This window comes from Blennius ocellaris (genome assembly GCF_963422515.1).
Source record: "Blennius ocellaris genome assembly, chromosome: 11".
Taxonomy (NCBI): domain Eukaryota; kingdom Metazoa; phylum Chordata; class Actinopteri; order Blenniiformes; family Blenniidae; genus Blennius; species Blennius ocellaris.
The window spans coordinates 13,476,637-13,548,725 of NC_137660.1; the positions used below are offsets into that span (position 1 = coordinate 13,476,637).

The 72,089-nt window shown below is 40.9% G+C and overlaps 2 protein-coding genes across 2 annotated transcripts in view; one reads left to right on the top strand and one right to left on the bottom strand.

The window, feature by feature from the left end:
• The first annotated feature begins 4,980 nt into the window (after nt 1-4,980).
• Nucleotides 4,981-39,657, top strand: tspan18b (tetraspanin 18b). The gene is made up of 9 exons (XM_080505152.1): nt 4,981-5,189; nt 25,806-25,889; nt 34,041-34,136; nt 35,370-35,564; nt 35,845-35,919; nt 36,600-36,698; nt 36,928-37,104; nt 37,810-37,893; nt 39,410-39,657. Exons 2-9 carry the CDS (start codon nt 25,887-25,889, stop codon nt 39,455-39,457), a joined length of 777 nt encoding a protein of 258 aa, XP_080361278.1. The 5' UTR covers nt 4,981-5,189; nt 25,806-25,886; the 3' UTR covers nt 39,458-39,657.
• Nucleotides 39,658-57,018: 17,361 nt separating this feature from the next.
• alx4b (ALX homeobox 4b) overlaps nt 57,019-72,089 on the bottom strand; it is a gene marked incomplete at its 3' end in the record, with an annotated part of 16,445 nt that continues 1,374 nt past the window's right edge. The window contains 3 exon segments of the mRNA XM_080504422.1: nt 57,019-57,339; nt 57,851-57,958; nt 57,960-57,979. Coding sequence (XP_080360548.1) covers nt 57,019-57,339; nt 57,851-57,958; nt 57,960-57,979 — 449 coding nt within the window.

Here is a 72,089-nt window from a genome sequence, read left to right on the forward strand (position 1 = left end):
CTCACAAAGCTGGAGATAATGTATTATCCACATGATTCCAAAGGGCTGCTTTTTAGTAGATCTATAGAAGAAAAAAAATTTCAATTTGCTGATTTTAAGTGTTTTATTGAATCAATTATTTGATCAATTTGATAAATAAAGTAAGATGATTTTGCTAAAGCGCGATTGTCTAAAACACTTATTTTCAACTTTTTTCATATGTTGGATTCATTTGTTTATCTCGTAAGACTTTGAAAGAGCTATTATCATTTGTATTGGCTGAATTTTCTATCTTTTTCAACAGAGAAAACAAAGGTGTAGGCTATACTGAAATTATAGAGCATTCAGGTATCCTTTATGTATCTGGCAATTGGGCCATTTAACTTCTTTGTGGGGGACTGAAAGTATGATCAATCTATTATAGACTGAACTTCGTGGCATAAACAGCTCAGATGATGTGTCACAGCAAACAGATTACAGCTATTTTACAATAGAGAGTTAAACTTACCGGTAACTCACAAGTTACTTTCCAGATTGACTAGTCATTACCCTATGTTGCAGGAACGAGAAAATAACTTTTAAAATGAAACAACTTGTAACTGCAATCAAGTATTAACTTTGAGTGACTTCAGTTGAAAGTTATTTTTCATATTTCAAGACATGTAAAGGAGTCAATATGTTGAAGAGTGTGGATCCCACACTTGTTTTAATTTAGTAATTAGAAAGTTAAATCTTTGTGCAATAAAAACAAAGAGATCAAATTTCATCCTGTCTTTACAAGAATCCAATAATTATCATAAAAAAAGATTTATAATAATCCAGTGTCATATGACTACTAACTGCAACATATTAAATTATCGGTATTGTGTTGCATGGTGATATTCTTAAAGTCTACATCCCGCGTGTGTGTGTGTGTGTGTGTGTGTGTGGGCATGTGCGTGTCTTTGTGCAACAATAAGGTCTATTTTGTGAGAACTTGTGAAGCATGGCCATGGCCTGTCTAATGAGATAGGGTGTTGTGTTGCGCTATGTGTGTGTGAAATTGAACCACTGGCAGCGTAAATTGAATTAAATGGTTTTGTGTGTGATAAGAATGTACACGTGACGGAAAAGCCTGTATGTTAGCGTGTAGTCCATCTGTGAGCGTGTTCGTGTATCTTGTGTGATTAACGTGGTCACATGGAGTGACTTTTATTGGCTGCAGCTTAGATGGAGGAGAACCAAGTGGGATTGTCCGTAGCGAATCATGTCGGAAAAAATGGCTTTCAAATGACTTTTTGTGCATGTAATGAACCCTTTGTGCCATCAAAATATTCATGTGGTTTCACATGCGCGTGACTTCGCTGGAAATATTGCCAAATAAAAATCTAAATTAGCCAGTTGTGCGGGTTCCTTGCTGCAAAAAATCCTCCATCACTTCATCTGTGCCACTTAAAATATTAATTCCCAAAGTGTGGCCATCTTGAAAACAGAACTCACAGTTGAAATACAGCCCAAGACAGTCTGTTTTTGTTTTCTCTTCCAAAACCAGTAAAGGTTTGGAGTTACACATACTGAGACAATTAAAAAGCATTAGCATACAGTTCTGCTCGAGTTCTGCCTCTTGGAAATGTAATGTAAAATTTCCAATGGTACTCATAAAGAACCAGGACAACAATAGCTTCTGTCGACGAGTTCCTACCGTTTTCTGACTGACAGCATTACCATAATTCAATGCTATAACCTACTTTTTTCTAAGGAAATTATATCATTCTCAGTTTTCAACTCTAATCATTCTGATCATGAGTTGAAGACAAAAAGGTAATTACTTTGTCTATTCTGATAGACTAAATGTATCACTCTTTATTTGGTCATTTGAATAATCTTCTTCCATAATCATGATTATACTTCATTATATTTGTTATATTTGATATATCATTAACATTGATTAAATAAATTAGATGTAATTTATTGAATCTTTTAATAGATTATTTGTCTTGATACAACAGTTCTAACATGTCAGGACATTGAGATTTAAAAAAAGAAAAATGCATTCCAAATAAAATGTACTAATATTAAATGAATTGATTATTAAATATGTGTAAGATTTTTTTTTTAAATCGTATTTATGAAGAAGGGATTGGGGATTTAATTCTTCTTCCCACTCCTTTTGTATTGTTCTGCTGTTATCTATTCGCCGTTTGGTTGGTTGGCTGGTTGATTGGTGTGACACGTTTATTTGAGTTTGAGCATGTTTTAAATAAAAATTTATTAAATACAAAATTTAAAAGAACCAATAGAATTTTATATTTTTTTTAAAGAGTTTGTAGAATGAGGTTGAAGAAGTGTACTAACATGTTTGATACACGCTGGTGATCACAGATCACTCCATTGGTTGATCAATCACCGATGAGTTTAAAAAAGAAGAACATCTAATCTCTGAAGTAAACAATGGCAGATCTGTAGGGGGGACGTCCCCCAGCACCAGGGAGCCATGTGAGCACTCAGAGGGGAGGAGGCTCACCTCAGTCTTTCTTTACTCTCCGAGCTCTCTGAAAATACCCAAGGAGCCAAAAAGAAAATATCTCACAGCTGTTCTGTGTGCAGTCAAGCCATTCCTGTGTTACTTTTCTTTACTGGGGCAGAGGCCCTACTCCTGAACCCCGACCAGCTTTTTGGCCCAACCTTTCCATAAAGTAATCTTTGTCCCGTGTTAAACTTTGCTTTCACCCTCTTTTTTTTTTTTTTTTTGAAATGTCTGTAGAAATACACTTTAATTTGTCCGGGGTTTCGCCAACGGGTTTGAGGGGGGATCAGCAGAAAACACAAGGAAAACCGGGGGTTGGGAGTATCACGTATGCTAGTGGGAATGTCAGTGTCACGACCTCAGAGAAGAAGGCGAAAAGATCAGTCTCTGGAGCGCTTATCTTGCACTCCATCTGTAGTAGATTTTGTGACACGAGCACAGAGGAGCACAGAGGGATAGAAAACACTTCAAGCACCCCCTCCTCAACCCCCGCCAAACCTGCAACAAAAGCACTTCTCTTGTTTTCTGGCTGGTGAGAGCGGCTCACAGCATGAATAATTAACCGGGGACAAACAATAACTATCAGCTGTCTATCTGATAGTTGTGCTATCTGTTGCTGGAATCAACAGGGTTTGTCAAGCAAGAAACATTTACCACCCCTCAGAAAATGAGCTTACTGTAGATATCAAGATGTCGAATGTCCAGTGGAATGTCATATAGAATTGCAAAACAGATGTGTTTGGGGCAGCGACATAAATAATTTTATAATCTTTCACACAGACAGTCCCCTGTCGGTCTTGTTTCGGAAAATAAATTAAGTTTATGGTGAAAATGATCACATCAATTCATTCTGACACGCGTTTAATTTACAGCCATTCAGTTGATTTTTCCCATTAAATTAGTTGCTGCAATTCTCATTCATTGGTAAATATTCTGTTTCAACAGGAGGAAACGTTTGGGGGCCCTCACTATGGTCAACACTACCAATCCCTGATTCACATACTGTATATAATATATAAATAAATGGGCTCCATTTATGTAGCACCCTGTCAGTTTCAAAGAGCTTTACACTGTTCCTGAAGTTCACCCATCAATAAACACTCAGCACAACTGACGTCGACCAATCAAGGTTCCTGCACATCCCCGGAAGCAACTTCGAGTTCAAAGTCTTTCAGAAGGACGATTCAACTCATGGACAGGTAGTTGAAGACTGAACAGTCCATCAGGAGATTGGAGGACAAACCACTGCATCACCTCAACCACAGATGCTCTTACATATATAGTTTTATTTCTTAATATACCTTCGACTTTTTTTTACTCTCTCATCCTCTCTGACCTTGGAGTAGATGATAAATTATTGTGTATCTATGAATGAGAGTGTTCTTTATTAAATAGGTAGTAGCTGTGCACTTTATGGACCTCTACCAGGTAATCCTGACAGCCTTGAGCCTCGGCTCTATAGGAGAGGTTACTTCAAACACCTCACCATGAGCATCAGAAACTGGCTTTACCCTTTTTTACTTTTATTCATTGAATGTTCTTGTTTTTAACTAATCAACACGTTTACAGTCACGTGTCTTTTTCCACTAATGTATATCAGAGAATTGCCTTCCTGCCATATGTGTTTCTAAACAATAATCAGTGCATAAGATAATCTAATACAAATTCATTTTCAACACAAGGTTCACAAAATAACAATCTTCAAATAATTTCATGCTTCAGCTTTTTACATTCATCTCTTATCTGGAAACTAACAAGTAGCACCAAAAACTAAATTAAGTACATACTTTGAGACATTTAGATTGGTGCTCATATTCTTTCTTGTAGTCCTTACATATACATGTCTCTCACTGTACTGATCATTGTAATTCACATATGCTCTGAGTTCAACTTCATCTTGAATCATACATTTCCTATTCCGCTTTATTCAAGTTGTGATTGAGGAGCACTGGCACTGAGCCCAGCTGACTACAAACAAAGGCAGGATGCAGGACAGGGTATTGAAGCAGGAGGTTACAGAAAAGTTACCTCAGGGAAAATTGGCTAAGCTTTCATCACTATGCCACTTCTTGATCCTCCAATATCGGATCCTTCAGTAATTGTGTAGTAGAGAACCTGAGGTGTGTTGAGACTGCCATGAGACACTTTGTAATTGTAATTTTGTACTGGCTCTTATTTTTTCCAGGTCTCCCTTGCAAAAAAAGGAGTCTCAACAGAGAGTGAAGTTATGCCGTCTGCTCATCAATAGATCACCCCGTGCTTTCTACAAGCTTCAGTGGTGCGCACATCATATCTGATTATAGAAGTTGTGTTTGCCCCCCTCAGTGTAATCCAGCAGTGAGACCGGGGGAGGGGGAACCGGGGGCGGTGGGGGGGGGGCGTGAGCATGGTGGGAGTCTCCGCCCTCCGGAGCGGAGCAGGCTGCTGGATGAGCCGCTCAGCTTTCAGTGAGTTCACTAAACTGTTTGCATACCAATCTCCCCTCAGCCCTGCACGCTTGTCTAAACTGGGATCGCAGATCTCGGATCGGTGGATTTTAATAGTTGGACCCCGTCGGGCACTCTTCACTCCGGTGGACATCCCAGCTGTATTACTGTTTGTTTGTCTGACAGTAGAAGCTGTGGCTGTTTTACTCCCTTTTTTTTTTTCTCCAGGGAGACTCAGCTTGTCACATCCAGAGGTTTCGGGACGGAGCTGCTCCAAGGTAAGAAATTATTATTATAATTTTTTTTTTTTTAAGTATCTCCAACTTGAATGAGACGAGAGGTTTCGGCTGAACGGACTCCTGATTTAGCAGCGTGTTGGTCTGGTGGGGGGTGTTGTTGTGCGCAGTGTTTGGTTTCTGCTGGGGCGACTTTGTTGCAGCAACTTGCAGCTTCACCTCGTATTAGAAGCACAAATTGATTTCTCGCTACATTGAATCCACTTGTGTTATCCTCAATTCATACGCTTTTCTCTCTCTCTCTCTCTCTCTCTCTTTTTTTTTACCCCTTTAGGAATAAAACCATAGTCACGCGCACAATACGCGCCAGTGACGCAAGTAGTTTAATGTGCGCTTTTTTTTTTGTCAAAGTGTGAGTGATATGAGAAATGTGACAGCAGGGATATTATGAAGCGATGTGTGTCAGCCTCCAAGCTGGCCCCCTTCCCACGGGGGTCGAGCCCAGACCGAGGAAGGCTTGTCTGCGGAGATGCTGGGGGTCAGCAGATGGAGGTCTCTGACGGCGCGTTGCTGTAGGGCAGAAGTCCTCTGTCAGGTTGGATTAATCAGAGAGATGCATCATCCCAAAGCACCTCAGCCCAGCCTCATTCTGTCTCATCTCCCCTGATGAGGAAAATTGTGCATTTAGTGGCCCTGTATAACTTCTGATAGTCACCAACTTTTTCTATTTAGCTGTTCTTCAAGTTTTTGAAAATGGATTACTCCAGGTTTACTAATATAATGAAAATCACCTGCTTTCGTCGTCTCTCTTATCGAGGGCTGTGTTGATATTGTGAACTCAGGGGCCACATACAGCCAGATTTCATCTTGAATGTGCCAAACCAGTACAATTACCATAATAACCTTCATAAACACATTTTTGCTCACACAAATTCCCTCCTTCTTTAGTGCCTTGGTATAACTTGAAAAATGTCTACAATGTTAGAAAACCTGAACAATTGTAGCATTTTAAAGACTCTGAAGCCATTTTCAACAATGTTACCTGGTATAAAATACACTAAACTTGTGTGCTCTAATTGTGGCAATTTGCAACCTTCAACGTGGGTGCTTTGACAAAACGACACCCACCATATGGTGTTGATGCTAGTGCTACTATACTCGCTATAAGTTTGCTTTCAGTGCTGCATTACTGATCTGTTGGCAAACCTCCATGAATAAATCAGAAACAGTAGTGACTTTCATTGGAAAAACAAAAGGTTATGTGTTCTTTTAACTCCATGGATCAGAACAGACCCTCTGGTGGGTTGGTTTTGGCCCGTAGGCCATATATTTGTCACCCTTGCATTCGCTGCGGTGTCAACACTGCATGTGTGGGTCCATCTGATGACTGATTCACGTATTGAATTCTGCAAAATTCCAGTCAGTTAGAAGTGAAATTGTGGTTAAATGGTTGTTTTGAAGTCATGCAGAACTTGTTGTAGCACTTATTCTGGAAAGAAATCGATTAATAAATGAATGGCAAGGTAGATGAACAGCAACGAAAGAGCGGAGATAAAATACCAAGTGCAAATATGTTTCGAACGTGCCACAAGGAGTGGCAATACCAAATAGCTACTATGAATGTGTCTCCCACAATGAAATCCTTATCGGTGACATTTTGTGCTGCTCAGAATGAACATTTCCATAAGCTGAAAAAGTACAACGAGAGAGCAAAGAAAGTTTTTACTCCCACATGCTGAACTGTTTCACTTGTCTGGTTAGTTAGAGCTGGAAACCAGGGGATTATCAGACCAACGAGATTGGCTCTGAGGGACCTATTTACGTACCGTCGTATCCAGCCAAGCGTGCTCTGCTGGACTGTCTTGCCTCAAGTTAAAGACACAACCAGCTCTCTGTATACCCACATTTGGTACAATCATATCACTCCCAACCAGCTTGTACAGACTGACAAATCTTCCGTCCTGAGTGATGAGCCGAGCTGCTATTACTGCTGCATCATGTAAAGACTGTGCCACTTCTCTCTCTGTCTGCAGTGGGTTCCATACTCTGTATTTCCTTTATTATCATTATTTGCCCCCAAACCAAATGAATGGGAGTTTGGGTGAGAGAGACACACACAAACTAGAAACAGAGATGTGTTTGTTCCCCATGTTGTGGGTGAACATTTGCCTTGTCAAAGAAAAGGGAGAGAAACCGTAGTATTGATGCTTTTGGAGCAGCTGCCAACATGGATGACTAAACTCTGCCTGAAGCCTTTCTGTGTTCAGCTTAATTCACATGAGCGTTGGGGAAATAGAAATAGCTTTTTTGTCTTGGCAATGATAAGGATGAGTACAAATGGAAACAGCAGAGTTCGTGTACCTACATTGTAATTTATATGAGGAATAAAGGTTAGCAGCGGCAACAGTGTGCTTAGTTTCTTCGGTGGACCACAGAGAATAGCAATTAAATGGGAGCATGTTTGAGTGGATTCAAATCTACTCTGAGCCAAGCTGGTATTTATTCCACCTACAGATACAGAACACCTGGTGTGAGACTTGCCACGGGTGATCAGAGCGCTCATTTTAATAGTGCCTCTGATAATGTGTTGCTCTTAATCACACATCCACGGTGCCAGCAATGAAATGAACAGCAAAAACACATTAAAAATTGAAGAAAGCAAAAGAAAAGAGAGAGAAAGTATGGTAAGTTCATTACTCCTGTGTCATCTATCTCCGGCTCTGGCAAAGATGGGGTTGGTGTTGAATTGCAGTGAATGGCAGCTCCTGCTGAGGGAGACGAGGTGACTGACTTGATGCCGCCTGGCCTGGCAGAGCATCGCTCATTAAAGGCCTGAAATTAATCAGTCTGTGGTTCCACATGGTTGGGTGCCTCTGATTTCTGCCCTCCCCTCTTCTTTTTTTTCTCCCCATCACATTCACACTTTCACTCTTTCTCTCTTTCCTAATTTCAACTGATGTGCTTGCAAACGAGTCTGCTGCCTCTTTTGGCCAGTCATTTGATCTTCAACGCAGAGTTTACATCTCGTATTCATTCCGCCTCACTACAAGAGTGGACAGCACTTTCTCTTTCTTTCAACCATCTTCTCATCTATTATCCCCCCCCCCTCCTCCTTCTTCGTCCCCATCTTTTCCCATCCTTCCTTTCTTCGTTCCTCCCTCATCCAACCTGCAGTGCACGTGTGTATCCATATCGATGGGTTCAGAGCGGCAAAGGCACAGAGAAAACGAGGCTGGGTCATCACTCTACACTCGCTTTCCCCTGTATCAGCCCCACTACGGCAGCAGTGGTCCGTAGAGAGCCTGGAACTAAATGGAGTATCTATTGGCTCAATGAGAAAATTGCTTTTTTCGATTGCTAGAGGAGTCTTCATTTAATGTGTGTGATGCAGAGGCCTCAGCCTGTAATGGGTTCAGCATCTTTGTTGTCAGGAGACATGAGAAAATGAAATTTGCCTTTCAGCCAGCAGAAATAATTTACTCTCTGAAAGGTGTGTTTTTCATCAGCTGTTTAAAAGCTGTGAAGGTGTGTGTTATCATGTTCTGTATGTCTGCACTGTGTTTTCACCTGGACGTGGCCCTGGTCGGTGTATTTCAATTTTATTTGCGAAAGGAGTTTTTTTCCTTCAAGTTGGATCATAGCAAAGTTCTGGCTGGTTTGGTAACTGTCTTAAAATAGATTTGCACTTCAGCTCACATGAACCACACATGAGTTTTTAGGTATTAAAATCAAGATTTAGGTGAAATGGAAAAAGTTGTGTTCAATAACTTGTATCAATAAGAAAGAAAATTCAGTGGGAACCAGCTCAGAATAGAGGGGGGGGGGGGCGGCCCATAACTTGAGGGTGCGCTGTTGAGATGGAACATGTGGAAGGAAGAAATGTCACGTTTGTAATTATCACAAATTTCCACTGAGAATGAACACTGTTTAGAGCGGCTATTAAGATATGTATCTATCCATCCGTCCCCTACATTCTATTTAAATAAGGTGCCACGGGGAAATGGAGCTGATCCCAACTGACATTGGGGAAGGCGGGTAACACCCTGGCTGGGCCACCAGTCCATCACAGTTCAAACACAGAAACATCAAACAACCACACACATTTTTACATCTACGGGCATTTTAGAGTAACCAATTAGATTCAAGTGCATGCTTTATTTAACCAGGGGAAGAAATCAGAGCATCCAGGGAGGAAAAAAAACCTTGCGCTTTCACAGGGAGACTCTACAAACGACAAGAATCTTCAGCATAGAACCTTCAATTCTTGTTTATATTTGATAGAGATGCGGTCGTTCCTCTTTTACAAGATGAGTTACACATTAAAATGCATGTAACCTGCATTTAGTGCTACAACAGAGTTGAAGCATGTCGACCCACATTGGGGTGTTTTTCTAATGTAGCATTTGTATCCTCTCTTTTTAAGACTTTATTTCATGATTACAGATGTGTTGCTGTATATTTTCCTTTATCAGTTTAAACAGCTTGCCAGGTCTGCATGCTTCACAGGTGATAAGTTATTGGACGGCACATTAAAAAAAACACAACTGCCCGGAAACGTTGTGCGGTTATTTAATGTCTTATAAAAGAGTTTTCTCGATGCTTGTGAAATATTCGTGACTGCTGAAGCGGTGAAAATGTAAACGCTGGTGTCAATTTGGGAGCAAACTTTTATTTGCATTTCTGCTTGATCAAACATGAGTCACACATTCACACATTCCTTTGTCCGTTGCGTGCCTCTAGACGTGCCAGGATGCTGGGAGTGACCTAAACGCAGGGCAGCTGGCAGTCCCGAGTTCACTGAGAGCAGGAAGCTGAGGGGCCTCTTCCTTTTTTTTATCAGGAGGAAGCAGGACGGCTGTTTGTGCTCAACCCAGGGATTCTTTGTGCTTATCTTGCATTCACCCTATTTCCCTCAATAATGGCTGTGCTGAACAGGTAATGAGGTAAAAGGTATGTATTTGACAAGCTGGGCTTGGGAGATAGCGGGCTCTCCAATGGGCTTATGGTTTGATGGGCTCTTAGTTGAGGGTACACTCAACCCCATCTCTGGATGTTTGAATCTATCTCCAAATCCCCCACAGCCATCCCTCCCTATCTATCTCTCTCTCGCTCACTCTCTGCATAATGTTCTTCTGAACTAATAAACCATTTTGCTCAGGTGTCCATTAAAAGCTACTGGTGAGAACCTGCTGGTCATTACACTCAGTAAGCACGCCTGGTAAATCCTTGTGCGTCCGCCAGCAGGTTTCTTCATCACCCAGTGCTCTTTTTTTATCCTCCAGATGCAGTTGAAGCTCAGATAGGAGCTTAGGCTGGCCACGAGTCGAGGTGTGTGACACGGGGCCTAACGTGCGGGGAGATTACCTGCCTGACTTCAGAGAAAGTGGAGCACAGCTCTGATACACTGAATCATCTTGAAGTTGAAACACTTCTCTGCTTGAACGAACAGTGTACGTTGTGGGGAGGAGGGTGGCACACATCGTTTTGCTTTATTAAAAGGGGCACTTGTTTTATGTTTACAGGACGAACGACCCGCTCCTGGGTTTAGCTCTCATGCCATAGTTTTGAATTGAGCCGACTCTCCCACTGTTGGCTCTGTGAGCTGCAGGAAGCTGGGTGCTAATCATGAAGCACGGAAGAGGGAAATCTCATTTTATGGCTGTGTGATTGTTTTCAGTGCTTGCAGCCCAACACGGTTGCTTTTTCATATAGATCATATTTGAGGCTCCTTTTAGATTTGCTTCTCGTTTTGTTTTCTGCATAAATTCCCCGATTCCTGTCGGGGATTTGTGATAAAGCCTCTGAGTTCACACGATTCATTTGTAAATACAAATGGAGGATTGTACACTGCTTATGATTCGACAAGAAGAGGAGACATGTGCTGCACGAATAATGAGACAAATGTCTGTGATACTCAGAAAAAAAAAATATTCCTGGAATATGCTCCAGCTTTAGACTGGACTGTGCTTCATTATTCTCAAAATGTGGACAGGTGTCAAGAGTGTCCACTTCAGCTGGGTTCCAAACGGCTTTCGTTGTTTGTTTGCTTTCACACTTGTCAGGTTTGAAATGTTCCATTTTGAATTGATTACATTTTGTGAAGCACAACTAAGCAGTATAACCAATCTTCAGGTTCTCTGTGCGAATATTTGTTCTTTTCCATCCACTTGTGAATTTCAGTGTGAGCATCTTGTGATGTCATTCACAATTGATGAGAGGAGGGATTGTGAGATCTGATGAAGTTTCAGGCAAATGGCTTCAGTCATGGAGCATGGCATTAATTAAACCGTCGCGGTGAGGATGGAGCTGAGTTGTAAAGCCATGCTCTCTATTTACCTGTTGGTCGTACACTAAACCAATGCTCATGCACTGTGGCTCATGACAAAAGAATGAGACACAAGCGAATGAAATTAGATTTCTGAGCAGTGTTGTGGGCCTCGCTGATAGAGTGAGGGGCTCAATCATCCAGGGGAGGCTCAAAAAGTAGAGCTGTCGCCACTCATTGTGGTTGAGCTGGTTTGGACATCTGATAGGATACCCCCAGTCAGGTGTCCTGGTCATGGCCAGTTGGGCCTAAACCCCTGACTAAACCCCACTCTCAGTGAGGCTTTGAGGGTTTTTAGGTTCCCTGAGGAGGTTTAGAGGGATGGATGGATGCATTCGTGTTAGGTAATATATGTCAGACAAACAAATGCTTACACCTTTTAGCTTTAGGAAACTGTGATCAGTATTCTTCCTTGTTCTCTCACATTTTATTGGCAAAACAATTAAGGAATTCATTGAGTCGTCTTGGTGCATACCAACAACAATAGCAAAAACATCTTGTTTGCATCGATCATCCTGCTACTTTCACTGATACACTGATGAGGAGACGCACCACAGACCGCAAAAACGATCACATTTCATTCAACATGACGGATCCACTGCAATTTGTCAATTTTTTGAGAATGGTACTACCAGCTGAGCTCAATTCAGATTTGTTTTTACAGCCTCTTCATGTGATTCATTCGGTCTAATGGTACTCTTGAATCCTGACTCAGGCATTTTTCTGATGAAATGGGACTCTCTCTGAGCTTCTGGGCTTTCTCTTTTTCTGTTGCCTCAGCCACAACTGTGTTTCAGCTCCCCTCTTCTCTCGCTTCCCAAAACAAATTCTCCTGCTCTTCCCAGGTTTCTAAAATAAAAAGTATATAGCATTATGAGCGAATCCTTATTAGTCATCGGATACTATTATATTACAGTCTATTTCATTACATATTCATTGCTGTGTCTTTATTTTCTCTGCCTACAGGGGCTCTGGGCCTGTGTAAATATCCTGTTTATTTTTAATCACTGATGACAAGCAACACAGTGTAATGCGATATCATAATCGTTGAACACAAATACAAACATGTGGTCTCATCATAAATTGATTCACTTATTTAAAGTGCCCAATTTATTGTAGAGATGGACAGTAGGTTCTTAATGATGACCCCCATAATTGGGTCATTATCACTGCACACAAATTAAATGCATGTTGCAGCTGGATGATAACTCATTAGCTCACTTTCCTAACATTCACACCATTGTCGGATGTCATTATATAAGGTTAAATTGATTAATTTATATCCAATTTATCTATACGGGAAGATAGTGGGTTATATCATTATTTTTTGCAGTTGCGTCTTTTACAGTACACCTTCAAACAGATTTTTTTTTTTTTTTTATATGGAATCATTCAGATTTGTATCCTAGTCTGTTAATAACACATTGTTGTTCCAACCACTAATAATGTAACCTTAATTAAATAAATAAAAATGTAGCTAACGCTCTTCCTCACACACACACACACACACACACGCAGTCCAGCCACTTGTAGTTAAACTCAACAGGGAACAGAGTTGTATTTATTTTTTTGCAGATGGATCCCATATCTTCTCGAATCTAGGCTGCTGGATGTTTTGCATTTACCTGGTAAACAATGCATGAGTAAAGCTTAGCTCAGCAAAGGTTTGTTTAATTTACTTGGAGTCGAATGTTGTAGAATTCATTGGACATAATTGGGCTAATGGGATTCTCTTCTTGCATCCGCATGTGAGTCCAATACAATAGCAAGTACATTCAAAAAGGCCTATGTTTCTTTTTTTCTTCTTCTTCGGACTGGTTGCATTTTGCTGCCTTTGAAGCCCACACACCTTGTCCGCACCGCTGCTCTCTGCAGCACCCGAGGAATAACAGCAAGGTTATGGTCCCTCCTACCGGGTGAGACTCACCACGGGTCTATTAGACATATGGGCTGCCTGTCAACCTCCACAGCATCAGGGGAACAGATCAGTGTTTGATTAAAAAAATACCCACAGTAGGTTACAAGGTGTACCTGAGGAACTGTGGGGGAAGGGCTGGCTAATGATCCCTCTCCTGCCAGGATCACAAGCCCCTGAGATAGACATTTGTGTGCTTTCACTTCAGCTTGTTAAAGAGCAGGAACTGCTTATAAACTGGTAGCACTTTAGAGCAAGGACCATCTGTCTTTAGGTTTTCTGTTTACATTGAAAGCCTCTTTTGTTATTTGCGTCGTTCTTATTGAATATGTCATCTCACCTTAGGTTGACGTGCATTTTAAAAGGGTGACTGGAGTGAGCTTTTTGCAGTCTTTCTTCAGTCATCCTTATTGCCCGCAATCGCACCATTAGACCACCTGTGGTTGAAAGCTGGTGCTCAAACAGGTGCTGAACTGTCACAGTCTGACCATAAAAAGCCTACTGAGGTTGTTGAAGTGACAAAGCAGTCGTGTGAAGATTGAATTGATGGCTTTTGAACAGTAACACTGTGCGCTCCTCGCCGGATGAATTTATTTCCCAGAGAAGTCGTTTCATGTCTGCCTGAGTAATAACCTCTTCCTTTAAACAGCCGATCGAATATACATGGTGTAGACAGTTATTTTTACTCTTCAAAGGAAAAACAATTAGACGGCAAAGCCGGAGCGCCCCACTGCCTCATGATTTTTTGATGGTGCTTTATGAAATTTTTAACCTAGTGCCACTTTAAAAGCGCAGTCCTCGAGACGGCATTCATGGGTCACTACACTAAAACACGGCCTCTGTCCTTTGGGCAAACAAGTCGGTCAGTTCCAGCTCATGTGTTATGGCCACAAGCAAACCACGCTGTTAGTTTGGAGAGAATGTGCTGCTCTTAATAAACTTTACTTGAAGACCAAAAAAGATCGCTATCCTAATACATTTGAGTTATTTTCTTCACGAGATATAAAAGGTAATATTTATTAGGGTAAACACAGGCAAACCGTGAAGCATAATTCATTTTTCCTTAATCCACAACTCGCTGCATCGTCTTTTTTTGAAGCTTAGGAGAAAAAAGAAAATCCAGTAGAAAGGAAAGCGAGCTACTGTTTCTCTATTTGAAGTATATTAAAGGAGTTTGATATTTTCTGGAAAATGTTTTTCAGTCCAACATTTCTAACAGTGGAATCCACAGTTCTCCTTCACATGTGTTTGTCAGAGATAGCAGTTGCACGGCAGGTGTCTCCAGGATGTGAAATGAAATTGGCTGTAGTGCTCATTGATTTAAGTCTTAAAAAAGCAGCACAGATGCCTCTTTTCAGTGGAACATCAGGCGATCTTGGCCCAATTCCCATTGATTTGTCACCTGTCCCACCCTCGTACGACAAGCTAGTAGCAAAAGTCCTCCAACACGATATTGACCACCTGGTCGTGGCGCTCAAATGTGTAAATTGTTTGAGGGCAAAACAGACAGCCGAGGCAATTCTCCAAGAGTGCACACCCTGGAGAAATGAGCCCAGATCATCCTTCCCGATAATGCTTGGCAAGCGGCAGACCCCAAGTGAAAATAAAACGCTGCTGAAGCCAAGTCATTTTGTAGGTGTCTCTGTAAACTCCTGGATGTGTTGAGGATTTTTGAGTTTTATCTATGAAGACTGTTAAAAAAAAAAAAAAAAAAAAGCCACATATTTCCTTGACTGGCAAAGCTGTTGAGTCTGATCTGCTGCTATAAAACAGGATTTAACAGGGATAGAAACAATTTCCTGATTTTCTATTATACCTAAGTTGAGTCTCAGTCAGTAACCCGACATGATCTTATTTGATACGACCACATTTAAATGATGCCCAAAAGAAACGATGGAGGAAGAGAAGTCCAATGTTTTGAGCAATTATCAAAACAACTTTTGTTCATATCGACAGGCAGTTTGAAAATGGGAAGAAAAAAACCCCCTGTTGTTCTTTATTTAATGAGGAACAGATGTCTATCCTCTCCTCACTGAGAATATCTCAGTCTCAGCATCTATACATTTACCATATCTAATGCTACCATACTGTCTACACTGAGCTTGCAACCCACCCCCCCCCCCCCCCCCTCCAAACATTTGGCCAGCTCCTCCGTGTCTGTACATTTATTCTGTTGCTTTTGGCCTGAACCAAAGGTCTGCTGTGCTTCCAAGACGCTTGAGATTCTGCAGACAGCTGGAGATTTGGAAAAGTAAAAAAAAAAAAAATAACCATTTAATATCTCCTACTGCAATGCCACAGCTCATTATACTGAATATCTTCTCTGTACTCTTCCTCTGCTTTGTTCAAATATTCACTATTTGCTGGTTGGTATCAACAACAAGTCTCAAACCTTGGGAATTAATGAGATAGATTTTTCTTTGTTGTGTAGGCTTGTATGTTGTGGGTATGTTTCCGAAGACTGTGCAGCAATCCTCTTGTATTTAATGTGAGAATTTGGTGAATGGTGGCTTTCTGTTATAATCAGTCAAAATTTTATAAAATTGGTCATTTCAATGTGCTGGAGGATAAGCCTTCTATCTTTCTGAGCTTGAAGCACAATTATTCCAAGTCTCATTACACACACTGTCTCACACAATGCTGTCATTTTTTAACAAATGCCAAATTTCTTGCTATTTCTGACATTAAGAGATAATATTGTAGGCAGCTTTTGGAATCTATAGGTCATAAAATGTACTTGTGTTATAATTACAAAATTGCAGTTTTGCACTGAAACGTCATTATAATTTTAATTTGTCTTCGTGACACTTGAAGCAAATTTGATGATAAATATATTTGTTTTAATGAAATGATTAGTAGATTTTTACATTCCATTTCTTCCCCCTTTTCATTATGATTCGTTATTAAAATTTGAATAAAATTAAACATTAAAACAGAAAAGTGTGTCCCTGATCCTCAGTCAACCCTGTGGTCCCCCGGACACCAACTCTAAACAGGATGTTTATTTTCTCACCATAAGGCTATGGCAGCTTCAGGGAGATGTGCTACCCCTCTAGATCTGCAGTGCACTGCTTGTTTGCGCACATTACTCACGGTTTCATCACTACCCCTCAATTAATACTCAAGACGGCATCGGCAGCATCTGCTCAAGCAAGACAAGTGTCACCAGTTTCCCAGCACTGTTCAGCTGAGTTGAGAGAGTTGAAAGTAAATCTGCGGTGCTGTTATTGCTATTCTGAACTTGTTATCTGCGTGCGCTTCATGAGCAGGTTCACAGAGAGGCCTGTGCATGACAATGATGGCTGTTTTCATACTTCTGTGTTTTGAACCTTAAATCAAAACCAGTCGTTTCAGATCGTTCTGACCTCACCGTGTTTCTGTGACCACATCCTTCCCAGTACAATTGTCTCCAATCCATCATGTTTTGTGGTGTAAATCTATTGATTTGTGCTTCTTCAGGGACTTAATCTTGGACCTTCTCCAAGCAGCTCAGTTTCCATCCTCTCACCATCTTTCCTCTGTCTCACATAAATCAATGTGATGTAATTGTATGAACTCCCTTTCCCACAGCTCAGGAGTATTCTCGGAGAAAACGCTTCAGTGAGGCCAGTTAACCTTCACCCCCCCCCCCCCCCCCCCCCCCCCAATTCTCACAATTGTGACGTCCCGAGCTTGCTTTATTTTGCCCCCTAAATATCTGTGTTTGCAGACCTCCTTTCTCTGGTGGCGTTTGATGTTTAATGCATTGGTTTTTTTTCCAAGGAGCAGTGCTGTGGAAGTGAACTTTCTCACAACTGGTACGGTCTGTTTACATTTGGCTAATTCACTCTAAGCTCAGCAGATTAAATCTCATTTCTCTAAGTGCTTTTTGTGTTGAGCCAAGCATGATTTCTCCTGACGTCTCCTCGCTCGTGGCTCCCTCAGCCAGTTAAAGGAATGTTTTTTGAAACACTTCTGCATTTTCACAAGATTAAGGAATGGAAAATGTCCAGCTCACGTCCCTGCCTTTTTCCACATTGCAGTCCCTTCCCAGTCCTCCTGAGAAGCACACCGAAGCAGGATATCTCTTCAAAGGATATCTTTCAACTTTTCGTCCAGGGACTATCGAGCTTAGAGTCAACTGATGTGGAAAGGGTTTCTATCTTAAGGATTTTGAGTGGGCAGTAGTCCTACTCACATGGTGTGGCTTTATCCTGGTTTCATCACTTTTCCACTTCTCTGTAATCCTCCTTCCATCAGTCACACCCAGAGAAACACAAGTGATAAAACTATTTTGTTGCCCCTCATGCCGAAACGCATTTTCAGGCTATTTGGCCATTAGTGCAGGCATATTTGACAGTGTGAGAGGCAAAAAGCACGAGTCATTTTCACTGCCGCTTCTCTCTGTGTTGTGAGTTGGTCACAGCTGGTTACCTGCTGCTTGTTACTACAGCCACCACATACAGGCTGACATGGATGGCAGATTCTGAGGGATTTGGGGTTCTTTGGCATATGTGCCGCTTTATGAGGAAGTCCCAGCGAGGAGCCTCTGTGCTGAGGAAATGATCCAGATGCAAAGCTTCTGGCTCTCATAACCCAGTGGGACACCTGCCCCACTGCTCCTGTGCAAAATCCACAAAGACAAAGACGACCATCTCTGTGTGAAGAGGAATGTTGTTCTAACATGCTGTTGCATATTGATTTTCTATGCAGTGCATGTGGACTGGCTTTTGTTCCGGTGATGCAGCTCTGGTTTGGGGTTTCAATGAGACTGAATTGTTGTATTAATTTAAATGGAACAGTCCAGAACACCTTAGCAGTGACAACCAACCTTTACCCTGGAGCCTCACCGGGAATGCCTCTGGACTCCCTCTCTGACACAGTCTGACATACCCGTTCTCTCATACATACAAGATCATTATCCCTAAAAGGTTAAAGCACTGCAGGTGCCCAGGTCTCATCTAAACTCTAAAAAGGGGTTTGTTTGGTTTGAATAATGTTTGTTTTCATATATAACTGGCACTGCAAATTGTCCTGGACCACAGGATGGACATCATTGATGTGCAGCACAAAACTGGATATTTCTTTCACCTGAGATGTGTTTAATAGTTGGCAAAGCTGACTGGATGAGTAAATGCAGCCTGGTGATGATCAGCAACATAGCATTACTGAACAAAATCACACTTTGATCTGTCTTCCATTGAAATGGTCGCTCGCTCTCTCTCTCTCTCTCAAAATCTCTCTCTCTCTCTCTCTCTCTCTCTCAAAATCTCTTCAGGCTGTTCGCAGTGCTGTAGGTGTAATGGGAAAATGTTAATGCTAATTACCTATTTAATCTGAGTAAATGCCCTAAATCATTTGATGACATATATTTCAGAATAACAAATGAGTCTTTGTACCCTAAAAAAGTCAAAATATTTTTTACATGAATAATAATCTCCCTGGCAGCATGATTTATGCACTTGAAAATTCATGCTGTACTATAATCACTTTTATGAATGGCAATAGAGATGTGGTGCATGATCCATGATAAAAGTAAAAAAAAGGTGTAGGGGAAATTTTGGTTCTTGGTCCTGTACTTGCCTCTCTGGATGTCGTCCTATTACATATATAAACTGTCATCATAAGACACTGTGTGTTGATGATATTGTTTTACGTTGCTTGAAACTGGCCAAAAGCCACAATTATATGTGTCAAATATGCCAACTTAAAAATGTGACCACCCCAGATTTTACCATCATCCGATTTCAGAGTGACGTATGAATCTCGTAGTGAGCGTCCCTGGTTGTGCTCAGTACGGTATGCAGTGAAAACCATTTGCAATTGGAACCAGACTTAGGCCTCAGATTTGGGGCAGAACTGATGTTGTAACCACCAGGCAGTTGTCCAAGTGTCCCTCTTTGTAGGGATTTATATTTTCTGCCATTCTAAGCTGTGCCAAATTTTTTGTTTTCATTCACACTGCAATGTGATGTGCAGACTATTACCGAGTAGATATGGAGCAAATTCAAATTAGCAAATGTTAAAAAAAACAAAACAAAAAAAAACCTTGTTGGCATAGCTATTGAACACATCTAGATTTAAGTAGTGAAGCTTTGCTTGTGGAGGAGTACAAACTCAAAGTCTGGTTTCAATTATAAAACAAATGGTTGCATCTGGGCCCATTGCACAAATAATCTGCTTCCACTTCTTGTGTATCTTCTGCATTGTGACGCTTACCACATTGTTTATCTGCCCATTAAACAGCCTCATGAGCCTTATGATAACAAGAAAGGTCAAGGTGAGGGTATACAACCAAATCAGAGCTAATGTCACTGGCAAAAGTGAGTTTTTACTATAAATCTTATAAGGACCATCATTGCCACAGTACTCTTTGCGATGGAACCTCGTTCCAACAAATATTCAGAAAATCCACAGCTGCATAGCATTTTAGCAGTTTGAAATGATGGCTTAGAAATTGTTACCACATGTGTTGCTAACATGTGTTTAACCAACCAGTTTGATCTGGTGGACAGTATTGGCCCCATATTTCTACAAGAAATTATATGTTGTACTAAAAAATAATTGGGGTTTTTTTCTTCAAAAAGACACTGTAAGTATATTGTTGGTTATTTGAGCATCCAAACTAGAATATTTGTATTTAGAGTTAATTGAAATAAGGTTTGGACAGGGTTCACTTCTAAAGTTAAATGAGACTTTCCATGACTGGAGCTGTGAAAAAATAAATAAAAAAATCCAATTCAACTTTATTTATATAGCACCAGATACAACACAGTCATTTCTCGGTGCTTTTAACAGAGAAAAACCCAACAAATCCACATGAGCAAGCAGATTTTTGCTCCCTCTTACACGAAGAAACCTTTGCCAAAACCAGACTCAGATGTGGCACCTTTTTTGCTGGCTAGTTGGGGTGAGGGGATAGAGGAGAGGAAAAGATAGGACAGATACTTTGGTGGTAGGATACAAACCCTGGTTCAGGTAGGGGGAGGTAGAGACTGTGTCAGCTTCCCTAACTAAAAGTGGGATCTGGTTCCAAAAAAAAGGGAAGCCTGAAAGCTGAAAGCTCTGCCTCCCATTCTACTTTTAGAAAAACTAGGCACCTCCAGTAAAAACAGACACTATTGAAATGTCTGAATCTGATATTTAGTTTAAATCAACTTGATCCAATCTAAGTATCTAGATTTTACTTATCAGAAAAAAACAAACAGTCAACTCATTGTAATGTGGTCAAGGATGTGTTTAAATTGACCAGTTGTGTGTTAATTAAGTTAGTAATGGACACAAATTTAAGTAGAATATAAAAATTTTGAGCTAATATGTGTTACTGCCTAATTTAGGATGTCTCAATCTTAACAGTTGGCCAAGAGAGTAAGATCTTCATTACTTGTCGAGGCACAGTTGTTTCATTGACAGGTATTGTTTCTTATGAATGTGTTTTTCTTGCAGCAAGTAATACTTGGATAATGTGCAATATTTGGTGAAAGATTTACTGTGTGCAGGATATTTTTTTATAGAATTATTTCATTCTTCTGTCAGCCTACTAGTTTGAACTGACTGCAGATCTGTTGCTTTGTCTTTTGAGCACTAGAAATGTTTTAGGCGAGAAAAACATCCTGAGGGAACACTATGCAAACTTCCCCTTTGTGCAAGCAGCCTGGAACTTCTTTCCAATTCCTCTCCAAGCTTGAAGCTCCATGAACTGTGTGCTGCTCTCTTGTCGAGCTTTACTGGTTTCAGGGTTTAACTGGGATGGAAACTGTTATCATGTGGCTGTAGAACAGCTCTGTTCCACAGTGGAGGAGTTTGTGGACAAACTGAGTTTAACAGTTCCCCTCCCTCCCTCCCCCCTCCCTCCCTGGATATAGTAATGAACTCCTACCTTGGCTTGGAAGACTGCGCCGCTGGTATCCTTGCTGTGTTTTTGTAACCCTCACTAAAAAAGCTTTGCTCTTAATTGTGTCCCACGGGTCCCAAGCACTCTCAGTATGCACAGCCTTTCCTGTCCCTCGTACTGATCCTCCCCCTCTCCCAACCTCAGCCCCATCATCCCAATTCGATAGGTCTTTCCTCTTTAATCGCTTCACTTCAAAGCAGTATTGTGATGCCCCCCAGGCCCCTGACTCCTCAGAGATCGGGGGCTAGCCTTGGGAGCCTGAGAAGGAGGGTGAACATGTGTATGTGTATGATGCAGTACGTCAAGCCAGACAGGCAGGGGATGAAGAAAATAACAACAAGTAGTTCAGCTGCTGTTCCTTATCATGTTGTCACCATAGAGAGGCTTGTGTCGTGTAATTATAGTGGCAGGTTGCACATGTTGGAATGGCCCAGTGTAGGATGATTGACTCTGTGCTTTGATGAGGGCATCTTTGTGGAGGTGAGAGATCCAAGCAGCAGCCTGACAGACCTGCTACACAGAGAAGAGGCCTGGCTAATGTTTGCCACCGGCTTACCACAGAGGTGGACGCAGTGTCATCTTTCATCAGCTTCAAAACGGCACACGCCGAGCACATTATACAGCGGCTGTGTTCTCATCGGGTTTCCGTTCAGCCCAAAACGATTAACACTGGGAAAACGGGGGACTGCAAACGAGTTCAATCTGCATCTTCAAGCTGGACTAATTGTGTACTCCGAATGTGTGAATAGCCTCGTCCCTTAGTGTGCAACCTCCCAGAGCATCTAGTTTAGTGCGGAGAACAAAGAAAATTGTCGGTTTGCTCGGACCAGTGAGGGAAGGGTGAGTGATTAGCTTTGTGATGCCCTCTGATCAGAGTGGGGATTGTTTCTCCATCGAGGTGGTTTATCTTTATCTCTACTGGTTGACTCACACTGTTCGATCGATAAATCCAGATGGGGTAAGGCAATAATTCTGCCTCAGCATTGCCCTCATTAAAGCAGACTTTCACAAGATCTATGGGTGCCGACAAGTGTGCTCTTTACTCCTTTTGTCTAATATTCAAGCATGATGTATATGGACTCTGTGAGAAGTTGTCTGGTGATCACATGAGAGAAAAAGTGTCCAAACAGTTTTGTTATTATTCAGGACTCATCATTTAAATGCACCATAGATCATAATCTGTACATTTGGAGTTTGACCCTGAAGCTAAGAGGTTTTTCTTTTGGCAGCATGTGAGTGACATTGAGGTCTAACACAGCTGTGCAGTGTAGATGGAAGAACTGTCACTTCTTGCAGTTTTTTTTTATCCACTTCCTGTCCCCAGAGAACGCATTGTTGATGCTTGCTGTTCTCTGACCTCTTGCTTTTCAGTCAAGGTTTCCTGTCTCCTTGACTCGATGAGGTAACTTCTGAAAACCGAGAGAACACAAATGAAAGTCAGTGCCAGTATATCAATTAAACTACAACATGCCAAACACCTATTCGCCATATTGTTGAACGACATGTGTCACCAAAGGATTTTGTAGCCATACTCAACGAGAAGTGAAAAGCCTGCTTCTATATATGTGGAAAGGGACACACAATTATATACATTTAGGCAATGCAAATAGGCTTTTGCACACATTTTTATCAGCTATAGTTTTTACACACAATAGCAGAAGCATAAACGTCTTAAAAATAGGACATTTTCTGAAATATGCACATCCTCTGCTCTGGCACATTTTGCTATATTTAATCAGTGGGCTCATGCTTGTTGAGAATTTGAAACTCATACAAAGTAAAATTAGAGTGCATTGGTTGGTTTTGCATTGGTTTGAGTTGTACCTACATTGTACAAGAATGTGTCATTGATTTCTAAATTCTAGTAACGAAATGTGTTGGGAGAGGAGTCAAAAGCCAGAGTAATCAATTAAGTGTTATCAATACGTACTTTGTTTGCTTGTCAAACTTTTCACTGTTTTATTGAAAACTTGTAAAAACCAAAACAAGGAGCAGGAACAATTGCAAAAAGCAGTTGCATGGATGGAATGCATGGAAAACAAGATGATAATGTGGAATTTTAAGCACAGCTGCAGTGCCCTAGAATCAAATTGCAAACAAGCATTAGTTGTGTGCTTCAGCCTTAATGTTAGATGACACTCTAAGATTGCTGCTCGCACCCAGCAAGTGTCCGCCAATAGACATTTTCTAAACTGAAATATCTTGTTCAGGCTAAAATACGAAAACATGCTGAAAGCTTATGTAGGCCTGCTTCTTCTTTTAGAGAAAATGTATTTGAAATTGAAAAAAACGATAAGTACAGTTCTTAATGGCTTTGGTATCAATAAAATCTCATCCATTCCCATCTCATGTGTGCCCACCTGTGTGAAGTGGCCATAGATATTCGATTGACAGTCTCAAGAGTTATAGAAATTCCTGCTTTGGAAAGGTGAAGGCAATTTGTAAGAGGTACTCATACTGGAGTGTGTACTCGCATTGCTTCATTTTGACTGGTTTCCTCTGTTATCCCCACGAATTGAATTGGGGGGTGAGATCACTACAGTAGATATTGGTTGTAGAAGCACATAATTTATAATGTGTCTCTGTCATGCACACAAGAAGATAGATGTTGATGATGCAATAATATTGTCAGACCCAGAAATATCAGGAGAGGCTAATCAATTAGCCGTTGCCTTGATGTTTAAATTGCCCTCCATGCTAGTGAGCTTAAATGTCAACATCAAATTGGCAAGAGAGATCTATTTAAAAGGGCTGCCATTCAGCTGATGGAGATGAAACCTTTTCTCTCGTGCCCCCCCCCCCCCCCCCCCCCCCCCCCCCCCCCCACATTATTTTTGGACCCTCAGTGGCCTGGCCTTTCTTGTCCCCCTTGAGGGTTCATCTTATTGTTGTGCTTTCTCAGCCGTCTGTGCTGATCTCTCTTTGCACCCCCATAACTGATTCAATGAGGCTCTGCAATCCTATTGGTGCTCCACTTTCCCATGAAAAGGTTTCCATGGAAACCAAAAATAATGCAGACCCTCAACACTGTTGCTCTCCACCAGCTAATAGCCCTCAAAACAGGGGTTCAAAAGAGAGTACCTCTGCAACAGGCTTTTGGATGAAATCTGACCACTCTGCTGCTCAGTACACGACTACAGTCCACAGTGACGACAATTACTTCGCTATCTGTCGCTGTTGTAATATAGTGAAACAAGATGAGAAGCGATTACAGTGCTTCAGGGCCTACAGATGTGCAGGCTGAGCCATATGGTGAAAATTTAGTAAATAACCCTTTTAGCAAGCTGCATATCCACTGCCTCTCCAAGCATGTGTAGCCACTGTGGAGATGCTGGTGATTCTCCCAGCATGTGCTTTGTGGCGTCTTGGAGATAAGGGGGTGCATCATTCCGGTGCATCTCCTCACTGCTCAGATTTGTCCATTTTCCTCATGGTGGCTTTGATTGCCTTTTCCAGATGTAATCGGAGCCCCGTATTCTGTTTGGGGGAGGGTGCGAGTGGCTGCCACTGTCAGTTAGGTTTTGTGTCCCGGTGAATCTGATGTCTGCTGGCAATATGGTGTGTCGGCAGGATGATGTGGCTGGCTCCATCAGGCAGAATACTCCTGGGATATTCTCCATCCCCGGCCCCTGTCAGAAGGAGAGTACCCTGCCTGTATTTCACCATCGAATGTGGCAAGTGCTGCGCGCTGCTCGTGTCTACATAGGCTGCTCTCACCATATTTGATGCTGGAGTTGTCAGTGCCTGTGCTTTCAAACGGGCTCCGAAGTATTGTCAGTCAAAACTGCACTGCTTACTATTTTTGCACTCCGATGCCGGAATACCAGCAGTTTAATTGGCTCTCATTGCTGTATCGTTACTTTCAGCTGGAAAACAGTTGTGGTGAAGCAGTTTAGAAAACATGGAAAAAGTTTAAAGCATTTATGCTCATTAGACACAGTTGGTTGGAGACATTTCTTACACAGACGGCTAGAGCCACCAGTGTGTGCTTAAAAAAAGTGAGGTATTGTACTTTGTTTGAATAATGCATGAGTTCAGATGCTCATCAAGGTCATGTCAGAATCTCTATGAGGAAACTGTGGTGTGATTTTCTAATGAAGGATAATTAACCAAGTGAGACGGTACAAAAATTCCACTACCTCAAGGCAAATATTAAAATTTCACCTGCACACCAACACTGTCCTGGACTTCTGCTCTTCAAGGCAGTGCAGTTTCTGTTGTTGTTGTTGTTGTGTCCTTGTTAATGTTGCCTCACAGCTGAGAAGTGAAATATTCACACAGATAAAACACTGTTGCAGTCTGAGATTAGCGCGCTGCTCAGAGCGAGCGCTTCATAAATAATGAATGCAAACTCGGTCATTTTAAGTGTCCTAGAATTTTATTTTCTGTGTTTTTCAAGCTCCCGGTCTGATTCTGCTCCAATGAATTCTGCACACCAAGACAAATGTGCCAGTTTCCCCCCTCCTTGCTGCAGCTTCACAGTTTATTCATCTCATTAGCTCCGTCTTGACCTGTGCTTTCTTCTCCTGTGCTTCTGTCCAACAGCCCATGAAAACGGGAGAGGAGAGGAAAGCCAGAGAAGTCATCAGCTTCACCTGAACAAAGACAAAGAGCAAGCGGTTACTCATGGTATGGCTGCACTTCATCAGCAAATGAATTACACACAATCTTAAAAAAAAAAAAACATTTTATCTCCACGTCGCAGTGATTAAAGCTACTTTCAACACATCAGATAAATGTAGGTGATCTAAATGAAGCAGAGCTGTCAGCTCTCGGGCACTGAAAGTGAAACAGTAAACTCAGTCTGAAGTTGCACAGTGTTTTATACCAAGTAAATTCATGCTGTAGTGAGTACAGCAATTATTTTGTTTTTACTACATCATTATATTTTTTTTCCACATACATTTTGACTAAAACGTGAAGTGGTTTGGGTTTGTGTTTCGGTATATTCACTTTTACATGCTTTTGCCATTTGGGTTTTTTTTTTTTGTCTCGAAGGATTTACAGCAAATACAGCAGTGATTCCACTTCAGCACACATATGGAAAATCAGCGACAAAAACAGCCCAAAGAGCTTGTTGTCAGACTCTTTTCAATAAGATGCTGACAGCACAGGCGCAAAGCCATTGTTACTTTCATTGGGAGGCTCGGTGCGAGAGCGAGCGCCGGCGAGAGAAGCCGGGCCTGCAAACAGACAGACAAGTGCTTTTGTCCCGTCACCGTCACAGCAGGCCTGCACTGGTCTTTGTTAGCCTCTGATTTGCATTGGCATTTGCAACATTAGTATTCCAGGCACGGCCTCACAGCAGACATGTATAGATTAAAAGGTTAAAGGGGAGTTTAAACCCAGACACATCAACTGTAATCAGTCATAGCACATAACCATAAAAGCAGCCAACCAGACAAACAAATGTGCTACATGCGCAACTGACATTGAGGATTACGTTCTGAGTTTTCAGCCATTTTCCGAGTGATGTGTGAGTTAGCAGTTTGACACAAATCAGGTCCTTATTTGTGTGCTTACCTTTTGAGTGTAGTACAGGATTTGACCTTCGCAGCAGTTTTCTTACAACCACAGGGTACACCTGCAAACTGTTCCTGAGCTTTTAATAACCAACTTTCCCTTGAGAGACTGTGTTTATACAGTTCTTATTCATTTTGGCTTCCAAAATGGATTTTCCAATATTTCTCCACCAGCATCAAAACCAGTCCAGTACTTTTCAGTATTGAGTATCAGTATTTTCAGTGTCGGTATACTTATATGAAACCAAAGAACTATATGAAATGTCAAGAGTCAATCAAATCAATCAATACATGCTTCAATAAAATTAAAGCATAACTACAGACTTAAAATACATTTTAAATGTGTTTTTTCACTTTGACTCCCGCTGTTTTGAAAGAACAACAATGTTTTTATGCTGACAAATTCCAGTTTTCCAATATAAAATACAAGCTTGTCATTCTTCTCAACGTAACAATAGTGGATGGTGAATTTGTTTTACTACAATTTTTTTTATTTTTCTCAGCATTTTACTGCCTTTTCTTTTAATTCTACCCAAATGCAGTTGCAAAAGCTTGTATTTTAAGGGGGGGGAACATAAATACAATAAATGCAAGTAGCAATGACATCATCACTGACAGTGGAATGAAAAGTGGAAAGAAATTACATAGAGAAACACTAAACAAAGACATGCAAGTTGAAATAAGAGGTTCAATTTGAATTTGAGGTAGTTCGGGCTACGTATCCTCCCCTAATCTGAAAACCCACTGTTCTCCTGTCTGACCGCTCCGCCTCAAAGCCCACAGCTGTTTTGTAAATAATCTCATCAGCATCAGCAAACAGACGTGTTTACATTCACAGTCGCAGTTGGGTAAACTCCACTTGTCAGTAAGATTGCACTGTGTGATTAAATTCTACATAGCACTTGAAATGTTTTCACTTTTGTTAAATACCAAAACTCGGACATTTTCAACAAACTTTTGAATTAGAATACTAATGATCTGTCTCAAGCACTTAGGAATGACTATCTTATTATTACATAGTTACAATAACAGTCACATATGGTTTCTGGTGCTTCTGTTTCACTAAATCACAAGGCTCAATAAAAGAGCATGATTTCACTACTGTGTTGCGCATGTAGAGACATTAACACACTTTTGGCGTACTTCGATGAAAATCCTATTTGCAGTGGGGGCCTAGATATATATGGTTTTCTCTTTCATCCGTTGCTTCCACAAAAAAACACAAACATTCACATGACATGCTTTATCCTCCAGGCTTTGTTTTGATCTTTGCATCGTGCTTGATACCCGAGCCTGTAACTCAAAGTAGGTTACTCTGTTGTGTTTGCTTCTTATTTTTTTAATTTCATCTAACTTTCTCTGAGTGCGTGTGCGTGTGCGTGTGCGTGTGCGTGTGCGTGGATGTAAAAAGAAAAAAAACAGAGCAGCTTTTAGGCTTTTGACACAGGGGGACCAGCTGCATTCAAACCAACATATGGCCTTGCAACAGCGTGTGACTGACTGCTCATTAGTCAAATGGCCAAGGTGCACCCCCCCAATCGTAAAGTGCAAGGCTCTGCTCCCCTTTGTTTTCTAACAGGAACTAGTGCAAAGTGGAGATGCCAAACACTCCTCCTGCAGACAAAGGCCACTCTCACCCCAGTTCCGTGCTTATGGGAGGCCTGGAAAGATTTCAGCATGAGCTAAAAACAGATTTGACAAAATCATTTGTTGGAGCCATTAGACAAATATTATTCAAAACTTGTATAATTTGTCTTAATTTTAACACACTTGTGCATTCCAGTCTTTGTCCCTCTGTGCATGTTTCTGCTCTAAAGTGACCGTGTTCAGTTGGCCCTTAAGGCTAAAAGTTTTTTGTTCGCTTTCAAAGTGTTTTTGTCTGCAGATGCCATCTGTGGTGTCAAGAGCTTGACAACCTTGACTTTAGCTATATCCAAATCCCACTCCAATGCAAACGGTAGCAACATTTTAAATGTCTGTTGCCTGAGGATCAATTGTTGGTTAAAATCATTTGTGGGTTTATTGATTGGATTTTTCAAACTTCTCGTGACGTGAGGAGGAGATATTGAGTCTACTTCCTGTGACTGATACATTTATGGAAAAGTTTCATATTTAAGTAACTTTCAAAATAACACCATAAGGAAAAATAGGGCAAAAAGTCAGCCGCAGAACTGCGGAGGAAATGATTCCCTCTCTTTTGTTCAAGTAATTGTGAAGAATTTAGTTCGGAATTAAGTTATAAGTCATTTTCATGGAAAGCCCCTGAAGGCAGTGTGCTATCCTCTAAAGCACTGCATGGGAAAAGCCCGTTCTGAGTCCTAACAGGCAGCGGTGCAGAAGTGTTTATGTGTTCAATGTGTGCTGCTACCACATGCCCTCACTCCCTGAAAACCAGTGCTCTTAAGAGTTGGAACTCCCGGGGATCAATGCATCATTGACCATGCGCCTGGGTCTGCTATTGATCTGTTTCCACGTAGCCAGTTTGTATCTTCACTCACACTGATAGAAGTGCCGAAAGAATTAAATGGGATTCTTTGCTGGAAGAAAGGGAGGTTCAAACACACACACACACACACACACACACACACACACACAGGCGCGCGCGTTCGATGAGAGCCAAAATCTGCTCATCTCAATCACATGTCTCCTGCACAAGTTAACTCTGAGGAAGTTATCAGTGCCCTTCCCCCGTCCGACCTTTCTAATCTGGGGAGCTGCAGAATTGATTTCACTGTAGGACTATGTGCAACTGTTGGTACTGAACAGAAAACTGGATGTGTGCCCAGTTGGGATGTCAGGAATGTGGCCTGCGGTGATGTTGACAACACATGGTCAGTCTGTTTCTGACTGTGCATTTGTTCACTCTGGGAGTCTTCTTGAGTTAATCAGCCTGTTGTTCAGGAGTGTGTCAGCTGCCTGGTCAGAGGACTTCTGCCATCTGGGATTCACGTAGTATCTTCCCAAATTGCATGGGGCAGGAGAGCACCACACACAGGCTGAGATAGGAACTGTTTTCCATTGACTGCACGTATAGGACCAGCGGAATAAAATGATAAATGGCTTACAAGATGGAGTTGTTGTTCAGACACCATCTGCTTTTGGTTGCCATCTAGAGAATTGCTCATAATGTGTGGAAGCTGATAATGTCCACCAATCATATATTAACTATGGGTACCCTGAAAACTCATTAAGCTGGACTTTCCTGGGGATAAACTATTTATAAGCATGCACCTGAACATCGAGCCAGCAATAAGACCTTAGCTCGAGCTCAACAGTTTTTCCCAAACTTCCTAACCAGGCTGAGTTTCTGCGCTCTCAGTGGGAGCTACGCCCACACACACTGTGCGCCGTGTTGCCTTTGAGCTACATTTGTACACATTCTCTCTCTAGTTGTTCCCTGTTGTTTGCAAGATATGTGCCCTCCAAAGTAGCATACAGTGCTATAGCTGCTTAGCATTCAGTGCACTTCAAAGCCACGCCATGTGACAGCAGAGCCCAGGGCTCATTTTCTTCTAATTGGAGGTTCATTAAGGGACATGGTGGGCCTCTAGGGAATCCTGCCAGAGGAGAGTGTCTTATATTTGGATTTTGTGGTGTTTACTTGCTGTGGCTGATTTAGGAAGTCACGGAGAAATATGAAAATGGCTTTTTAATTGAGATAAAAGGTGATGGGGCATGTGTGTGGTCCCTTAGTGTCATTGTCTGAGTATTAGTGCATTCATAGAGCGGCTTCCAGGAACTGGTGAGACACACCTGCTCCGGCTGCGTCGCAGAGTCTCGGGACAAATGTGCCATCCCCAGGGTTCGATTACAGGTGATCATTTAGAGGGTCAATGACATTTAGAGGGGTCAAGCTTCACTCCTTTTATTCTCAAGAGGGTCTTGGCATTAATGAATATTTGTTATGCAGGCTCATGCTCAAGATGAAGTGAACTGGCTGGTTATGTGGATGGAGACAATGTGGCAAGAAGCAGACAGTGTCCTTGTCAATCTGATCCATTTATCCAGGGCGGTGGCTCACAGAGCTATAGGGAATATGGTCTCACTTCATTAATCGCTCTGAAACGTGACATCTTCAAGGAGACCCACCCAAGGGTGTGCTATTTATATTATGAGGCCATTTCATTGTGGGTCTCTGTCTTCCTTATCTTTTAATTACAGTGAGTTGACACAACCGTAATGGTTGATTGTGTCGATGTCGACCAAACACACCTCTGGTTTCAAGAGTTAAGCATGAAAAAATGCCTGTAGCTGTGTCTCAGTATTCTTCACAGTCATACTGAGAAGAATGTGGCTCTGATGTGTTTGTCCTCATTACAGGGCTCTGACTTCTGTTGATACTGTACAGTTTATTTAGGATCACTTCTCATTTTTGCACCGTCCAACTCAACCATGCTGAGCTTCACAGCTGAGTCTTCTTAACCACAAGTAAACAATGGAATTTCTGTGCCATTTGCCATCTTACTATGTCGGAAACAAACGACTTGGTAGACTTAGACAGATTTGGCATTTACTGGATACCTCGGGGCAAAGTCTGCCACTTAGATTGTCACATTGGGGACATGCAATTCTTCAGCTAGCCAACACATTGTCTGAAAGGCACATTGTGAATGTGTCATGTTTGTTTATAATGGGTGCTTTTTCTGTACAAACACAACACCCCGCAACCGCTTATTTTAACACTGTGCTCGCTTCGTAATGAAACACACCTGAAGAGAACCTGCGTTTAATCTAATAACTATTTTTCCAAAGTTGTTGTGAGCTTGTAGCTCCTGGAGTGTGGACCTTGTCTACATAATACTTACTGCAGAGTATTAGTAGTGTGATCTCTACAGCTGGACTGTGATCGATGAGAATGTGCAATCCCATGGGAGTTATGGGAAAGACCAGTTTGTTTACTCTGCACTTTCTCCTGGGTCTCAGTGGCAGTTTGATTTATACCGTGCCGGTTTGCACCATAGGCTTGTTATTTTGGAGCCTGGCAAGGACTGCACAGTAAAGCCCATTTTATTCTTAAGCGTTCAATGCATTTTAATGCATTAAAGAAAATTGGCTTCAGATCTGACAGTTAGTTTGACCCTGAGTTGAGCGCAAAGAGCAAATGGGTGAAGCTGGAAAAGGAATCAGACATTTTGTTTGGAGAATAAGAAGCGAGCTGTGCCCTGAGAGTTTTTCCAGCCTACCCTTCCTCCCCCCTCTTCAGTCCTCTTCCTCATCCCCTGCGCCAGTAAATACAGTTTGCACACTTCATAGGGGCCTGGGATTGACAGTGGAGAGCGGGAGGGATGAGAACAGGCCATTTCTGGGGCTTTTTCTGGGAGACTGTAATGTATGCAAATCTCAATTAAGACCTCCTGTGGCCTCATTAGGCCCTTCGATGGGGCTTAGGAAAGGGAGGGGTTAATTAAAACCCAGCTCAGGTTGGGAGGCTGTCGGGTGTTCTCTGTGTACCACTCGGAGGGTAATCAATACCTAGCCATATCATTATGATTTACAGAAAGTGTTTAACTATAGCTTTAAATCAATTTCCTGGGTCTGGGGAGGAAGGGAGGAAAGGAAAATATAATAAGCCCTCCTGCTAGTGAGGAAAGAAAAAGTTCTCATTTCATGTTAACTCACCCCCACAGCAGACAAAGACTGCCCTCATATCTTTAGTATTGTTCAATTTTATTGTCACGGCAACTTAACCAAGCCTACAATGAGATGAAAAAAGCTTTCTCTTTCTCCGCAGCTCACGGCATGTTAAAATTGGGAGCAGAACGAAAAACAAACCAGTTCAAGCATGCCATTATAAAAGGAAAATCGAAAAAGATATGGGTTTCTGGCTTAATTTTTCACACAATCGCTGTACTTCTGTGTAAAATAATTGCAGCAGTTTAACTGTACATATGTCTAGAAGAGGTTTCTGGGTAGGTGTGGTTTATCTCACATGAAAATGTAAATCAGTGAGTCGATCCTGCGCTGGATGGGGGCAAAAGGGTCGAGGTAGAATTACATTTGAGTGACAGCAAAGCCCCTTCAAAGACGGACAGGAATCAAACCTGGCATCGATCATAACCCCAACTTCATTATTGTCTCAGAGAAGACGAGAGATCAGTCTAAGAAGTCCACCGTAAGACTAGCTACAGATTATAAGATTATGTCTGTGCCATGCCGCAGTACAGACAAAAGAGGTAAAGGGAATTTTTTCTTTCTTTTTACCTTTTTCTCTTCTTTTCAATTTAGAGGTGGCAGTGCGTCATTGTTCAAACGTATTTACAACTCCTTCGAGAAATCATTTTTTAATCCGCTTGTTAGCCTGCTTCAATCCTGGCTATCACGGGTAGAGCAAATTATTAATCACAAGTACAAAGCAAAGAGTGGCGGCTCGTTTCTGCCAAATAATTAATTTTCTCCTTTCACTGACAGAGACTCAGACTGCAATTATGGCTGCCCCAAAGATTGTTTCCACTTCACTTTTTTGCAAACCATGTCGAGATGACAGTTCTTGTCCTCCCTGAGGGGAAATTCGTGTTCATTTGCAGTTTAAAAGGTTAAACATTTGCCTCAACGGAGGCTTTGTGTTGCATCGCATTTATATATTGATGCACAAGGGTACAGATACTGAGGCACCAGTATTGTGTCCTAATGCAAGAGAGGTGTTATTCATTAACCAGGAGTGCCTCGAGGACAGACCTTCATCAGGGAAAGTGTGTTTATGTAAGACATAAGGTTGGCTGGAGATAGCACCGGGCTCATGCCTCTCATTACATTAAGAAGAAAGAGAAGCTCCCACAGTAAAGGGCACCTCTTGTCGGTCAATGCGCGAGGAGCCACTGTCAGGTCTCATATCCTTAAAATGTTCAGGGATAGACGACCACTGAACTCGGGGGACGGCGTTTGTCCAAAGATATGAAGTGATGCTTAAGGGGATTCTGGCCATCTGACAGTGAAAGCACATTTTTAAAATTAAATCACGCGGTTATGGAGTGTACAAAAAATGTTTGGTTGACACCCAAACTTTTAGTTACTCAGGGATTGCTGTGAAACTTAAGCCTGCCTAAAGCAATAATACAAGGATCTGCATCTGAAATTTTACCAAATCAACTGACAGCTCTGTGTGTATGTATGTGGCACAACTCATTAAAATCTGTGCAGATTTTGGCAGAATATTGTGTTTTTGGCAGTTTACACTTCATTTTGATCCTGGATGCAGAAATTGGGAATACTGAGAACAGTTGGAAGGATTCATCAAGTGTTTTCTGTTGTTGTCTTTCAGGGGCAGGGAGAAGCTTCAGCACGAGGGACAACCATGGAGGGGGATTGTCTCAGCTGCATCAAGTACCTCATGTTTGTCTTCAATTTCCTCATCTTTGTAAGTATTTTTCCTCTCAAGCTCAAAGAAACTTAATCTGGCCATCTCTGAAGTTACTTTCAATCTCGAGATTTAAGTTGGGCTTCTGCCTACTCCCTGCCCGACTGGCTAATGGATCCACATTTGCATTTCATTAGATGAGGCAATCTTGATTCTATCAAATTTTCTTTTGATTACATTTTAGTGTGCTGACACACATCTGAGGCACACTGTGCCATGTGGAGCTGGTGACTGGCACCTTAGTTTATCAGCCTTGATCAGACAATCAAGAGTAATCCTGTTAGTCTGAACTCGTAAAAAGGGGGAGGGTCATAATAAGAAGGTTTATCTCTTTTCCTGCTTTATTAAGCGCAACCAAATCATTTAGAGACTCTCCTCAGATGAGGTTGTTCAAGGCCGGGGTAATAATGCAGCCGACGAAGCACAGAGTGAACTTGGCTGTTAGCATCTCTCACTAACGGCTTCTCTTTTTCTATAGCTTGTGTGTGTGTGTGTGTGTGTGTGTGTGTGTGTGTGTGTGTGTGTGTGTGTGTGTGTGTGTGTGTGTGTGTGTGTGTGTGTGTGTGTGTGTGTGTGTGTGTGTGTGTGTGTGTGTGTGTGTGTGTGTGTGTGTGTGTGTGTGTGTGTCTGGCCGTTTCACACTCATGTAACTCAAACAGCATTCTTAAACCCCAGAGCTTTTGAAATGGCTGCTTCCTCTCGTCACAGTACAACCTCTCTTAGCTGAAGTGGTGTTCATTTGCACAAGCCAAGGTCTTCAACCTCGTGACAGGAAGAAGGGGATTGTGGTATGAATTGTTGGAGGCTCGGATATCTTCCCCCTACCTCGATGCCGTCTCTTCTTAATCACATGAGTCACCTCACGGTGGCTGCTGATAGGGTTTTAGTGAAAGGGAGGATGGGCTGGAAGCTGCAGCGGTGTACATTTCTTTAGCAGGTTGGGGGTGGGTTGATGTAGTGTAGCTATCTCAGCCCGCACCTCTTCTGAAGCATTGTTGCACTGTCAATAGCCACTTTTTATGTCACCCTCAACCTTCACTGCAACCTTTTAGAAATCTGCATTAGCGGCATTTCGCCAGTGGAAAAAAATAATAAACTTCTCCATGACCTCCTATTGAAGGTTTTCTGTCTGCCGAGCTATCACCTGTGTTATGATGTATGTTTAAAACAGCAGTGGGTTTCTGTTTTGTCTAACTTTCATCCTGTTTTTTTTTTTTCCCCTTCCTCTACCAGCTGGGGGGATCTTTCCTCCTGGGAGTGGGAGTGTGGGTGCTGGTGGACCCTACAGGGTTCAGGGAAATTGTAGCGGCCAACCCCTTACTGTTCACGGGTGTCTACATCATTTTGGGGATGGGAGGAATGCTCTTCCTCCTAGGCTTCCTGGGCTGCTGTGGAGCCATCCGTGAAAACAAGTGTCTGCTCCTTTTTGTGAGTCAACCGGCAAATTTGAGTATGTGTGTTGATGATGATGTCTGTTGGATTTTGGACTGCTGTGTTTGCAGCTGAAAGCCAAAGAAGCAAAACGTCCCTCTATGTGCTTCAAGCCTCATGCATATTTGATGCTGAGTGAAGCAAGAACAACCCAAATGTGATTTTTAAAGACTGACATACCATTTTTTTCAGACACTTTTCCACTTTGTCGTGCTCCATCTTACACTTTACCCCCCCCCACCCCTTTTTTTTTTGTTTTGCTTTTGTCTTACTGCAGTTCTTCATGCTCATCCTCCTCATCTTCTTAGCAGAACTGGCTGCTGCCATCCTGGCTTTTATCTTCCGGGAGCATGTAAGTTTCCTCCAATGTTCACTCAAGCTTTCATCACAGATGTCCAGTATGGCCGGGTGTCAAAACTTCACTTATACCGAGACTCTTCTCAAAACATTTCTGATATGCTTATTGTCTAAAATGATTGTTGTGTTAATTTTGGGAACATTTTATTCCTGCATTGTTTACTTATACATTTTTTTCATGGTATTGTATAAAGGACCAAGTCTGATATAGTATATATTACTTTTCATTGTTGAAACCTGTCATCCACCACAATGCATTGTGACGATCAACAATTTGCTTCCCTATTGAGCAGTTGATTTTTCCTTACATGCCTAAAGTGGAGGTACTATTTATAGAAGGCTGGTGTTCAGCGCCATATCTCAAACGCTACAGTCCAGTTTGGTTTTTTTTTTACATATTTTTTTGAATCAATTTCTTCTTTAATCCCAACCTTGCCTGAAGTTACACGACTCAAAGGGGTTCACAAGACTTCCTTTTGTGTTTTCCTTTGGAGCCTCAAAAAAATGCTTTATACATTTTTCTCACATACAGCCATACTATCAAAGATGTGTAAACAGACTTTGATGTGTAAAACTGGCAGAGCGTCCCATTTAACCCATTTTTCAGTGTTGTTATCTGACGGATATAATCCCTGTGGTTACACTAACCTGTGCTCTCATTGGCTGTTGCTTTAGCTGACCAGAGAGTACTTCACAAAGGAGCTGAAAAGACACTATCAGGGCTACAACAACAGTGATGTCTTCACCTCGACATGGAATGCCATCATGACTACAGTAAGGCCACAGCACACATGGCAGAGATACCAACTCACCCCTTTCACCAGCAGTCTATGGAAGCGCCGAGGTTTACCACCTGGTCGTCAAGGGACTATATTTTATAGATAAATCTCAGACATTTAGGTCAATATTCATGCTGGATTGGTGCACGCACACAGTGGACCATAGGCCAGTGCACAAAAAGGCACTCAGCTTCTTCCTCCATTCTCTCCTCTTTTCCCTTCAGTTTGACTGCTGTGGGGTGAACAGCCCAGAGGATTTTAAGGACAGCCTGTTCAGGCTGATCAACCAGAATCATGTGGTGCCAGAAGCCTGCTGCCAGCCTGCCAGTCAGACCGGGGAGCTGGCCTACATCAGCCAGGAGCAGTGCTTATCAGGCAATATGATGTTCCGCAATAACAAGGTAACTCCTGACATCCACCGTATCAACCTCTCTCTCCTTCTCGATACGAGTCCCTCCTTCGAAAGCACCTGCAGGCTTTATTAGAGCAGAAGACAGTTGAGGTGTGACATCCAGGGACGAGCTGCCTCCTCCATGGCTGATTAGTGCGCTTCTGCGTTTTGGGTGTCATTGGAGACCATCTTAATATGTGGCATGGCATGAGGACACTGGTGTATATATTCATCTGTGTGTGCGTGCGTGTGTGTGTAAGAAAGTGTGTGTTCATGGTTAAATCGCAATTTTAGTGGGGCTTACTGTGTGCAAAAATAGAGGATAATAAGTGTATGAATATGGGAAAATTAGATGTGCTTCAGAGTTGCATACATGCACACCCACAAAGCAAGCCTTGAGTGTAATTACAGTGAAAGCTGATAGGAAAAGGTTTTTACTGCACTCTCCACCTGTTGTTTTTCATGCCTCTGCAACAATGAGAGTTATCCACAGTGTGTGTGTGTGTGTGTGTGTACCTCTTTCTGTTCATTCACACAAAGAACTCTCATTAAAAAGCAGTGAGGCTGGAGGCCCTGCTTCCCACTCAGTCAGCCGGGCCTTTGTTCACAGCCGCACTCAATTAAAGCCGTGATGTTACTTTAATTGTCTCGGTAATTCTGCATGTTTATAGGCAATTGATTGTCTGTTGAGCGTCAAGTCTTTGTGCGTCGACAGGGATGTTACTCTGCTGTGGTGGACTACTTTGAACTGTACATCTATGTGGCTGGAGCTCTGGCCATCGTGGTGCTAACCATTGAGGTAAGATTATAAAATATGCTGGGGCAGGTGGGGGGGGGGGGGGGGGAATATTCATTTCAGAAATGTGCAATTCTGCATTACATTTACCTGAATCTGTCAAGGGTTTTTGAAATATCTTTGTAGGACAAGATCGCCATCTAGTGGCAAAACCTGGTGCTATAAGTCCACACAGTTTACTTATTCTCTCCTTTTTTATAGAAATGCAATATTTTTGTCGAGTTGGAAAGAGAAATATTTGTCCGCAAATACAACTACAGTTTCATTAATTACATTATACTAATTTACTTAAAGTACTGTTGTTAATGTATTCTTTAATTTTTTTTAAATGAATAAAACTAAATAAAAACTACTGTTGGCCTATTAGGTTCCTTTTGACTTGTTTCTTTACAATTATGATGTCAGTTGTTAGCATTGACTGGCAATTTTCAATTTACTTTTATAAATACCTATGCTCACCTCATTTCTCATCGTAAAGTGTGACAAGTGTGTGAAAAAAGCTTATTGGCATTTTGTTTTGTAATTATATATTTGTCATAGAATTATTTGTATTTTCCAAAAACAAGTTCATCCGGTAAAATAAACAATTTTACATAGAAATGCAGTTTTAAAGGTTTGAATATTATTTAATACTGTAAATAAACCTAAGTATGAGTTGGGGTAAATGCTCATAAAAGTACAAATACCCCAAAATACTACGTAATTACACTGATTTGAGCACTTGTAATTGTGTACTTCAACTGTCTTCAACTGTCTCTCACTGCACTTGAAATAGACTACACTTCAATACAATGTATTAAAATGTAGTCTACTATGCCTACTATAAGATTACACATTAGAAAACACGTAAGAAAGGTTTCATATACAAATAGTGGGATATTAAAAAAAACATGTCTCCTGCATTTATGCAAACGTTATGGAAATACGTTTCCGTGCCTTGTCTTGCCAGGAGAATAAAGCTTAATTCAGGCACTTTTTTTGGGGGGGGGGGAATCAAAAATTAGACTTTAGAATATTTACATTCACTGAGTGCATTGTGTGCAGCTGTTTCAGCCTTTCACCATGAGATAGAATGGATTCATTTAGATTTAATAGCTGTAGAATTGTCAATTTAAAAAAAAGTGTCTGCCCTTTTTTCCAAAATAAAGTGAACTTTCAATATCTGCCAGTTATTCAGTATTACTGTATGTTTTTGACAGTACTGAAAAGTGTATGAAACAAATGTAGGACACACTGGTTAATTTTGTTTGTAATTTGAGAGTTGTATTGGAGAAAACCTGAGGGGCTATCTTAGTGACGATGTGGATGCAAAATTCTATTTCTCTACTTTCTAACAGTTGCAGTTTTCTTGATTACAAGAATGATCCAGGAGTGATAGTTATATGGAGTTCATGAGTCAAATCTTTATGGATGGTGTTGCTTACCACATTTGTCATTTGTAGCAATTGTAATTGATTTGTCGATTTCTGTGCAATAATTCTTTTTCTTTTTTCTCTTCTGTTTCTTTTCCCATTTTCAGCTTTTTGCCATGGTTTTTGCGATGTGTCTCTTCAGAGGGATCCAGTAGAGCTGTTCCCTCTGTGAACTTTTTTTTTTCTTAGAAAAAAAGGGAATTCAGGAGAAATGAAAAAAAAAAAAGGACATTTGTAAATTTGTGGATCTCTTTTTTCTATTGGCTAACTGTTAGAGGGAAAAAAAACAAACTCTCGTACTTCACAGCTGGACTTTTGAGGTACTGGGTGGCAACAAAAAAAAAAAAAACAACAACACATAGACACACGCACAAACTGTTGAGAGAGTGAGAGATCAAATCAGGCAAAGCTGATGTAAGATTTGTGTGTACAGTGGAACCAGTAATTTGTGGACCAGGTCTAACACAGACTGGGTGTAACGTGGACCGAGGTGGAGGACCATGCCACGCCTGAGCAGAAGGCTCTGCACTGACTTTTGGATGAAGAATATTTATATTATGTAAAGTTGGCTTAACTGTACAAACTGTGTTTCATGTACACTCTGGTTGTTCCCCTTTCCCTTTTCATACTGTATACGACATACTGTAACAAAATCCCTTCACTTTTTTTACAGACACACTTCTTCAATGCTGTATCATATAAGCTCTGTGAGACTGAGTGTGTGTGTGTGTCTGTGTGAGTGCGTGTGTGTATGTTTACACACACACGCACACTGGATGGTGTTTATGAATGTGTCTGAACTAGTTTGAGAGCATGTGAGTGTGTGCCTCCCCCTGAACCCTCCCAAGCTTGAAAGCCAACGACTTTACTTCCTTTTTCTGTTTGTATGGTGGTGTTCAATGCATTAGTGGTTCAATGTGGTTTTAGGTGGTGAAACGTATGTGTATGCATTTGTATTAGATTCTTGAAAAGTCAGTGACATAAATGGCATTTTAAATGATTATCTTGGGTATTTTTTTCAAGTGGTTTGACCTCTATCACATGTTTTAATCACAAATTGATAGATAATACATGACAACAGCAATGTTTTGTTAGATTCCTTTTTTTTTCTTTACACATCTCTGAACTGAGACTGGTGTTTTTCTGAGTTACACAAAAAAAAAACCACATTAAGCACACATTCTACCTTGATGATTTATGTGTTTCTCTGCTACATATAATAACTCTTTACATTCCAACATTTGAAGTATTGAACACAGAAAGATGGGTGGTGCTGGTTTCATGTACTGATGAGCCAAAGCATAATAAAATGCCACGGGCATCCATATATGGTGTTATTGTTGTTAAAGAAATCAATCTCTCCAAAGAGCCTTAGTGTATTGATTTCTCCTTTTCTGGAGGGAAAAGATAAATGTGAACATACAATGACAGTGACAAAATAAAATATGGTTTCAAAATGCTTGTGGAATTGATCCATTGCTGCAGTTTCAGCAGATAGCGGCAACATCAAAGATAAACAAATGGAAAGGGAAATAAGAACCATTCAAAGCAACACCGTTGACTACGTCTTAACGCACATATTTCTCGATCATTCTTGTAACATCCTGCAACCTTAGCCACGTTTTGTATATATATACCAGCATAGGATTAGCAACTGTCTTCAACTGTGGATTAATGATTGGTTTCACAGAATGTTCATTAAAAAGCACCGACCGTACATAAAATAAAGACATTTCAGTCTGATTCAGCCATGCTGCAAAACTACTACGACCCTAGATGGTGCTGTTGCTGGTTTAGCTGGTGAAATAACATGGTGAAGTTAGTGGAACAGCATGTTCTCATATCCAGCCAACTGTTGGCATTCCAGCACCAAAACATCCTCTAACAAGCATGGACTATGCTGGTACTTTGGCTAAGTGATGGAGACATCCCCATAGGCTCTAATATAGCTCAAATATTTGAGTTATGATTATGGTTCTTGAACTTTTTGCAGTTTGTACCACCTGAAAAAATGTTGGACCATCACGTTCCATCATTATGATCAACCTGAACTGATTGCAATGGAGGCATACCGGATCAACTATGAGCAAATCACAAATTAGACATTTTTAATCTTAATGTGCATCATAACCAGCAATTATACTGGTGTTTATCATCTCACACACAGTTCAACACATAATCATCTATGAATACACAAACTCAACATAGTGGACTGACATTTCAACAAACATTTCATGAAGGATGAATTAAATATGCATTTCAAGTTTTAAAATATTTCTATTCTAAGTTTTGTACTGTTTTTAAATGACATAACAGTTTATGATAGAAGATTTTTGACATTCCTCCTCCTACCAGTAGAGAACGCTGGCGGACCGTTGGCGATCCTCATACCACAGTTTTAGAGTCAATAAAGCCAATGAGGTCGCGTTTACCTGCGTGGGTTTGGAGCGACGCACCTGTTGCGTCCACCTGAAAATGGTAAGCTCAGTGTTCACGTGCCGTGGCTCAGTTTTGGTTCATCTTGTCTGTTTGCTTCGTGTTAAATTCATGCAATTGTGACTTTAGATTTGCCCTGTGCCTTTTTCCTGGGATTTTAAACATAGCGAACAGAAAGCTGAGATCATAGAAATAGCAGATGTTCAGTGGTTGCTTGGTAACAGTGCTCCATTGCAGATGGACGACGATGACGACTACTAATTATTATCTTCATAGTTTTATGATTTAATACTGCCATTACCATTTTCCAAAAGTAGATTGATAATGACTGCCAAACAGGTTACCAAACATCGTTGCCAGTCATTATGTGTAATTTTTTTTAATGTTATATACATGTTTCACTAATAACTTAATGGGCATACCTCACACATGCCTTAGTGCCCAAGGATGCAGGCTGGATCAGGCCCTTTATCTTATCTCACTAATGGCAGCGCAAAGCAGCCTAAATGGAATGCAAAACCAATGGACTGCAGTGGGGTTTACTATGACAGCAGAGAGATGGAAAGCTGCCAAATTAAAAGCATGCAATGCAAAGCGTCACATAGGAGACTCATTAGTGGTTGGTGTGAGAGACTGCCATAAAAAGACAAAAGGAAACAAAAAATGTTGCAAAACATGAGCGTAGATGCAAAATAACCAAGTGTTTGCCACATGATGGTTTTAAAGACATGTTGAAGAACACAAGTGAAACACCCATCAACTAAATCCAGGCCATAACAACCCCAAGGGGATATAAAATCATGAACAATATGTAGTTGAAGGCATTGTTTTGTTCTTGTGAGCTTGTGTCACTTTTGTGCCCAGCCACTCATGACTTGTTCATGCTTGTGCATAAAGTAGTTTGATCATGAATCCACTGATGTTCTTGAATGATCCTTTAACGTACTTTAATGAGTAAAATAAAAAGGCCAGTCGGTTTCAGTATTTCATTGATGGGGATTTTCAGGTTTGCTGTTTTACTGTAAACAATGGTTGATGTTAACTTTAATGTTATACAATTTTGCATTCCGCCTGTCGGTGAAAGTTTTTCCATTTAAATACTCCCATTGTATTTTAGTATATTCCTTCAGTTACTCTTGTGTTTTATTTATGTTCTTTTTTATTTTTCTCCTTAATTCATCTCCTCTAGCTTTGTATTTTTGTGTGTTCTTTGATTAATTAAATGATTTTAGTCCCCAATTGTTTTTTCTTTTTTTCTTTTTTTTTAAATAAATAAGGTCAGATTATCTGGGTACTTCAGTTGAATATCTACAAAATAAAATGAACTAAAAACAAATGCGTGAGGGGAGCAAATCCAGAACCAGTGTGAGATCAGAGTGGTGGGTCCAAGGTTATGCCTGCTCTGAGGTTTTCAAATAGATTTCTAAAAACTATAGCAGATGTGAAAAACGTCACATTTTCTTTTAATCTTGAAGGTTCCAGCTTTTTTATGTTTGTGAGAGTGGATGTGTTGACAATTATTTGTCTTTGCCAATCGGAAATTGTAGGGATTCTCTGCAGCCTTTGTGTGGAGGCTGATCTTCCAGGAAGAAGAAAAAAATGTTAGGAACCACTGCATTAAGGCATCAATTTATATTTTTTGTAAAAGACTGCCCTCATCAGGCTAAAGAATACATTGAATATTTCTTAGAGAGCTTGTGTAAACTGACTGGTTTATGCTCAGCTAAAACTTTTAAAGATCCTCTTTATGATCAGTTTACAGCAGGGGTTGTCAAACTCGTTCCTCGAGGGCCCCTGTCCTGCATGTTTTAGTTCTCTCCCTGCTTCAGCACACCTGAATCTGATGATGATGTCATCACCAAGGTTGTGAAAAAGCCCAATAACGAGCCTTTCATTGCAATCAGCTGTGCTGCAACTGGGAGAGAGTGAAACCCTGCAGGACTCCGGCCCTCCAGGACCAAGTTTGGGCACCTCTGGTTTACAGTGATTGAGGTGGCAGGAGTTCAACAGTGAGCTGGACTGAGGTTCTTCCTGTTTGGCTCGGATCAAGTTAATTCAGCTCTCAAATGAAAGACAAGACCCATTATTCTCCAGTGTAATCCAAGAGCAAACTTTAGGACCTTTTTAGCTCCTTACACAACACCTTTTATTGAAACCACAGCATCACAAATAGTGCTCTCAATATCTCCTGTCATTTAAAATGGCTCTGCTGCTGCTGGCTAATTCATTACACGATTTACATGTAATTAGAATAACATATTTTATGTTGGCATTTGCTTCTTAATATTGTGAAAAATTACTTTTCTTCATGGTGACCAGTGTTTGTTTTACCACTATATGATTGTATATTGATATATGTAACCTCTATCTACTGTTAATTATTTACATTTAATTTCTCAATGACTATCTATTTGTTTGTATGTTCTTTGTATTTTATAATTAATCCTTTTAACACAAATGTGAAGCTTTGGACAGCACATGCAATCACTTCCCCCCCCCCTAATAGGCTTATTAAGAAATATACTTTTTGCACTTGGGCAATATTTAATAGGCACTTGTTAAGTTCAAGTTGAACTGGCATTCACACACTTGTGGTTGGTGTGTGTGATTTGTGGACACACACACGCATGCACACCGAGTGAAGCTCATTACAGTCGGATAAAGTAAAGAAGTGGAGCTTTGTTTCTTCAGCTATATCTTGCCAAAGACATCCAAGTTGGCTGCCAAAACTAAAGCCTGTGGTATTAAGTGAACCTTAAATACTCCAGTCAGAGCAATTATGTATTGCCAAGATACTCAATTTACAAAAATATTGTTTAATTTAAAACCTAACAAACCCTTTTACAACTGTCTTTGCCATGGCACCCACTGGAGCACCTTGGTTATTAATGTTATTAATTAAATAACTATTGGCGAATTTGTATTCAAAAGAATTGCGAACGATGTTTAAAATTTAAAAGGAAAATGATGGAGTTGAGTCACACTAGGGTTTGTAGGCACCACTCTTGTCACACTGAGAAAATCTACATTTCCGTTCTGGAGGGGGTATTCCAGTGTGGAAATGTGTATATTCTTCCCGTGATTTACTGGGTTTGTGTCTGTTCTCTCACACAGCTCAAAAGCTTCATGTGTGACTTTAACCCACATGAAGGTGGGATTGGCACCAAGAGCCTAAGTTGTACGAAGCAGTTTAGAAGATGGATGGATGATGAGTAGTTTATAAAAGTTTACAAGGAGAAACGAACTTGACAGTGTGTTATCACAGGATCCACCACATGAGGGCAGTAGCATTCCTACTCATCCTCCACTCAATGTAAACCAACTATTTATACATCAATAAGGGTCTTTTGTACTAAAACCCTGAGTGATGGACGAGAGGACATCCACAAGTATTTGTAGTTCTTTATAGAGTATATCTGGAATGCGTTGTTTTTTTGTTTTGTTTTGTATTAAGAAATGGAACACTTCAAGACAAACTTTCAATTTGTAGTTTTGCTTTAATTAACGCTGCCATCTGCCTCTGAAATATAACGTAACAATCTTCATGACTGTCAACATCAGCTCTAATGCAGAAAATCTCAGCATCCATCCGTTTTTATTCTCACAATTCGGCTGAAGCAGGTTTGACTTAATCAAAACCCACAAATTAAAAAAAAAAAAACCCGCAGCCATTGAAAAACAATATGGGCTTGACCTCCTGGTCACAAAGTAAGCACCAGTAGCTTTCTGTGTGTCCTGGTGCCCCAACCCATACTTCCCTCTCATGTCATGTGTTCACATTGGTTCAGGACAAGCAGCTGTGAAGTGTTACAGGTAGTCAGTGTGAGCAGGTTCTGACTCTGGTTTCCCTCTCTCCAGCACGTTGGGGTCACATCAGTACGTGTTACCACAGCTCTGAGTGCAATGCTCCAAGTGGTATCCGCGTAGATTATGTACTGAGTATTGTTTTGTCATACTGCTGCCATTTTGCCTCTGGGCTGACAGAGCTTGATTCACATTTTAACCCATGAAATTAAAGTAAAAGCAGCTGAAATTCAGAATCTGGCAAAAATCAGCCTGACACAAATATTAAACACAATAAAGAGTGCTTTCTTTTGAGGGAAAAGTCCCAAAAGAAACCATTTATTGTGCTTTGAATATGTGATATGAATTGACATTTTGTGGTAAAGCTCCTTTCAGCACATCTTTGATTTTTTTTTTTCCATCTTAATTGTTGTTGCCAGGATGGGCTATACAAAAGCTTTTGGATTCTCTCTATAGTAACAAGTCTTAACAGAGGAGCAAACACAGGGGGGAAATGCATTTGAGAATACTTCTTTGTTCTCAATATGTTATGAGTTACCCAGGTTGGGTCTTGTAATATTTCCACTCAGGCTTGTGCCGATTGGTGACCCCATTATATAGTGGCGATTGAAGGCGTGGATGAAGATTTTCTTACTTGGAGATGCTACCAGAGCTTGTGGCAAATATGCAGTTAACCTCAAATTGACACCAGGCACCGTCATCTTAGACAATGCTGGCGTTTCCGACAAAAGTGGAGCCTTGTTTTAGAGGCGTCCCAGAAGTGTTCCATTGCTACGACAAGTCTATTTATGATCAAGTTGAGGTGTGTGGAGATAATTGAACCTGAAAGGAGGTTCACTCACAAAGCGCATCATTTCTCCAGTCATTTTCATTTGAAGGCATGTCTGGTTTTGGTCATTGATTACACATTCTGATTGAGGACAAAAACACTCACATATACCTTTAACTTGTACTTTCTATGAGACAAACTAGTTAAAACTGTCTTAAGGTAATAGTTGATTTTTTTTCTTTTTATGTATTATTGTGTTTACAAAAGTGTCATCGTAAAAATTTTAAGTTTCAGTATTTACATCTTCTCTGGCGTAATCTCGCACCACGACATCTCTTCTTTCCTCATAAAAATTCCTCCAAGGCAAGAAAGAAGAAAGAGATGGAGTTTGGGATGGAGGGAGGAGGGCTGGGGTTAGGGGCTCCCATGTACAGTTTGTTTTAGGCCTCTGTTTGGAGAAGAAACTTTCATTGCTTGATGATTTATGGGTGGTTAGCCTCCCGGGGGAATCAGAGAGTCCTTTTCCTGCATGTAATAAACCACCATCCAAAATAAAACTTAAGTTTCTCCTTTGTGTTGTGTTTATGCACTGCGAAAGGTGTTATGTCCGGTGGGGAGTTGACGTGCCGGAGAAGTCCCTGTGGATCGTTCTGCAGAAAACCGAACTGAGTGCAGATGACTTGCATCTGTTGCAGTGAGACCCCCTAAAACCTCTGAGAAAGAGTGAGACTCTGCAGGACACACTCGATAGCAGAGTTCGATGAAAACAATAAGGCAACAATTGCAGCATCTTGCTGTAACAGCCTTTTTTGTTGTGGGAGAAGCTCTAAATCGTCTGCAGACTCTTTGCTTGGGCCAAACTGGGCAGCCTTTGTGATGCACAGTGTGGTGCCCATGACCCAAAGCGTAACAGGAAGTGAGCTGTAAGAGCCAGGATGTTGGTCTGTGGGGATGTGTTTTTTCTCAGGCCAAGCATCACCGCTGTCTTGAGAGCTCTCTTGTGCCCTGTGACTCACTTGTGCAGCATGTGTTTTCAGTATGTCGAACTTGGATTTAGCTGATGACTACAAATAGATGTTCCAAGCTATCCCACGTGAAAACACCACAAAAGTGCTCTATGGCGGCGAAGGAAGAGCGCGATGTCAAACAGCCAGCTATGATCCAAGTGATAGTAACTGTTTGAGGCAACTTTATTTATCCCCTTGATCTGTTGCTTTTGTTGTTGGTGTTTTTGTGAACGTCCTCTGTTCACCCCCTTTTTTCCTGTGTCCCAGAGTTTCCACACAGCTGGAGGCTAAATGCAGCGCTTAGCTCCTTGTCGCACACTAAATTTTCTCACCCTGTGGCCCTCGCTGTTGAGCCGCCGTCTCTGCTTGTCAATCCGTTCCACGGCGATACGGTGCGCATGAGTCCGCGAGAGGTCAACTGTTGTGTGTGTCTGACCTTTGAGCTCTGCAGCAGGAGGGCTTCTTGTGCAAATGCACTGAACAAGACTGGATTTGAGTGTGCAATAAATCAGACGGGTGCTTCACCATCCCCATATTCACAGGATTCATAATTGGAAGCATATTGCCAGTAGGAGAGACAGACTGCTGCTCTGGAGGAAAGAGGTTTAGGGGTTAAGAACACAGGCTCATAGCAACCCTGAAGGGTGTCGGGGTGGAATCAGCACATTGACGCTCAGTTTCTTGACTCCAAGGTTTGCACACAATTGGAGTAAAAGCTCATGGATCATCTGAGTTGCTTACAGTGTGCCAGCTCACAATTGAAACCTGTTTTAATCACATTATTTACATTCTGCCACATTTCCAGTCGGAGACACATACCCAGTCTGGTCTTAATACATAATCCTTCTTTAAATAAGCACTCATATTTCTCTATTACTTTAACAAAGCCGCGCCTCCTGAAACGGTACACAAGTGGTGATTTAACCCACTAACCCAGAGGTGACGTCCAAGCTGTTCACCTCTAAGTCCATTCAAACCTCCGCCCATGTGCCAGCACCACTTTAAATCCTTTCCCTCTCTGTTTATGTTAGCATGTCAAAAAGCCACACGAGACAGTTCCACACTGTAATAAACTTGAGTTTTATTAGTGGAAGTCAATGAATGATGTGAGTCGTCGTGGGGCTGTCTTCTCGGTTACAGACCACAGAGATGCCTGTCAGGCAGCTGGCGGGCAAATGGTTGTTTTGTTAACTTTGTCAACTGATGGGAATATGAAAGGATTAATCACAGATTCACAACGCAATGCATCCTCTGGACTCGCGTCGGCTTTGATTTGAGCTTTCTCTGTCAAATGTGGCAAGGACTTTGTGTTTGGTGGTGCCTTAAATCCATCCATTGGTTTCAGACACATCAACTAAACATCTATGAAGTGAAGACACACTATTATGAGAAATATCACTAAGCAATACTTTTTTGATACTTGGTAATCAAATACAAGTGTTACTTTGTTTAAATTTTACTTGATTACATGTAAAAGTACTGCTGTTTAAAAAATACTCCAATAAAAATACTTGGTACCTCTTTCAGAATGTACACAACATATTCCTTTTAACAAAATGTAATAGTCATTAATGACTTGATTCATTTAAGGAGTACTTACAATTGAAGCACATTTCCCATTCACCAATAATACACAGTATAAAAATGAACAAGTATTCAAAGATGGATGGAGCCATATAAAGATGTAGCAGATTCATCCTGATTGGCAAAATTCTATAATGGAATTTTACACCAGCAGAATACAGCAAAAAGTGACAAAGATAATAAAAAAACAGGCTTTGTGAAGAAGACCATCCATCAGTGGCGACCCTGGAGGGGGGCATCAGCAACACTTCACAGAAAATCAATGTAGATATAAAGCAGGTGACTGCTGAAAGAATAAACTACAAAAGTGCAGGTCTTACCACATATTTACAAATTTGACAGCGCATCAGTATCAATTTATGCTTTCAAAAGTAGCAAAGTTGATCAAGAGGTGTAAATTGCATTTCAGTGAGGATTAAAACATAATAGCAATGATGATATGAGATGATATGATGTATCTGTTACCAGTAAACTACCTAGTGCACTGGGAATAAATGTTTCCTACGAGTTGAGGTTGATTTTATAGAAAGTTCCACACGCTCTTATTGGCACACATTCCAGCTCATAAAAACCCAGATCATTTATGATCAGGTATCGCCACTGTAATTGTGAATCTACAACTGTGTGGATATCCTCCACTGTTTGTACATTAAAGGGGATGAAACTGATCTCATTGATAGTTGAGTTGAAGATAAGAGAACAACAGAAGCTGGCTCCGATCCAGAGACACCATTAGAAGGAACATAAGGAAAAAAGGTAGTGAAGCGCTTCTCCAAGTAAAGTGACCTCAACCCTTAGCCATGTGCCCCTCTCATTGTACCTCCCACTGCAGACGCAATGACCTGCCTCTCATCTTGTGAACGAGCATGATGTAGGTGAACTGTGGGTTCCATTGATTTCTGTTTTTCTGAATCAATTACTGACTTTATTTCCCGAACTGGCTCTGGAAAACAACATTTAGTATCAGCCCATCTTACACTCTGTTTCTCAGTCTTCCCTCTTTATTTTGCAAATCCTTTGCTGAAAACAGATGTTACTACATTTAGATCATTCACTATTCGTGCAATCTTTGGGATTGCTTTCTTATGTGTGTTACAATGTTCACTGAATGTGAGTTGTTTACTGGCATTTTCAGCTTGTAATGAGGGACTTTTTACAAGGCAAAATGATGTATGATGTGTTCCTTCCGCTTCAGCTGCCCTCTCCTCCTCGCACAGCCGTGCTGACTTATGGCCATGACAGACAACTACTCCTTCTTGCATGTCCTTTAGGATAAGATCAATAAATCAAACATGTGCTGACTCTGATTTGATTTATGATGTCACTCAAGGTCATTTGAGTGGGTTAGATTTGGGTTTCATTGTAGCAAACATAGCCTCTATGAATCCATTTTGTCAGATTACCTGTTTTTACTGGTCAGCATACTTGTCATTTTGACTTGATTTCAGTCTTTCACACTTCAGTTCACAGAAGTCTGTCCATTAAAACTGTGGGGAAAATTTGATTTACAGAGCAAGCAGCAGCTTTCCTCTTGAACCAAAAAGATCATTTTAACAGCATAAGGCCAAAATACCAGCTCTAAAATATGACCCATACCAAGTTTTTGTTGAAAGCCGATATAAGTGCTGATTTACAGCCTTGGCCTTGCTAACGATGGCCCGTAATGAGCGACTCAAGCATCTACTTGTTTATAGAGCAGACTGACTGACAGGTCAACTGATGGAAAATTAAAGACGTGAATGAGGAATTGGATCTGTCCCCTTTTTGCTGTATTAGCAGAACCCTAATGTTGTGGTGTGAACTTTGAAGTGCCCTAATGGTCTTCATGGTCCCTTAACCATGTAGACTTCTATTAGGGCTGTCAGTGGAGCCTGGCTGGAGCAGCGTGACCTATTAGGTTTAATGAGTGCTGCTCAGGGCACAGTGGACTGCTCTTCTTCCTCTCTGTAATTGTTTATTTATCTCATCTCGCTGTGTTTTAAACAGAACAAAGTATAATGGCTGCAGAAATACCTCTTTAAATTGCTCTTGTTGAAAGCTGTTGTCCGTCTGCACAAGTAAGATGGACTCAATCGGGTCTTGATTTAAGAGTAAAAAAAATGTAATTTGCACTGCATGTCTGATATGAAAATGTATGTATGGAAAGTCAAAAAGCAACACTAGTGAGTTTGTCATATCATCAGGGTGCAATTTGCAACTCTCACACGCCAAGAGTGAAACTCGTGGTTTTAAGGTTACAGGCGCTTTGTCTCAGGCAAAGTAACACATTTTGGTTGATGATAGAATTTGTAAGGAGTTTCAAATTATAAGATTTTGATGTTGAGTTTAAAGTTTTCTTGTGATCCTTTGGCAATGGAATGCATTATCAAAGACATACGAGTCAGAAGCTTTTGCTTGTTAGATGGGAAAGTCCTCTCGGCACCTGTTATACTTGTTGCAGACCCTCTAATTTTTCACTTCAGTTTTTTTCACAATTGTATGTTGCCTGCCTTATACAAAGATTACATTCAGCTTAAAGAATATCTGCAAAGATGAAATGAATATCATTGTCCGCCGACTTTTTTTTTTGTCATTTCTTTCAAATGAGGCATCAGGAATTTAATTTATCGTATCGCCCTGAATCGTATCTGAAAAGTCTGCGCATTTATTATTTTTGTTGGTACAGTGTGTCACAGACATGCCAGGAAAGTCTGAATAAATGCAAAAAGCCTCTACTACTTTTAACATGATTTATTAAAAAACAGACACTATTGCTTGTTGTCCAGCCTTCCAGTACACCATAGGAACTCTTTAAACTGTGCATTGCTCTTTTAAACAGTTTAATTGTAAGGTCTCTTTATTTTTTATTACGAAAAGCCTGTACAAGTATTTATACTGCTGTGAGGCAGCACCTCTTCTTCCATCCGTTGCAGCCCTTTTAATGATCTCAAGTTCTTCCACTAGATCTGGTGTCTTTAGTGGGCGACAGCAGGCTTTTGTTGAGTTTCGCTATTCTCATGCAATCAAAGTGCTCCAGTTAAACTCTTATGCAACTGTGGAAAAGTCAGCAAATGTTGCTAGGAGCAAAGGGAGATGGGCGAGCACCAACATTTTTCGCAGGGCAAAAAGACCACATGTGATGGCATAATGTGAAAGGATGCAGGCTTTCTTCTTTTTTTTTTTCTGGCTACGTTTTCCCTTTGTCTTTACATGAAAGTTTCCCAAAGTGCGTGTTCCTTCTGTGGAAGTTGTTCAAAATGAACGGTGGATTGATTGCAGACAGAGACTTTTGTTGCGCAGGAAAGACATTTTGAAGTGCTTATAAAAATGTTTCTTTCCAGGGACTGTTTTGTAACATAATGGAGATTGTATTGCAGAAACAATGGACATCTTGTGTGAAAGGTTGTTGTTTAATGTATCACAGCTCAGCTTTTCTCTTGTCTCGACTGAAGCTAGACTGTTGGTGTAAGAACACCTGAACGTATTTAAGGGCCATTCAAGCTATTAGCCTTAAATTTTGGACCTAATGGTCTTGGCAGAGCATCCCATCTGGAAGCTGCTGTTGCGAGGACAAGAATGGGATCACATGTCGACCACCTTCAACTCTGCATGCTCATACACTTTAATTATGAGTCAACACTTCAATAGCTTGCCTTGTGTTTATGATTATACTGTAAGAGGTTTTTGATGAGATTTGTTGACATTTAGTAATTGAAGATGTAGAATAATATGCACTACTATACGATGTGATACAAAAATAGGCATATGCTGAAAAGTTGATGACGCATGTGCATGAAAAGCACAAAAAATATATTCAAATACTGAAAAATATGAGTGTTAGTGCTAAAATAACGTAGAAATAGAGTACAATAATTCTACTGCCTCTTAACATCTGCTCTCGTCCATGTGAAAGACAAAAATAACAAAACTGCTCTATACTGGTTCACAACTAATAAGGACCAACACGTGGGCTGTAGCTTACGACCATCTGGTCTCGTACCCACAATAACAAGACAAAATTTGGCTTTCCACATGTGTATAAAACTTCTTCAAACAAACATTTGACTGTATTGTCCCGAATAAGTTTCAACTAACATAGGATTATCCCAAATTTAGCTCACCTATGACATCATCTGTCCTGCTTTTGCAAAATGGTGCAAAATCAAGTACAACTAAAGCAATTCTACCTAGAAAATATCATAAAAATAGCTTTCTGACCTGTCAAAACTGAGTGGAATGAATTGTTTACCCAACTACTTGCACTAATTTGAAAAAAAAAACTAATTATCAATTTATGCTTGGCTTTGCGTAAGAGACTAACATTCTTCAAATCCAGACCACCAAGAAGTCTTGGAAATCCCTGATCAACACAACATTTTCTTTTTTGTTCCAATCTATAAAAATTTAACATTTTGGTTTTACGTTTGCTTGGGTGTCAGACTGTTTGTTGACCAGAAACAGTAACTTTCCCAGACAGTGTCTGAAAGCACTTTCTGTGTACAGTGTTATTTTGGAAGCAATGTGTCAATAGGATTTTTTTTTTAAAGTCCGTAAACAAATTCAGTGGTGTCAATCGCATATAGACTCATGTCTGCTTCTAATCCACATTGACAAAAATGTGTGTTATTTACAGGCCAAATATTGATGATTCAGCCGTATATATTGCCTGCACAATCTCTGTCATCAATTATTCATTGTCTGATTTTTAAGTATAGTTTCACAAAAATATTATCTAAGATCGTTTATGCTGCTTTTCTAGCTTTCTGTCAGTCACAATATTAAAAGTCAGTAACAAAAAGGGCGTATGTGACAGAGGTGAAGTTTCTCTCTTGCCCAAACTCTTTGACTATGAATAAAAATACTTTATTAATCCCAAAGGGAAATTCTTAAGTCCAATGGCTGTGGCTGCCATGCAATGCACTCGTTCCATCCAATGGGATCAGTCAGATCAAGGCCACTTCCACATGTGGATCGAGGGATATTTGGAATCAAACCTGCAACCTTCCGATTGGGAAATGACCACTGAGCCGCAGCCGGCTCCAGATGTTCAAAGAAAAATTACCATCATATACACACACACACACACACACACACACACACACACACACACACACACACACACACACACACACACACACACACACACACACACACACACACACACACACACACACACACACACACACACACACAGAGTTAACACTGTAGCAAAACTGTAGTTATGGGTCCCTGAAATGGTTTGAGTTCAACAGAAAGGGGATTGAGCCTCCATTACTTTCTCTCCAAAACAATGAAAACACCTCAAAATCAGCATATGGTTGGATTAACTGGTGATCATGAGTCACGGTGCAGTTATTGCAAAATATTTGAATTTTTGTACCATTGATCACAAAAAATAAACTATCTTTTTTAGTTAACTTCAAGCATTAGAAGTCAGCTTAAGTTAGGAAATAATTGATGAACTAGGTTGCTGGTCTCACTGACAAAAGAACTGTCCGTACCCATTCAGCCATTGGAGATCAATTTATTTCAAATTCACTTCAAAAACCATCATCAAGAAAAACCACAACAGAAAAGTTTCTCTGTACAAACAAATGTCCGGCACCCTGAGCGACTTTGAGTGATGCTGTTAATGGTGGTAAATGTCAACAAGCTTCAGGGACAGTTTTTGACTGCTGGGACACAAAGGCCTCTGTCTTCTCTCCTCCGAAAGAGACTGAAGTCCTCGCAGAGTCACGTATAATGGAAATAAAATTAAAAATTAAAAAACTTTTCTTCAACACCTTAAGTGCAATAACTTATTGAATTGGCACAATCAGAAGAAAAAAATGTTTGATTAATATACAAAGAAAAAGTTGCTTGAAGCCATAAAAAATTAGAAAACATATTTAGAAGTCCAGAGTAACTTTAGAGAATAATACACAGAACATCATTTTATGTTTCTTGGCAATATTACTGTAATACTTCATTTGTTCAACTCTGGAGGTCCTTTATTTGACAAATTAGCAAAACAAATGTACAAGCAAGAGAACAATATGACTTATATTGTTCACATTCACATAACATGAAAATTTAACAATGAATTTCAATTGCTTTATTTCAGTAGTATCAACATGGACGGAGCTGCAGAGCAGTGGAGCACTGAAGGAGGACCACAGACACACAGTCAACTCAAAGTAGGAATCCAGCCACACGTGAAGATTTAATTCTAGTCACATTCTGTTTTGTCTCGACATTATTAAAGGTTATGCTTTTGCAAATGAGTGAAATAAAAGGCCTTGGTCTTTTCCAATATTAAGTTTGGGTTAAATATGTTCAATAAACCCCATGTGACAAATGTGAAAGTAAATAGTTAATGGAACCTGCCTTTATTAAAACATGAAATGTTCCCACTGAAGAAGCTTTGAATGTTAATTAAATTAGTTAATTAAATGGCCTTGGCCTTTAAACCAAAAACTTTAAGAATTTTTTTGCTGCGGCTTAAATAATAGATCATTTCAACAATGCAGAACTCTCAAACAGATCTCCAACAATAAATCCACAATTATAGGCATAAAGTCATTTTTGGTATATTTATCAAGCAAAATTACCCACTACACAGCTTAACTTCCTTTTTTTTTTTTTTTTTTTTTTTTGGTCTTGCGTCACAATAACTTGAATAAGACATTTGTAAATGTCACATTGAGTTTTTCTTCCTCATCCATATAGAGGAAAGAAAGCAGATACATGGTCCAGCAGCCATCAGAAAGGGATCAACCAAAAGAGTAATGAAGCCTGTCTTTGGAACCGAGCCTTGAGCCCAGCTCTGGTGACAAGCATATTCCAGCAGGGTAGCCTTCACAGATACCCCTGCAATCACTGGACATGTTCACCACATTCCTTCAGTCCAGGTCTAATGTCATCACATTACACAAACATTAGAAAAAGCTCCTGGGGGGGGGGGTGCACTGGTTTGGCCTGCAGTCTCTGGCATGTGACGGGTTCTTTAAGAAAGCTATGAAACCAAGAATCATGTCTCCTGAAGCCTTGCGTAGCGGTGAGGTGATTATTTCGGCATGTGTGCCGTGTGTTCTCACCGTGAACATTTCAATGCACTGCGGTGTTCACAGGACTGCGCGGCTCACTTTGATGCTAATTAAGTGCGTCTATCCCTGTCGGTTGCTGATTGAAGCTGGCGTGATAAGTTGGTGTTGAAGGCTGCTGCTGTGCATTGCAGTGCCTCGTCTGCCACTGGCGACACCGTTTCCTGTAACCTGAGGCCTCGGCCTAGTGGGGGAACCTGTGGAGGCTGCCCTGGGAGAGGAAATGACAAGTTGGTTTGAAATGATTGCCAATCCAATCCCTGCCCTCCACCCAGACTAAATTGGCAAGCCATATCTGCTCTCGCTCAATTAGACATTGTTGATTTATTACTTTAAATGTCTGTCCTCCTTTACAGAGACATGAACTACCCAAGACAGGTCGGGATTGTATGTATTCAGTTTGTGATTTAACTTTGCCTGCTGTGATCTAAAAATAGAGAAAAAAAAACATGTAGCCTGCTAAATGGAAATTCACTTAATCAAAAATGTACTCAAACATATTTGTACAGTCTAAGAGATGAGTGTAAAGTGTCAGTCTTAAAAAAAAAAAAAAAAAAAATTGAATAAACAGCTTATGGTAGGATGGGTTCTGTAATGAAGGAATCAAGCTCAGTTTATTTAGAATTAAGATCATGAAGCTGGATTTGGCACTTTATACGTTTGGTGAGGATACTTTGTAAACCACTATTGCTATATTGTTTTGAGTTTGTTATTTTTTGCTTTATTTTGCATATGAATATCACCCAGCTCGTTGGGGTGCAAAACCCATATTTCTAGGAGACCTGAGAGATCAAGGATAAAAACAGCATCCAAGTCACACCTCTGTAGTTCTCATTTTCAGCTCCTGCTGATTGTCAAAGTCACTGTTATCTCGGTTGTGTTGGCCGCTGTAATGGCCTCTGTTATCTCTGCCGTCTCTCCCTGTTCATTTGACCTGTGTTATCATTAGTGCTGTCAGGAAACAAAAAAAAAGAAAAACTCCTCCCCTGTAGTGCTTGCTGATGGCTGCTCCAGAGAAGAGGCCATATGGTGGTGGGTGAGACTGGGTTGGGACATCATGTAGCCCAGGAGATGGCTGCACTGTGTTCTTTGGCCTTCATACGCAGTGCAGCTATGCTGGATGACTTGCGGTCTGGATCAACATTGAGATCATAGCCGTTGATTCCCCCGCCCATCCCGGCACCCCCAAACAGGCTGCCCATATGCGTCTGTCCCATGTGGCTACTTCCTGGACTCGGCACGCCCAGGAAGTCGGAGACGCCTCCAGGACCATGAGGGTGAGGGGGCATGCACGAGGGAACAGAGTCACAAGGCACAACGCAACCAGGCACCGGAGATGCTCCACTGCTGCTCCCGATCCATGAAGGGTTCTGGATCTGGAGAAAAAGAGCAGATGTTTTTACCCTACATAACTACAATTGACGTGAATGGCAAGAATCAACTCTCGATGCTGTATTGTTACCATGAAGGGTCACTGGCACTGCCCCAATATGGAATTTTACAATCGTATTGTTATGTGGTTTTAGCCAAAAAGCTCTGCCCTTAAAGGCCAATTTTATACTATTTACTCGCCACCAAATGACAGATAGACACTGTCATAGGCTAGCAAATTTAGATTAGGATGACTTCATCCATCAAAGAGCCAATTGATTTATCTCCAGAAGAGTTGAAGAAATAAACAGAGCTCAGCAAGTGAAAATTTGTCATCAAGTGGCCAGACACGAGTCGTTTGCTTGTAGGTGAGGCTGTGTAAGCCAAACATTTCTGCTAATGTTTATTTCTAAGCCTCGTTTTTTGACTGTACTGCAAGGCTTTATGATTCGGATCATGGTTATAGTGTAGTGTTCAGTGAGTCGTTTTTCTTTTTTCTTTTTTCTTTTTTTTTACCTGTGCATAGTTCTCGGGCCGAGTGAGTAAAGGCAGCTCGTAAGCAGTAGAGAAGTGCGTGCGGACCTGTTGCATCTGGCCAAATCGCTCTCTCTTCCTCCACTTGGCTCGGCGGTTCTGGAACCACACCTGCAAAGAAAGCAGCCCGTCAGGAGAGTGCTTCATAATGCAGACCAGCCACTCTCAAACAAAACGTGAATATCGTTTACAAACGCGGCTATCAAAACTCTCACATCGCGTGCACCCCCACCCCCCAACCCACCCCACCGAGTGCAGAAAATTTACTCATCCTTCTGCTAGGCAAGACAAGGTAAGAAACGGTACCACATAAACTGAAGATACAGGGGGCAAATAAATTCTGGTGCACATGAAAGTCAATGCCCCAGTTTTAAGAGTTGACGTGCCTTTAAAGTGCCGTCCACACTGAGCTATTGATGTGAAAATAGTGAGTCTCCCCTGGTGCTACATGTTTCAGCTCCTCCCTTTGATACACAGGCGTCTGCCTCCCTTCAGGCTGCCAGCGTCGACAGATCCACATCTGGGCCTGTAACCTTTCATAAATCACTGTGAGAAAGGTGTGCTCTCTCCCACATGTCAGCACAGTGGGATACAATGGGGAATCCCTCTGTATAATCCGTGAAATGAATGCAGAACGTTTGACCAAGTGTAGATATGCTTGCCAGCGTCTTCGCGTTTATTAAGTATTGATTGTGGCACGTGAAAGTAGGTTTTTTTCTGGGTGCGTTCTCTTCCTGAGATTGAGAGACATACTGCTTTTGAGAATGGGTGTGTTTTCAGTAACCTGCTGACAGACCAAGTGCAGGCTACTGAGCCCACTCCTCCTCAACCATGGCAGGCATTAGGGAAAAACAAGACTGGAGAGTAGAAAAGGAATATGAAAGAAAGTGGGCAACGAGTTAAAATGGTTGCAGCCAGAAAGAACTCAACAAGGCTTTTTTTTTTCTTTTTTTTTTAAATGAAAGACCCATTTTTTTTTCCATCTTTCTGATCATTGTAATGAAAGTATTGAGAATTCTTGTTCAGACTCTCGGGACTTATAAGCTACCGGTTGAAATGGAGTAAAAAGGAACCTGGACAGTTTTCCAGTCCACTACAATATTACAGTAATTAGTGAATGCATTTTCATTTATTTCATTTATTTGTTTATTTGGACAGGACAGTGCATTTTAATGAACAAGCCATCCCTTCACAAGGTGACCGTAAATATGTCAGATTTAGCACAAGGCTAAATCCAGCATTTTTACATTGACGTGTACTACTATGCTATGTCCAACTGCATGGAATTTAGTAGGAGTTTCCCATTTATTTCTTCACAGTTTTGGCTTCCTGCTCTTCTTTGATATGTTTTAGTATTTTCCAGAGGATTTTCTCACATCATCCCTGTAAGAGAATAGAAAAGCGGAGGAGCACACTGGGAGTCTACAGTTGTTTATCTGTGTCTATTTGTTGGTTGTTTGAATCTTATCCTCCCAAGAGAGAAACTTCTTCAAAGAGAAAAAGAAAGCGCTCCCACTTTGACACAGGGGTTTGAACTTGGATTGTTGCTTGATTCCCAGCCCAATCAGCTTGTGGGTTTCACAGTCCCTGACATGCAATTTCCCCTCAGTCATCCTCTTCAAATCCCTCCTTTTGTCTCTCACTCTCACCATCCCTCTTAGTCGAGATAAACACATTGCGGTTGTGTGACAAAACTGAGCTGTGTTGTACAAAGATGTGACATTATTGGGTTTGCGGTTTATACTACCTCCATCCTGATTGTCATCTGGTTTTTCTGATGAATCAGGAGTGGATTTTTATCAAACGACGTCGGATCAGCTAGGAGTTATCCAAAACGCACACAAATCTGTCATCATTGCTTGAACTACTCGCTTCATCATCAAAGAGAAGACCATATGCGGTACATATAGGTATTGTATTTTTGCGGAGAAGCTGACGTAAAGACATGTCGTCTGACTCCAACATTCCTCAGGTCAGCTGGAAGGATTAAAGGACGACTCTGCCTTGCAAAGAAGTAAGCTGATATCTGAGGTTGTTGTTTGACCCCAATGTCAAGGTGAAGGGTGGTTGCCCTTTGAATTATATCATATGTTTTTAGGAGGGCCATGGGTCTATGTAATACCCCTCTCGAGGATTTGGAGTCTATTATTGCTTAAGGTTTGCTGTGTCTTAAATTTAGTGGCTCTTTGATTACATACCCTCATAACATTGCAGATTTCTAAATATAGTCCCCAAAACAAAAGGCACTGCTTGTATTGAGAGATGTGAGGCTTACTTGCCATTACAACTCTGGTTTCTAATGAGTTCTTGGGCTATTATTGTTTGTTGGAGGTTAAAGAAACTCCTGGTCCCTCTTATATATTAACTCCTCAAACTGAGGACACAATCCTTAAAAAAAAAAAAAGATGCTTATACTGAGTTGCTTTTAAAATCCCACAAAGTCATTTTCATGTGTGTTAACATTTGGAAGAATTTCAAATGCTTTAAAGACTCCTCTGACCATATGGATGAAACATTGTGTGTCTCCTGTGATGAAAGTTTTCACCTATTTATTCGACTAAGTTACAGTATGTCTCTTTTTCTTTGGGCAGAAAAAAAATGTAAGCTGGTATGAATTACGGCCTCATGTGGTTGGTTCAGCTTCAGTTCATTTGACAATGATCAATATTCCTTTTGAATGGTTTAAAACATGCATCAAGTGGGGGGTTGGTGGGTTGGTGGTGGTGGGGGTGGGGGTGGTTCAAATCCCTGTTGAGGCAGGAAACTATGTAAAAACTTGCCAAGTGTATAGTCCACATTGCAGTGACTTGCTGTGGTGACCCCTGAAAAAGGAAGCTGTCAGATAGACACTGTACTATTATTATTACTATTATGATTATTACTACATCTGTAAACTTATAACGGCAGTAGAAGTCTGAGGTTCAGTTCAAAATCAGAAGTTTTCCAAAGCTGCATATCCTTCTTAAAATCTAAAGTTTATCATCTTGATTGGGAAGGATCGCGATAACTTCAGATAACTTTCCTCCTCATCATCCTAATCTCATGGGCGTACTCCGACTCCTCATCTTCCTCTGCCCTTCGTCTCCCCCACCCCCAACACCAGCCCCTCTCTCCATATTTCACTCCTCCCTCCTCCCTTTCAAGTCGGTGAGGGGAAGTGGGGATATTGGAAAGTGAGATGGGAGAATGTTCAAACTGGAGCTTGTTTTCATTTCATGTTTAATTTCCTGACGCCTAAGCCCTCGGCTTTCCGCAGCTAACCCCTCTGACCTTTGGGAGGCGTGCAGACGAGAGCGGCGGACCAGGCATCCACGTACGCGCACAGGAAACGCACAGACAACACGCATGTGTTTACATGCCGTGTTAAATACAGATTTCAAAACTTCTCTCCAACAAAATCACTTTGACCTGGATTCTCTCAACACTTATTGGAACTTTCTTTCTTATTTACAAGCAGACAACACACGTCTTGGTAGACAATCCCCCTCCCGTCTTGGTTTCTGGATCCTGCGTGTGTAATGCTTCACAGAGGGTTCGCTCTCCGTAGCTTTTCTTTGAACGGCAGTAAGAACGAGACCCAAGCCAAATAGTTTGGCAGAGAGATAATTCGGGGAACATTATGAAGTCAGATGTGTCCTTTGTTGCTCCGAGTCTCTTATTCCCCAACTGCATTTTTTAGAAACGGAGGTCAACGTTGTCTTTGCACGAGCAGATTTCCAATTTGCATCAATCCAAAGAAAGTATTTTATCATAATGAACTATGGTAGCTCATTCTGTGTGTGTGATGCCCAAAAGAATGGTTGTACCAACTGTAAACACTCACTTGTGTTTGTTTTATTTAGCAGACATCTGCAGAGAAGGTGGCTCATAGCTCTTGGAGCTCAAAGTGCTTGGCGGTGATACAGTAATTGCTAAAGACGCTGACAGCAAAATGCAGCTTACAGAGCCATTAAAAAGCTTTATTTATGCTCCGGAGCCAGCATGCAAAGAGAGAGAGAGAGAGGAAGAGGGAGAGAGGGAGGGCAGGGTGCACAACTCCAAAAGCAACTTTGAAGTCCAGCCGTCTCACCTCATCTCTGTCATCCAAGACCATTGGAATTGATGGACTGCCTCAGCAGTCACTCACACACAACCCTCCTCCTCCTTCTCTACAAAAAGTAGGCAGTGTGGTGAAGTTCAAGTCTGAGGTTGAGAGCTAATTGTACTAAATAAACTAGCGGCAGCAGAACTCACAGACGTGATTATGGAAAACTGCAGCCTGCCTTTATGAAGACATTTACCATCAAACTGAAGATGAATCTGTTGGACCTTGACATTGGTATTTTGGCAAAAAACATCTGCACTTTGAATTTCAACTGCTGTTGCTTGGGAGATGAAAAAGATTCTCTGTCGTTTGCCAAGCTTCGAGTACCCCTTGGTATTCAACAATTGCACATCCCTGGACTTTGTCTGGATGGACCTTCAGTTAAAATTGTGGGGTTTAGTCTTGATTGCGTGCATATTTAGGGTCTGATTTTAGAAGTTTGGGTCAAACCTCACAGTGACTCAACAGAGTCTGCTGTGTGCCTGTCAGATGAAAAAGTTAATTATATTCATCTGGGGAATAGATGGGTCTGTGTGAACGCAACATGAATGCACTTATTTTACTGTACCACCACAAGGACCCGACCAGGTTCTCTGCCCCTGACTATGTCTCGGACTATGCATGGAAATTGAAGCTGGCATCTCGGAGTGTTTTTTTATATCCATGCCAAAGAGCTTTGATGGTTTTCCATGTGTTTTCTCCCCCTACCTCCAGAGTGTAGCAGCGAAGTAGTTTGAACATGGTAGTGCTGTGCAGAAACCCTTGGCCTCTGACCCTCCAGCAGAGTCTGCACCATGTAAGTGCTAAGAGCAGAGTATTCCTTCAGTCCGACCCATCCCACTCTGATCTAAAACTGGCAGGCAGAAAGAGAGATGGAGAACAATAGGCCCTGCTGTCTGTACTTTGGAACAATCTTTGTCAGCATGCCAGTCTCAACTCTCCCAGCTCTCTCCAGCTCCCTGGATGATCATTAGCATTCAAACATGAACAACTGTGCTCATGCAACACAACACATGGAAATTGTCCTCCCAAGAAGAAATGGCAACATCAGCCTTGTCAGCAAGTGCCTCAAAACACAACAGGGTTACTTTCAAATGATAACACTGTTCGGTGGATGGGATCTCGGGACACGACTCGCACAGGACGGCTGTTCTCTTTGGAGGTTGACACCACGAGCGTCATCGTTTCAGAATCTTAACTACAGTAGAATATTTATTCAAGATCGTTAAAGAAACAATGAGATGCTGTAAAGCAGTGCTCAACTGGTAATACAAAATGAAAACAAGAATTCAAATTAATGAGAGCTCAAACCAGAACTAAGAGATTGGATGAATATTTCTCTTGAATGTGGGCTCTTTACCTCCAACGATGATGAAGCTGCCTGAACCTTGACCAAAATGGCATTTTTACCCGACCTATTGTAAAAACTGCTCTAAATCTGTTTTTCTTTTGTAGTATATAATATTCACAAATATAATTTTAAAAAAACTAACTCCTGCACTGGGGATATTCACCTACATTTTTAAATAGTTTCTGTGCTGTAATATGAGAGCATTATGATTTTAAGTAACCTGTTGACAAATCCTGCTGTTAAAGATGTCAGATCATAACTGTTCTCTGAGATGACAACGGCTCATCTTATCACATAAACCGAGGTGCTTATTGTCTCATCTAAGTAGAGATAGATTTTTTCATGTGTCGCAAGATCGTCCTCTCACCTGTACCCGAGCCTCCGTCAGGTCTGTCCTCAGTGCCAGCTGCTCGCGGGCATACACGTCAGGGTAGTGCGTCTTCTGGAAAACCTTTTCTAGCTCCTCCAGTTGGTAGCTGGTGAACGTGGTGCGATTGCGCCTCTTCTTGCCTTTGTTGCTCTCTGCCTCACTTTTGTCCAGAGGGCTTGAAAGATCTGAACCCGTGCGGTCGCTCTGTCCCTTCACACCGGTTTCCTTCAGGTTCAGGTAACTGCTTTCCATCCCTGGAGGGTCTACGCTCGGCGGCATCTCAGACTCAGGCAGGCCGCTGTTGTCTTTTCCTGTATTGAGAAGACAAAGAAAGGTTGCGGGTGATGCAAAATGTTAGTTTTCACAGTTTCTTTTAGAATGAATTTGCCAATCTGTTGACATAGTTTTATTGTGCTTTCTTTATCATTTCTTGATTTCTCGTGCTTTCGAATGCACGTACAAAGTTTGAAACAAGTGTAGCTTAGTCAATTGAATACAAAATTTTATCAGGCAATTGCCATACTTTTTTTTATCACAATTATCTCACTGTCCTTCGCTGTTATTTTGTATTGCAGGACTAGCCAGTCTTCCGCAATACGTATATTTGTGATAATGATACATCAGCGATATATTGTTTAGCACTATTAATGAGGGTTTTTTCGCATACATTTTTGCTATACTGATTTAAAACAACCACAAAATATGCCATATTATGCATATTGAGCCTGAAAACTGTGTTTTCTTGTGAAAGATGATTGAAAAGGATTATTGAAATGCAGACTCCAGGGTTTCAGTATGTACCATTGATTTTTTTTTTTTTTTTAAACCTTGCAGGGATATTTTAGTTGGTGCTGAATTGCCAAATGTACCATAACACTGGTTCCCCTTATTTGTAAAGTGCGCATTAAATCTGTAATATAAATTGGTGGCATTGCCAAGAAACCTCATTAAACGCACAAGAGATTTTCACACTAAATTGTTTATGATGAAAAGCATCTGAGTAAACTTAGATCATGCTTATTACAATCCAAAATCGGTACCGTAACATTTTAATTAACGTGGCTTCACATGCAGTACAATTCACATTATCACTGTAATAATATGATTTGCAAACAAGCAACTACAACCAACTTCCTGACCATTTTAAAGTTGAATAAAAAGTGCCACATGTTGTCAGTAGTAGACCTATAATCATAGTCACTGCTGTCTAATTGGAATTTTTGGCGGAGCAGTACTTCCTTTGAAATGTGGCTGAATGAAACCACCATGCATCTCGTTAAATCCAGCAATTGTATCTGCTCATCATCACATTACAGCATCATCGCAAATGCGACATTTACTTTGAACTTACATCATCTCTGTGATGCTTTATTTTAAAGTTCAAAGGCCTTCTCTGTGGTTTAAATGTCACAGAGCAGAGACGGGGTTTTTTTTTGTTGGGTTTTTTTTTGTTTGAAAGGAATGTCACTATGCATTGGTGTGACCCGTGACACAACTTTCGAGGCCCGCTCCCTCACATCTCTCAATCACGCCACCTGAAACCCGAGACGCACAAAATCTGCTCCATCTCGAGCGATGTATGGTGAGCCTTGTGCACGGGGGGCGAGTAGGCTCACCCCCACATCCTTACCCGACTCGCATGTAAACAACATTGTGTTTGTCACCTTTAATTTCGAGAGCGTCCATTTTGTGACAGACCCTACTCTGTTTCTGTCAGTGCACGTTGGCTTTTTTGTTTCCTTTTAGGAGATGAAGAAAGCTGTCCCTTTTCCTTCAATAAACAAACAGCCGTGTGAATAAATAAGCTGAAGGGCTCTGGTTGTGGGCCACTGAGAACACTGTGCTCGGTCAGCCTCTGTTTGGCTTTCCTGCAAATGGGCACGGAGAGCTCCCTCTCCACACTGTATTGGTCTGAAACCAGCACATAATGGTTTTTCTCCATATAAACAGACTTGTGTCTTAAGCAACACTGGCATTACTTAAGTCCTTCAACATTTGTCTCTGCGTCTGCTAGTTCAGGATGATTAATCTAATAGTTATGTGCTTGTGTGCAAGCATTTGACTTTGTCACTTGGTGTTTTTGCAATAAGAAATAAAACCAAAGGTCTCCTGTCATTCTCGGAAAGCTGAAAAGGAACGTCATACCTTGTGGCACTCTTAACGTCCCACAGCCGAGTCCTTCAGTATGACTGAATAGTTTCAGAGTGATGAAGTTAGGCGGCGGCTGTCTGCAACATGCATGTTTGTTTTTTTGGATTACTACGCCTTTGGCTAGCATGTCCCACAATGAGATGTCAATAGTCATTGGCTCAAAGCTGCAGCAGCCCTCCCCAGCTCTCTGGGTCATGACTGCCCTGACCGAGACACTAATGGAACAACACAGCGTGGCCAGATGGAGTTCACGACCTCATATCACTATGGCCTACCTGTCAGACCTTTTTATAGTCTCCATACAGGCAGATGTTCTGACATCACCAGTCCCTTCACTGGCCTCTTATGCTGTAGTACTGTGCAATAATTTCACTCTGCCCCCGGGCACGAGCACGACTGCAATGTCGGAGAAGTACAGCAAGTGAACTCCAAGTTCCTGCCTGCTATTTGCATTTGTGAGAGAAAATGCAAGTATGCCCTTGAGCAAGGCACATATCCTGTTAGGCTGAAGCTGAGCACACAGATGAGGGGATGTGGAGAGAGTGCGTGGAAGTGTTTCAGTCTCTCGATCTCATCACTGACAGTCACAAAGGCATCTATTTACGAACCATGTGGGGAAACACCCCGATTTGTTATCTGATTGTAGTTTGTTGTTCGAATGATCGGCACCAATACGTCTATGCAGTGAAAGCTAACATAAACAGATGGAAACGACAAGGAAGGCTGCCTCCAAATGTGACAAAACAAACCGACAGACACATACAAAGAAACACAAAACTCATAACATGATTTTGTGACATTTACTATACATTGTACACAATTTCATCTTTGTGCTTAAAGTTATTTCAAACCAAGTCAAACTCAATGTACTTCATTGGCCACACGTAACCAATATTAATATTTATTTGGTTGGACCAGTACACTGTATACCGGAAGAAGCTCACAGAACTCAATACTTTTTGTGTAACATATTATACAAGAATATTTAAGTGATGTTAAGTGTTTTAAGTTAACATAAAATTAATTATTCAAATATTATCTTTGAACATTTAACAACATCACTTAAATATTCTTGTGTAATCTGTTACACAAAAGGTTGTGAGTTCTGTGAGCTTCTTCGGGTTTACAGTGCACAAATATGTTACGGTCCCCCCAATCCCCCAATCACAAACCCTTAAGTCCAGATTTTCTTTTGATTTTAGCTCAAACACATTTCATAAAGTCTTCTATGAATGACTTTAACTCTTTTTTTTTTCTTTCTATGAACCTGAAATCTTATTTGCCGCAGTGTTTACCTTTAGACAAGCATAGGGTCTCAGAACACAGGATTTCTGCTGCCTCCTTTATGTTTTACCAACCCAGTCCTCATTTTATGTCTTTGGAGGACTCCTTCTATTTGACGAGCTTTCACTGCTGCATCTCTGATCTGGATACAAGCAAATTGCCATCTACTATTTGTTTCAGGTCTCAGCATTGCCTTTTTTTCCCCCTCTACTCTTACTAAAACAGTGGAGTCCTCAGGAGACAAATTAGGAGCAGCAGTTAATTTTATTGAAAAATTGCAGTTAATGTCATCTGTTATTATCACACTTCGCAAGGTCATGGAGTTAAACTCTATTACTGGCCACATGTTTTATTCAAGGAGAAATCTAACAATACAGAGCAAACTTTAGCAGTGTTTGTATGTGTATATATTTGTTCTATTCAAAATGCCAGTGACTCTACTCATCATGTTTCCAGTCTTTGTGCTAACTTGCCCCTGGCTGTGGCCCACACGCACGAGCATGGTAGCAATTTTTCTCTTCTATCGTCATGAAACGGCTAATAAGAAAAAAATTTCCACCAGAGTTCTCAGTTTTGCACAACTTTTATCGCCACATTTGGCTCTGGAATCTGCATTAATCAACATGTCTGCTAGTCCACACTCATCTCTCCGCTCTCTGTCACGCTAACCACACTGAATCTGTGGCCACAAACATCTTCCAGTTCTCCCGCATGCTGAGCTGTCTCGTATGCACGCTGCTCTGGAGAACACAGCCGTCACACACTGCTTTCTTTCGGGAGCCAAGATTCCACTGCGTCGACTCAGAATTTTCTGGGCATTGGCAGGAATGTGTTTTTTGACCGTTGTTCCCCTTTCAGCATTCAACAATGTACACGCGAATGCCCCGAATACACGTCGACCGATCGCACAATTTGCCAGTTTCTCTTTGACAAGTTGCAGACCTTTTCAGTTAGCCAAGGTCAGATATTTACTAGGGTCAGCAATTTAATCACTGCTGAAAACAGAGAGAAAACATCAAAGTGTAATTTAACTGCTTGTAAAGCAACAGGGAACCCTCTCAGTTTTTATGGAATGGGACAGGAAGGGTCAAGTGAAGCCAAATAAAAGAAACACTATAAATTAGTAACCTGGGGAAGAGTTAATGACTAAACACTAAATAGGGAAGGGAATGCTTTTAAACAGAGTGCTCTGAAATGCTCCCCCAAAAGCACTCAAATGTGGCTGCATTATGAACACATTGGCATTTACCTTATCACTTTCTACATGAACCAGAAAAAGTTGACTATTCTGTTACAGGTGACTATTTATTTATTTGTTTTCAACCATTGTGGGTTTGCCGACAGCCTTTTCTTTGGGCTGTTTTTTTTTCTTCAGTCTAAGAGCTGATGTTGACTGTTGTTGCCTCAGTGGAAGGGAGGCGCCCAGATGTTCCTGAGGAGAGATCTATGCCAGCAGCTCATGCAAGAATGCAGATTCCCTGGGAAAGAGAAAAGTCTCTCTGTTCAGCCTCATCTCCTGAGAAATTGACACGATCATGACCTTCCTTCTTTTATTGTACCTTGGACTGTAGCTGTCAATCCCTAATATCAAAGGGGGCACACGAATAGTTTTGGTTAATGGGATTTTGAGGGGAGACTAGTTGTGAATAGTGGAGGAAAACAGAAGCCTTCTATTTAAGGAAACAAAACTAAAGAGTATTTGGACTCAACAGCCATTAATCAATGAAGAAGGACTTAACATATTCAAAGCAATAACCGTTTTGCTTTGCTTATTAATACGATTTTAATTTATAGTATCAATACTGCAGATGCACAGAAATTCAATTTGATTAAAATCACAAGGATTTCAAGCTGATAAGTAACACACTCTTGAACAGCTCGTGCTGTTTTTCAGAAGACTCCAAATATCACACTCATACAATATGAATTCTTCCGTGATCACGATGCTACTTCTTTTCAATCACAGGCAAGCTTTAAGAAATATTGTGGAGACCGCTGTACTGCTTTTAAACTGATTATAGCAAAAAAAAAAAAAAAAAAATTTTTGAAAAGTAAAGTATCATTTCTGAATATCCCCAAAGAGGCGATTCAGAGGAGACGAAGCGTTGGAATCTGCTCAGGTGTGCACACGACTAATAGCAATGATGTACCGAAAACAAATGAACACATAAAACCTGTAAATGTAAAGCAACAGCTACAGCTTCAGCGGCAAAATGTCCAACGGGCTATATCTTTTTTTTGTTTTTTTATATCCTGGCATGTGCAGATGTCAGGCAGGCCGAGAGAAGGTCACCTTGAAGCCTGCAAGTAAAGGGCTGAACCTCACACGGGGAACATGGGGAGAGTGCAGGAAGTGTAAGTGATAATCAAAGACATTTCAATCAAATCCAAAACTTTACATTCAGATACCCTACAGCTAAAAAGACAAGGTGTCGACTGTCAAAGTTGTAGAAGTGCATTTTTTTTTCTTTTTAAAGCAGGTAAATTGCCCCTGAATCACATATTTCCTCATATTCTGTAACAAGTCAGGAATTCACCCTCTCACACATTTACTCATTATATATTCTAATTTATTCTGGTTCACATACACACACTGACATGATCGCAGGTGTGGCGCTTGCATTTTATCCAAATTAACACAATGTGTTGGTCTTCAGTGCATGCATGTCCTGTGACATCAGTTCCCCAAAGCCTTTTAATGTGTATTTAGAGGACTATATTTTGACAGGATGCTTTTTAAGCATTGCCAGTATTTTTAGGGGCTTGGTTATGGTTTTTGCATGCTGAGAAAATGTTTTACATATCACAGGATGCTCAGAATTGGGGTTGTGTGTGTGTGTGTGTGTGTGTGTGTGTGGGGGGGGGGGGGGGTTATAAACATATAATGTAATTTGGTTGTTTCTGGGAACTGACTGATATGATGTCATTCACATTCAGTGCAGTATTACTGTTATATGGTTGCATTTATAGTTTTTTGTTTATTTTACCCTGCAGTTATAGTTAATTTCATAAATGGAGCGTGCAAATACTTTTGTAACTTTTTAAAGCAATCAATCTATCCAAACGTAAAGTCTGAAAGTTTACTAAAATCCAGCACTGAGTTCAGTTAAGTACATGCATGTAAACAGTCATTCCCACACATGTGCGGCATTCCCAGAAACTCTCTAATTTCTCCTGAGCCTCTCAAATCATTACCCAATCTGGATGTCCATTTCTGACTCTCTGCTTGTTTGTACAAGGTATTGTTGAGGCAAGGTTATGTAAACCAGCCCCACTTTGTCATCTTAGAGACTCTCTGTAGCTTTGGAGATCTGCTGTTTGGGGAGTATGAATAATAACTATAGGAGCTGGTAATGCACATCTGCCTCACATTAATGCAGACCTCTCCTGCAGTGCTGACCTGCATTCCTCAGCGCTCGATCACCTCCAGGGGTTTTATTTCATTCATCGCTGTGAGTGCAGGTAGACTGCTCCAATCGGGTATAGGAGAGTGACACTGATTCGCATGAATTTATAAAAAAAAAAAAAAATAGCCAAACAACCTGAATGACAATTGTTCTTGTTTATGTTGTTGTATATTTCAAATATAATATTGTAAATAAATTGATTAAAAGAATCTTATTGGGACATAATTGTAAAATGCAGCAGATAGTATTTGTTTTGGCAGCGTTTCAGTATATTGCCAGGATTACAGGGAATAGCTCGAACTTTAAGTAATCCTGTCAAGCACGTGTGAATATCAAACATCTGCTAAAAAAAATTCACTGTCGTATCAAACAATTTCTTTTTACAATATACTGTACATATTGATGGCTTTATCATATTTCAATATGTGAATGTACACTAATGTATATTTATTCTCAGGTAATGCGTGTTCTTATGCATAAACTAACATTATATACTATGTTTTTTTTTTTTGGTTTTTTTTAAGTGCAGTTTTTGCATGTAAACTACTTTTTTCATGCTGGTACAATTATCTCCGTCTTCTGTGTGTTGAATTCAGTATTTTGCATATATCGCCCTTAGAGTGACTACTCCCGTACAAAATGTTGAGTTGCTATGTGAACAGCATTAGACTCGTAGCAGAAATTGCCACATACAAAATTCCCCATGGGTGTGAGGACACTTTTGTCATCATGATGGAGATAAAGCAAAAGCATTGAGCAATATATCTCCCATTGAGGACCACACATAACAACACAACCCTGTTGATGCCTGAGGGTTTGGCAAGACCCCAAAGTATCCTCCCCAGAGCCAAGATGCCTTCATCTGGCTGCAACATTTTCAATGATAACATTGCACAGCTCTCCTCGAGGGAGGCATGTTGTATTTAATGACGGTGTTTAAATGATCCTGTCAATGCACTTGCCAAATCGATCCACTTCAATGCAGGAGTGCTGGATGTGTTGGAGGGATGAAAAGTGACAGATTCAAATAATGAGGCACTCCAGTTGTTTGTCTGGAAAACGGGTGACTTTGCACTCAATGAATGTGTCACGGTTTGGTTTTCTGCTCTTCGGACCCAGATCCCTGACAACTTGATGAACGTGCATCAAAGTTCATTTCTGATCATAGCAGATGTTTTCTTCTGAAGCAGCATGATAAACATCTGGAATTTGACTGTGGGCGTCAAATGGTCTGCAGCTTGATCAAATATATAATTTTCAAAGCACTTTGTAAAACTTTATAGCTCAAGGATTTTTCTTCATGTAGCAGATCATCTTCTGTGATTTTATTATTAACAGCTATTTTAGCCTTTAGACCAATTACTGTATAATAAATTCAGTTTATATGCTTAATAAGAAGTATATCTGATTTTGTTATAAACCACAGCATCTAATAAAATAAATGAGTATTAATTTTATTTCAAATGGACCTCAAGTTACATTTCCAAGACATAAAATGATTTGATTCGTCTAATGAAAGAATGTGTAAAAAAAATTGATTCAGGTTGTCACACCAAGAAATTGTCTATTTGGTT

Coding starts and splice junctions, on each gene's coding strand:
- tspan18b (XM_080505152.1), top strand. Junction 35,565..35,844: donor ACAAGTGTCTGCTCCTTTTT/GTGAGTCAACCG, acceptor GTCTTACTGCAG/TTCTTCATGCTCATCCTCCT. Junction 37,894..39,409: donor TCGTGGTGCTAACCATTGAG/GTAAGATTATAA, acceptor TCCCATTTTCAG/CTTTTTGCCATGGTTTTTGC.